General features: G+C 45.3%; 3 non-coding genes across 3 annotated transcripts; 1 reads left to right on the top strand and 2 right to left on the bottom strand.

Annotated features, from left to right (window-relative positions):
- The first annotated feature begins 22,262 nt into the window (after positions 1–22,262).
- Positions 22,263–22,336, top strand: trnat-ugu (transfer RNA threonine (anticodon UGU)). The gene has a single exon. It is a non-coding gene; the product is annotated as a tRNA-Thr (tRNA).
- A 25,943-nt stretch (positions 22,337–48,279) lies between these two features.
- On the bottom strand, positions 48,280–48,351 carry trnat-ugu (transfer RNA threonine (anticodon UGU)). The gene has a single exon. It is a non-coding gene; the product is annotated as a tRNA-Thr (tRNA).
- A 17,035-nt stretch (positions 48,352–65,386) lies between these two features.
- On the bottom strand, positions 65,387–65,477 carry trnar-ucu (transfer RNA arginine (anticodon UCU)). The gene is given in 2 exon segments: positions 65,387–65,422; positions 65,441–65,477. It is a non-coding gene; the product is annotated as a tRNA-Arg (tRNA).
- Between the last annotated feature and the right edge of the window lie 6,612 nt (positions 65,478–72,089).

The following is a 72,089-nucleotide window of genomic DNA, read 5'->3' as shown; positions in this document are numbered from 1 at the left end:
TCCGATAATTGCTGCAGTCACTTCGATCCCCCTTAATTTTGTACAAGGTGACAATGTTTGTATCACGCATGTTTTGAGCCCTTGTTGAGCTGGACTATGGTGGGCTCACTGTCCAGTTCCTCCATGACAGGGAAGTCTGGAATGGCACTGAGAGCTACTTCAATGACAATGTTCTCCGTTATGTAGAGTTCAAGATAATGCTCCAGTCACCTTTCCATCTGCTTGTTAGGTTCACTGATGATCACCCCTGTCTTTGTCTTCAAAAGGTGCTGATTTAGTTACTACTGGGCCCATTGCTTTCTTAATTCCTTCATACATCCCCCTAGCATCCCCGGATTCAGCCGCAGAGTTTTAACCAGTATTGATTGGTGCAGTGCTGAGCAGTCTGCAGAGACTTGTTTCTGGCAGCTCTGAGAGCATCTAGATGTTGTTTGCTGGGGACTTGTTTGTAGTTCATGTGGGCTCTCCACTTAGTTACAGTAACTGACTCCATTTCAGTCCAATAAGCCTCAAACCAGTCAGCATTCCTCCCATCTCTTTTCCTATACACAGTGAGTGCAGAGTTATAGATGGTGGTGTGCAGATGATTCCACTTTGACACTGCACTGAGGCCTTGAGCATTGTTGTCTGAAAGAGCCTGATCGAGGATGTTGAGGAACTCCTGGGTCCTTTCTGGGTCAGTGGTTCGGCAAGTGTTGATCAGGAGACGACCTTTCTTCATGGATGGATGAAGCTTCCTTGGCTGAAGCCTAACCTTGTTACACACCAGGGAGTGGTCAGTGTCACAGTCAGCGCTGTGATAGCTGTGAGTGATGAGGACACTGCTGAGGGTGGTATGTCTGGTGATGATAAGGTCTAGCTGGTGCCAGTGGCGTGATCTCGGATGTCTCCAGGACACCTTGTGGCACAGCTTGACCTGGAAGTAGCTGTTCATCACACAGAATCCATGGTGACAGCATAGCTCCAGCAACCTCTGTACATTTTCGTTCATCTTGCAAATCCCCTGGTGCTCTATGCACATTGGCAAAGCTGTGTAGTCAGTATCCAAGCTTGTGTTGAAGTCTCCTAGAAGGTACAGTCCCTCAGTGCTGGGAATTCTACTGATGGCAGTGTCAAGTGTCACATAGAATTGATCCTTGACATCTGGGGTGGAGGTGAGTGTCGGGACATAGATGCACATGAGATTAACTGGGCCCACGCTTGTTGACAAGTGAAGAGTAAGAAGTCTCTCTGAGCCTACTGTGGGTGGTTCACTCATCTCAAGTAGCGTGTTTTTTACTGTGAAACCCATTTCATGCTCACGAGTTGCCTCTTGGGCTTTCCCCTGCCAGAAGAAGGTGTAGTGTTTCTCTTTGAGGGATCCACTTTGAACGAGTCCAGTTTCTTGCAGCTCAGCAATGTCCACATTGAGCCTTGTGAGTTCCTTGTCGATCACAGCTGTCTTGTATGTGTCATCAACCTGCAGAAGGTTGTCGGTAAGGCCAGGACACATGGTCCTCACATTCCAGCTTGCGATGCGAAGGACTGGTGTCTTCTTTGTTGAGTTTGTTTTTCTTGGTGCATCGATTATCGATCCGCCTGTTGAGAGATGACTCTCCAAGCTCCAAGCACCCATTGAAGCAAGCAGGTCGTGGCTTCACAGCACCTAACTGACTGGGGGCTTCCCAGCTTGGAGTGAATGGTAGCTATCCAATGAGACACTAAGAGCTCTCCCACTGTCCGAAGTAACCCCTGGCGCTCATACTCTACACCAATTCAATGAGAGCTTATAATCAGTAACTGTTTATTCCCGGGTTGTGCTAATGTTTAACCAAGAAGCTGGAGTGTCCTCTCCAGGGCACAGGCCTGGGCAAATAGTATGGAGACCCTGAGCATCAGGATCCCCTCTCAGCATTGTTAGTATTGTCCAAAGGAAAGGAAAAACCAGTACTGTTTGTTACCAGCTCTGCTGTTGGAGTTGCTGGAAAACTGCCTGATAAGTAACAGGTAACTGCCTCCAGGACTCCACTCCGGATTTACTCTCCAGGTTTACTCCCTCAGCCTTCTTATTCGTTTATTTAGAGATACAGTACTGAAACAGGCCCTTCCAGCCCACCGAGTCTGTGCCGACCATCAACCACCCATTTATACTAATCCTGCATTAATCCCGTATTCCTACCACATCCCCTCAATTCCCCTACCACCTGCCTACATTCGGGGCAATTTACAATGGCCAATTTACCTATCAACCTGCAAGTCTTTGGCTGTGGGAGGAAACCGGAGCACCCGGCAGAAACCCAAGTGGTCACAGGGAGAACTTGTAAACTCTGCACAGGCAGTACCCAGAATCGAACGCGGGTCACTGGAGGTGTGAGGCTGCGGTGCGAACCACTGCGTCTTCTCGAGACACCCATCGAGAAGTGAGACTTTTTGCCCAGAGATGGGGCTCTGTTTCTTGGCATCAGGATGGAACCACACACCAGTGGGCCTGTATGACATGCACAAGGATATCACACACTGCCCCATCCCTGGTACAGATCAGAGTCAGACACTGAACAGATTGCAACCCACAAGGACATCACAACCTTCCCGCTCTCTGGGACAGGTCAGTGTGACACTCCAAACAAATAGTACCCCACAGGGACCTCATAAATGCCACGTCCCTGTGACAGATCAAGGTCAGACACTGCAAATATTGCAACCACAGGAACATCACAAATTGCCCCATCCCTCGGACAGCTCGGGGCCTGACATTGAACATATTGCAACAACAAGGACATTACTGTATAACTCCCTTCATTCTGAAAAACAAGCATTCACCCTACTTTTTACCCTGCAGCCAATTTTGGAGCCACACTGCCACTGCCCATTTAATCCCATCTGCTTGAATTTTGTTAACAAGTCATAGAGAGATGCAAAACTGAAACAGGCCATCCGGCCCACTGAGTCTGTGCTGACCAACCACCACCCATTTATAGTAATCCTACACCAGAATCCCATATTCCCTAACACATCCCCACCATTCTCTTACCTACACTAGGGACAATTTACAACAGCCAATTTACCTATTAACCTGCAGTCTTTGCTTGTGGGAGGAAACCGGAGCACCCAGCAGAAACACACACAGTCACAGGGAGAACTTGCAAACTCTGCACAGGCACTACCCAGAACTGAACCTGGGTTGCGAGAGCTGTGAGGTTGCAGTGCCAACCACTGTGCCATTGTGCTGCCCCAAGTCTAGTTTATGGTACCTTTTCAAACACAATTTTGATGTCCAGACACGCACCATTAACCTCACCACCCTCGTCAACTCTCTCTGAAACTTCATCAAAGAAATTAATTCATTAATTATTTCAGACACAATCTTCTGTTAACCAATCTGTACTGGCTGCCGTGTATTAGCCCATGTTCTACCAAGTGACAGTTAATTTTCTCCTGGATAATTGTGTCTAAAAGTTTCCCCACCACCGACATTAGACTAATTGGTCTGTCGTTCCTGGGTTTATCTCTCTTTTTAAACAGGGCTGTAATATTCACAACCCTTGCCGACTTATCTTTTAATTCTGGAAAGTCTATTGCAGACAATCACTTTGGGCATGACTTTAACCAATTAAAGCAACAGGATACTTGATTAATAAGTCCAGAACTTTTATTGAGAGTAAAATAGTACTTAATAATTGAAAGTAAAATTATACTTAACAAACTTGGGGAATATAACTTTACAGCTCTGGGGACTGGTCGAGCTTGGTCTCAGAGCGTCACGGTCCTCTTTGTCCAGTCTAGATCCCTCATCAGGTGGAGAACTTGGTCGATGATCTGAGCCTTTACCTCTGAGGCCTTCTAGTGTTCCTGCACACTGAAACCTTACAAGATCCCTACTTTTAACCCCTGGATGGCCATCACACCACCATGTAAAATAATAATTGGTCCTAGCTGTTACTAGGTACATTTAATTAGTTCTTAATAATGTCTTCCACTAACAGTCACCTGTCCTCAGAATCTCAGATATGAGTACAATGGAGTGGTTTCACACTGTCTCCCAATCTGATCTGAAACAAGTTTCCTGTTCATTAAATCTAGACTCTTGAAGGTCACGATGTACCACACCATGGGTTTTATCAGGGGTCCGAGAAAGGTCCATTGTTTGAATACATTTAGCTGAAACTGTCCTTTCCCACAAAGACACAGAAACTCACAGTAATTAGATTGAACAAACTTTAAATGAAAACCCATTCTCTCTAAAATGTTTATTGATTCATTAATTATAACTCAATCAAGGTTCATTACTTTTACAATCATCTGTTTCAGGATGGGTAGCTACTCATTAATTATGCAGGATATAAACGTTAGTACTGAACACAAAATGGTTCCTTTGGTCATGTGTTCATTATAAAATGGCTTTCTTAACGTTGTTAGTTATGACAATGGATACATGATAAAAATGGTCAAGTTAAACTGAGATCGAACTACCCAAGGTTACCTCCATCCTCCAGTCCTCTGGCATCATTCCCATATTCAAGGAGGATTGAAAGATTGTGGTTCGAGTCTCTGCTATTTCCACCTTGACTTCCCTCAGCAACCCAGGATGCAGCCCATCCAGACCGGGTGACCTTTCTACTGTGAGCACTGCTAACCTTGTAATTGTCTCCTCTTTATCGATTTTCATCCCCTCCAAATTCTCCACTTCCTCCTCCTTTACTGTGACATTTGCAGCACCCGTTTGTTTTGTGATGACAGATGAAATGTACTTAATCAGTACCTCAGCCACACCCTCTGCCTCCACAAGATCTCCTAATTGACCCACCCTTTCATTGACTGTCCATATGTTGGTAAAAGACTTCAGTGTTCCCAGTTATGTGACCTGCTAATCTTTTCTCATACATTCTCTTGCTGATCTCATTTCCTTTTTCAGCTCTCCTCTGTACTTTCTGTATTCTGCTTGTTTCTCTACTGCATATGAATCCTCACATGATTTTCCAGTGAATGGTTTTTGAACTATTTTGTAAAAGGATTTAGTTTTGTAAATTTCTCCCTAGCTCCCCTCATGGTCAGGCAGAAAGTTTAACTGCTGTGTTTTCAAACAGCAACAGCTTTATTTGAAAAGCCATTGGGACAGGATTCCGGGTTTTAATCCAGTCACAAATCTGGTTCTGATGTCTTGTGGCTCCAGCTGTCATATGACCTGTCAGAGGATGACCTCATAATTGACCCAGTCATGGAGCTGTGGGTTGATGTTTAAATTGTTTCAAAATAATTTTCCAGAAGGACAATCAAAATGAATCGATATATAAAAGGTAGATTTTGTGAATTTGTGCTCCCAGTGGAAATTCCTGCAGAGTCTGCTGGTTTTCATATCCCCAATTCCCCACAGGAAGCTCTGTGCTCGGAGTCTGTATTCATTACATCAACATTATACAGAATCATTTCATGGGAGACCCCAGTGTGAATTGTAGACAGGTGGGTCAGTTTTAACTTTCAAAGTAACACAGAAGCAAAATACTGCTGATACTGGAAATCTGAAATAAAAACAGAAAATGCTGGAAATACTCAGCAGGTCTGGCAGCATCTGTGGAGAGAGAAACAAAGTTAACGTTTCAGATCTGTGACCTTTCATCAGAACTGAGCTGAAATTGTCTGAGGGACTGAGATTGTGGAATCAATTTCAGGGTCAAAGACATTGTACTTGGTAAGGATAGGAAGATGGAGATTATTAAGTACAGTGCAAAAATATAGATACTTTTACATTATTTTAATCAAAATTGATTTAAACTTTGTGCTCATGAATCCTATCTTTTGATCACAATGACACTGATAACAATGGAAAAAGCAAGACTTGCATTTCACGACCACAGGACATTGCAAAGCCTTTTACAGCCAATGAAGGAAGGACTTTTCAAGTGTAGTCACTCAACAGTACAATAGAGTACCCGACAATAAATATGTATAAGATTCTCACCACACAACTGCCCGACAATGACCATCCCAAACAAGAGAGAATCTAACCATCTCCCTTTGACATTCAATGGCATTACCATCGCTGAATCCCCCACTCTCAACAACCTGGGGGTTACCATTGAGCAGAAACTGAACTGCAGTAGCCATATAAATATTATGGCTACAAGAGCAGGTCAGAGACTAGGAATCCTGCGGCAAGTAACTCACCTCCTGACTCCCCAAAGCCTGTACACTAGTCAGGGGTATGACGGAATACTCTCCACTTGTCTGGCTGGGTGCAGCTCCAACAATACTCAAGAAACTCAACAGGACAAAGCAGCCCGCTTGATTGGCACCCCATTTACAACATTCATGCCCTCCATCACTGGCACACAGTGGCAGCAGTGTGTACCATCCACAAGATGCACTGCAGCAATGTGCTAAGGCTCCTGAGACAGCCCCTCTCAAACCCGCGACCTTTATCACCGAGAAGGACAAGGGCAGCAGATGCATGGGAACACCACAACCTGCAAGTTCCCCTCCAAGCCACACACCATCCTGAATTGTAACTGTATCACCGTTCCTTCACTGTTGCTGGGTCAAAATCCTGGAACTCTCTTCATAACAGCAGCACATGGACTGCAGTGGTTCAAGAAGGCAGCTCAGCACCACCTTCTCAAGGCAATTAGGGATGGATAATAAATGCTGGCCCAGCCAGCGACACCCACCTCCCATGAATGAATAAAAAAATGATAATATCCTGTAATCCTCCGAAGTAGAAAATACAGATGGAAATGAAAAATAATAAAACACAGTCAGCATGGATGTCATTAAGAAAGACCTGATTAACCTTATCTTTGAAAAATCAAAAGCAAGAGTAATATAGCAGATGTAGAAGAGTTTAAGTTAATAAAGCCTCATCCATTTATGTGCTTGAACCAACAAACAAACACACTAACTGACAGAGCTGGGTGTTGTTCTTTCTAAATTACCCTAAAGTAGGGTGTTAATGAGTTAAAGCTTCAGGTTGCTGCAACCAGAAGAGCCATTGTCCACTATCAGTTTTACTGTTATAAATAAAGGGTAGAACATTCATTGTGAATCTATAGAAACAGTCTGGTCCTGCACACTGCAGACACATCCACGTTATCACCAACCAGCTCTCCTACAATTGGTGCAGTTATTTGACTTTGCCCCATTCGCTCCATGGAATTACTTTTAAAAGATTTTAAATTACAAGCAGTTTTGTTAAAGCTCAGCCTTTGAGAAGAAATCATTCCCTGGCCACAGTGGAGAGAGCATTGAATATAAAACAGTAGACTGCCAGGTAACACAGTGAAAGCTCATCAGCTAATCTATAATTACTTACTTTTCTTATTTTTGCTCTTGCTGTTCGGTTTTTCATCATTTTCAGCTCCTGACTGTGGATATTATTGTGATTAAATGTGAAAAGATGCACTGTGTCTCAGCCCCGGTATTTTGGCTCTTTCTCTGTACAGTGCTGTATACACTCAGATTCTGACACTGTCTCTCCCTCCCTCAACTTTCCAGCCCTGACATTGCAGAAAGCGCTGCTCAAAGTTACACATTCTGACTGTTTGCAGTTGATTAGTGAGAGATTATTAACGTATCCTCCTGCAGCGCTTCCTCGGTTAATAACAGCAGATCTAAGTCACATTTCAGATACAGAAACAGACGCATCAATTATTCACTCTTTCCCAGAGTGAGTGAGGCCGGGACAAGCAGCAACATTCCAGCCCCACACTCTGCAATTACCCAGCACCAGCGGAAAGCAGTGAATACAGATTCAATCAGTGGGTTAATGTCCATTACAGGGATGCAAGATTCCACGGCCCAGGACAAACATCCCCATACACCGAGAACAAGCTCAGGAAAAGCCGGGGGAGTTAATATCCCAATCACTGAGCATTCCAGTAACATTGAACAAGTTCCTGAACTGAGTGAACCTTTCAAAGTACAGAAGTGAGGACGAGGTCAAAAAGGTCTGAACAGTTGAGGTGACTGAGCAGTTTCAGCTTCTCTGTTCAGGTTGCAGCTTTCACTGGAGACATGTGTTTAAATCCCACTTCTGACAACTTGATTTTCAGTTACTTTGCAGAGCTTCCTTGAAGGTTTGAGGTAGAGTAAATACTGAAGAACTGTTTCTAACTGCTGAAAGGTCAATAACCGAAGGTTACAGATTTAAGGTGACTCACAAAACCAGAAGGAACTTGAGGAAAAATTCCTTTCTGCAACATGTGTTAAGGATTTCAGTTATGTGGTTAGATTGGAGAAGCTGGGGTTGTTCTCCTTCGAGAGGAGATTTGATAGAGGTGTTCACAATCATGAGGGGTCGTGACAGACCCGATAGAGAGAAACTGTTGGTGGAAGGATTGAGACTCAGGTAAAAGCTGTGGCTCAGTTGGACACATTCACCTCGAAATCACAAGCTTCTGGGTTCAGATTTCACATCTGACACTCCAGTACAGCACTGAGGGTGTTGAAGGTGCTGCCTTTCAGGTGTGATGTTAAACCAAGACCTGGTCTGCATGTTTGGGTGAATGTAAAAGATCCCATGCTGCAATTTCAAACAAGTGAAGAGCAATTCTCCCTGGTGTTGTGATCAATATTTGCCCCTCTATCAGATCAGTTGGTCATTATCACATTGCAGTTTGTGAATATCAGCTGCTGCATTTCTGACATTACAACAGTGACGACACTTCAAAAGTATTTCATTGTCTACAAAGTGCTTTGATATGTCCAGTGGTCTTGAAAGGTGCTATATAAATGCAAGTCTTTTCTTTCTTTATCACAACACATTACTGTGTAAAAATGGTTCCTCATGTCATCTCTGGTGCTTCTGCCAATCACCTGATATCTGTGTCCTCTGCTTACTGACCCTTTTACCACTGGAAACAGTTTCTCCTTATTTAAACTATTGAAAACCTCCATGATTTTGAACAAATGTGTCAAATCTCTTCTGAATTTTCTCTGCTGCAAGGAGAACAACCCCAGCTTCTCCAATCTCTCCACATAACTGAAATCCCTCACCCTGCTACCATTGTGGTAAATCTCTTTTTTCTTCTTTCCTGGGATGTGGGCACTGCTGACACAATGTGATTCCTGTCAATGCAGCGGCCCGCTGACATCATCGGACTGTGCCAAGCTGTGCATAGGCACAGCTACATCTTGCCAGGATTAAGTGGCACATGCGTAGGATGATGCCATTGCACAGCGCCAACATCATCGCATATCCGCGCCTGGTCCATCTTCGCACATGTGCGCGAAAGCATCATCGGGTATCCAGCCCCTCACTCAGCTGGAGGAAGCGGCTGAATAGGAGACTTTGAGGCTGGAGCTCTCCCCCCTCGGCAACTCGCTCCAGGCCTCGACGCTTCCTCCCCTCAGCCGCTCGCTCCACACCTCGATGCTCCCCTGGACAATTGTTCCCCACTCGCGTCATCCAGCTCCATGGCCGCTTGCTCTCTGACCCCCAACCCCCGCTCCAGCCGCTAGCTCTAGGCCGTGCCACTTCCCTCCTCTCGGCCACTCACTACTCACTCCTACGTCACACTTTGCAGCCCACCTTGCTTCTTCGGGCGGCGCGTGGAGACTGGACAAACGTGGGAGCAAGTGGCCGAGAGAAGGGAAGCAGCACAGCCTAGAGCTAGCGGCTGGAGGGGAGTGGGGTGGGGAGTGAGCGAATGACTGGAGAATGGGGTGACATGATCGGGAGACAATCGGCCAGGGAAGTAGGGGGGGGGGTGAGCAGCGAGTTCTGGAGCGAGCGACTGTGGAGGGTGGAAGCGGCCGGTGCAAAGCAGGGGGAGAAAGCGAGTTGTGCCACCTAGTGGTTGCGTTCTCAGCAAACGCAGCCTTTATTGTCCATCCTTAATTGCCCTTGAGAAGGTGGTGGTGAGCTGCCTTTTTGGAGCTGCTGCAGTCCATGTGTTGTACGTAAACCCACAGTGCTGTTAGGAAGTGAGTTCCAAGATTTTGATCCAGTGACAGTGAAGGAATGGTGATATATTTCCCAGTCAGGACAGTGTGAAACTTGGAGGGGAGCTTGCAGATGGTGGTGTTCCCATTCATCCAATATCCTTCTAGGTGGTCGAGGTTGGGGGTTTGGAAGGTGCTGTCGAAGGAGGCTTGGTGAGTTGCTGCAGTGCATCTTGTAGATGGTACACACTGCTGCCACTGTTCACTGGTGGTGCAGGAAGTGAATATTTAAAGTAGTGGATGGAGTGCTGATCAAGTGATCTGCTTTGTCCTGGATGGTGTTGAGTTTCTTTGGTGTTGTTGGAGCTCCACTCATCCAGGCAAGTGGGGAGTATTGCATCACACTCCTGACTTGTGCCTTGTAGATGGTGGACAGAGGTGAGTTCCTTGCAGCAGAATTCCCAGCCTCTGACCTGCTCTTGTAGCTACGGTATTTATATGACTGATCCAATTCAGTTTCTGCTCATTGGTAACCCCCCGGATGTTGATTGTGAAGGATTAAGCAATGGTAATGTCATTGACTGTCAAGGGGAGATGGTTAGATTCACTCTTGTTGGAAATGGTCATTGCCTGGCATTTTTGTGGCGTGCATGTTACTTGCCACTTATCAGTCCAAGCCCAATCTTGCCCAGGTCTCTCTACATGTGGATACGGACTGCTTCAGTATCTGAGGAGTTACTAATGCAAATGAACATTTTGCAATTATCAGTGAACATTTCCACTTCTGACCTTATGATGGAAGGAAGTTTATTGATGAAGCAACTGAAGACGGTTGGGGCCTAGGACACTACCCTGAGGAACTCCTGAGCGATGTCTGGTACTGAGATGATTGGCCACCAACAACCAGCACCATATTCCTTTGCGCAAGGAATGCCTCCAACCAGTGGAGATTTTTCTCCTTGATTGTCATTGTCTTCAATTCTGCAAGGGCTCCTTGATGCCCTTGGCAAGAGCAGTCACTGTCACCTCACCTCACCTCCTGAATTCAGCTCTTCTGTCCATATTTGAACCAAGGCCATAATGAGGTCAGGAACCGAGTGGCCTTGGCGGAAACCAAAATGAGCATCGGTGAGCAGGTTATTGCTGTGTAAGTGCTGCTTGATAGCACTGTCAACGACACATTCCATCACTTTACTGATGATCAAGAGGAGGCTGATCAGGGAAGTAATTGACCGGCTTGGATTTGTCCTGCTTTTTGTGTACAGGACATACCTGGGCAATTTTCCACATTGCCGGGTAGATGCCAGTGGTGTAGCTTGGCAGGCGGCGTGGCTAGTTCTGGAGCACAAGTCTTCAGCACTGCAGCCAGGATGTTTTCAGTATCCAGAGCCTTCAGCCATTTCTTGATATCATGTGGAGTGAAGTGGATTTAGCTGAAGGTTGGCACCTGTGATGCTGGGGATCTCAGGAGGAGGCTGAGATGGATCATCTACTTGGCACTTCTGGCTGAAGATGGTTGCAAATGATTCAACCTTGTATTTTGCACTGATATACTGGTCTCCCCTATCATTAAGGATGGGGATATTTGTGGAGCCTCGTCCTCCTGTTAATTGTTTAATTATCCACCACCATTCAGGACTGGATGTGGCAGGACTGCAGAGCTTTGATCTGATCTGTTGGTTGTGAGATCACTCAGCTCTGTCTATTGCATGCTGCTTCCGCTATATGACATGCAAGTAATCCTGTGTTGTAGCTTCACTCATTTTTAGGTCTGCTTGGTGCTGCTCCTGACATGCCCTCCTGCACACTTCATTGAAGCACTATTGCTCCCTTGGCTTGATGGTAATGGCAGAGTCAGGGATATGTCAGGCCATGAGGTAACATATCGTGTTTAAATACAATTCTGCTGCTGCTGATGGCCCACAGTGCCTCATGGATGTCCAGTTTTGAGCTGCCAGTTCTGTTCATTTCTTCCCTCAGATATAATTGACTCCTCCGCCCCCGCCCAGTGTGGTTGACAGGACTCTCAACCTCTGCCTTCCCCCTTCCCCCTTCCCCTCCCTCCCAGAACTGCGACAGGGTTTCCCTTGTCCTCACTTTCCACCCCACCTGCCTCCACATCCAAAGGATCATCCTCCACCATTTCCGCCACCTCCAGCGTGATGCCACCACCAAACGCATCCTCCCCTCCCCTGTCAACATTCTGAAGGGATTGTTCCCTCCGCGACACCCTGGTCCACTCCTCCATTACCCCCGATACCCCGTCCCCTTTCCAAGGCACCTTCCCATGCAATCGCAGGAGATATAATACCTGCCCTTTTCCCTCCTCTCTGCTCATTATCCAAAGCCCCAAACACTCCTTTTAGGTGAAGCAGCGATTTACTTGTACTTCTTTCAATTATGTATACTGGATTCACTGCTCACAATGTGGTCTCCTCTAAACTGGGGAGACCAAACGCAGATTAGGTGGAACACCTCTGCTCAGGCCGAAATCATGACCCTGAGCTTCTGGTTGCTTGCCATTTCAACACTCCCCCCTGCTCTCATGTCAACATTTCTGTCTTTGGCCTGCTCCAGTGTTCCAGTGAAAATCAACCCAAGCTCGAGGAGCAGCACCTGACCTTTTGATTCGGCACTCGACAGCCTTGTGGATTGAACATTGTGTTCAATAACATCAGAGCATGACTGGTGTCAGGCAACCACAAGCATTAACACACTCTTTGCCTTTATCCCAGGACAGCTTTGTTATTTAATCTCTCCTGCCCTCTGCTCTATCAAACACCTTCCCTTTTGTTCTCTCCCACATGCCCCTCCCCTTCACTTGTTTAAAACCTAATTCTTTTCTAACCTGTGTCAGTTCTGATGAAAGGTCACAGACCAGAAACGTTAACTCTGTTTCTCTCTCCACAGGTGCTGCCAGAGCTATTGAGTATTTCCAGCACTTTTTGTTTTTATTTCAGATTTCCAGCATCTGCAGTATTTTGCTTTTATTGTGTCAGAAAGTCTCTCCTTGATTCAGGACTCTTACCTCTCTCCAGAATCTCTCTGCTAAAGATTGAACTTTATCTCATTTCACTCACAGCTCAGGGTCAGTGTGGCACAGTGGGACTTCTGGCTGTGTCCCACTTCACAATCCATCAGTACTGAGAAAACAATGGGGAATATTACTCACATGTTGTGTTCTGTAACTTTTTCCAAACATTTTAATGTATATATTGTCTTCCAAAGCAGTGACAGAATGGTGGCTTTAGTGTGTTGTTGAAATAGCTTTGTTGAGTTCGTGCTGTACTAACAGTTAAACAGTTCTTGGTTCAATCCCAGGTTTTGGCACTTTCAACCTCTCCGGTGTCTTTTTCTTTGGCTCCAATTGTCAAGCTGCATGATTTACTCTGAAATTAGCACCAGAGAACCAAGGCACCAGCGAGCATGAGGAGCTGAAATTAGCACAGATCAAATCCACTTAATATTTCTGACTGAAGATGGTTGCAAATGCTTCAGCTTCATCTTTTGCACTGACGTGCTCAGCACGACCATCATTGAGGATGTGAATGTTTTTGGAGCCTCCTCATCTTGTTAGTTATTTAATTATCCACCACCATTCACGACTGGATGTGGCAGGACTGTGGAGCTGTGATCTGATCCTGAGGGAGATATCTGTGCGTGGAATGGCGGGATGTATGGAGAGTGATCCTGAAGAGGGTGTCCGAGCCTGGAGTGGAAGCTTTCCGTGGAGGTACAGGAGTAGGTCATTCATCCCCAGTGTTTTATAAAGGTTTAGCATAACTTATCTGCTTTTACTCGATGCCTCTATTCATAAAGCCAAGTGTCCTGTTTGCTCTTAGCAACCTTTTCAAACCTTGATCAAAAAAGATTGGTGTGCATTGTCTCATTCTTCCTCCCAAACTGTATCACTTCACAATTTTCTGTGTAAAATTTTATCTGCTGTGTGAAAGTCCATTTTACCAGTGTGTTGAAGTTCCTCTGAAGTGTGTTACTGTCACTGGCATAGATTAGATTAGATTAGATTAGAGATACAGCACTGAAACAGGCCCTTCGGCCCACCGAGTCTGTGCCGAACATCATCCACACATTTATACTAATCCTACACTAATCCCATATTCCTACCAAACATCCCCACCTGTCCCTATATTTCCCTACCACCTACCTACACTAGTGACAATTTATAATGGCCAATTTACCTATCAACCTGCAATTCTTTTGGCTTGTGGGAGGAAACCGGAGCACCCGGAGAAAACCCACGCAGACACAGGGAGAACTTGCAAACTCCACACAGGCAGTACCTGGACGAAATTCACGAGCATTCTTTGATGCTATCTCCGTGGAAAGAGCAATCTTACACACTAGCTCAAATTGGGATTTTGTGTGTTTAGTATCTTTTCTCATCCACCAATATAAGCACAAATCTGTCTCATAATGTACAGTCTAAGAATGTGCCAAAGTTGCAATGTGGTGATAAATTCTTCAGTGTCACAATGTACTCACCAACTGTTTCACTAATTTTCTGATTTCTGGATCCATGTTTGTAGCTTTCCGTGATCTCTAGTGGCTGAGGGTTGAGCCTCACTTCAACGAAGAAACGGAAAATTATGATTTAAAGATTACACTGTCAATCATTCACATCTCTGTCTTCTCCTGAACTTCGTGTTCAAATTTGTTTGTGAAGTTGAGTGACACGTTAAGAAAGCACAGTCTTTGTCTTTGTGAAGGAAGTGATTTGGGAATGACTGTTTGAAACTGTCCCTTCTTGCACAGAAATTCAGTGCAAATACTCGATCACTCACAATTTCCTTGAGAGAAATTTGTTCACAATCGCATTCGACACGGAAACTGCCTCAGCATTAATCTCACTGAAGCAGAATGTGAATGTGTTGTATGTTTCAGAATGTTGGTGCCGTTATTTGTCGCTTTTAACCGAGACTGGGACACAGGGCAAGGTTGATCCGAGGTTGGAATATATTATCATTCAGGAGCAAGAAAAATCAAAAGGAACAAAATAAGAAAACCCAGTCTCCCGATTTGAGAATCTGTAGATCCGCTTTGGGAAAGTGAATCAGAGCAGAATGAAGGGTGAACTGTCCAGAAGAGATGAAGACACAGCTCAGTCAACACGTTCCCCTGGTTTATGATGCTGGAACATTCCTCACACAGAAATGATTCAACCCAATGACAAACATTCTTACAGCTGATAATTTATGCTACTGATTTAAGGACTGTCTCATGTGGTTACCGAGTGACGACGAGAAGATATTAAACTTTGTTCTTTTCAATCTGGCTGTGATGAAGTTTGAATTTTTCTACCTTTTATAAACAGAATTTGAAGGGTCTCGGTAACAATTTTCAGTGTTGATGAGAGTGGGGTCTGGGTGAGAAGCTGCTGAGTGTGACAGGGTCAGGACTGGATGCAGGAAGTTCTCTGACAGTCTCCTTCTATCTCTCTAATGGGTTTGAGTTGATTTACGACTGGTAGCTTTTATTTTACTTTTCTTATTTAGAGATACAGCACTGAAACAGGCCCTTCGGCCCACCGAGTCTGTGCCAACCAGCAACCACCCATTTATACTAATCCTACATTAATCCCATATTCTCTACCACATCCCCACCATTCTCCAACCACGTACCTACACTAGGGACAATTTACAATGGCCAATTTACCGACCAACCTGCAAGTCTTTTGGAGGTGGGAGGAAACCAGAGTACCCGGCGAAAACCCACACAGACACAGGGAGAACTTGCAAACTCCACACAGGCAGTACCCAGAACTGAATTCTGGTCGCTGGAGCTGTGAGGCTGCTGTGCTAACCATTGCGCCACTGTGCTGCTGTTGGTGTTTTGATAAATGAAGGAAGTTCCCTCCACCCATTTTTTTTGGACAGACAGTGTGGTATAAGGATGTAAAGGGTTAATGCTGAAGACAGTGGGATCAACCCCTCCCACGGTCAGAGTGATGATGTAACAGTCACATGAGATGAAGTTTGGGAGAAGAGAGAGCAGCACCAAGGATGCTAGCTTAGCAGGCTTGATGAGTGTGTATAGAGTATTGTGTAAATTAGAAAAGAGTTCTTAGTTCTTTCAGCAGGAACTGTGTCCAGAAAATATCGAGCAACTCACAATTTTATTATTCAGGAGTCGGAACACAGATATTAATTCCAAGTGACCGTTCTGGGACCAATTAACAAAAAAAGTAGAGAATAATATTGCTGACTGATTGAAATCCCCCAGTGAGGAGACAGTTAAACAGGTGATCTGTTGGAGCATCCTTCGATCCAAGGTTTCAGCAACATTTAAACTCCCTTTTTGGTGAAATTCTCTGTTATTTGCAACTTTTTTATCAGCTTTGATGGGCGAGTGAAAAAACTGAAAAAATTGAACAGTTCCATCCTTTCTTTTCTTCCTTCTTCTCTTCTTTCCATCAGTTTCTCTTTTCTGTCCCAGATCAATATAATGATGAGAATCCCACTTTCATCTGCTGTTTCTGGTGTTTTATCCATTCAATCAAAATTTCAACATTCCAATCAAATCTATTTGTTATTCCACAGTGTCTCTCCATGTGTTTTATTCTGTTGTATTCTTTCACAGTCTGTTTGATGATCAATGTCACATCTCACTCTCTGTTCTGGTGAAGATCAGAAGCAGTGATATCTGTTTACACCACCCGACAAGTCGGCCTGAGGCTGTGCCTCGCTGATCATGTGGAGTTTAAGCAATTCTTCCAGTCAGTTGGTTCAGTTGTCATTTCATGAGTAATTCGGGCATCTTGACTTCATCAGTGACCTAATGGTTCAGGTGTCTGCGTGATGTTAATCATGATGTGTTGAAATGATTGTATGTTCCAGTCTTTCCGTGGTGGGTTTTCACACTGAGTAGAAATGTGTTGGACATGGTCTGGAAATGTTTCACACTGCTCCATTCCCAACTTCATTTACTTACAGAAGATATATTTCCATCATTCCACAGCTGGCTGCACAGCCAGAAACTGTGCTGAAGATGACAGCTATGCTTCTGCAACTGACAATGTGACCGCGAGGTTAAGGTGAAAGACTGTTAATCTATTGTGCTCTGCACACGTGGGTTCAAATCACATCCTTGTCGCTAGTTTATGAACTGTTCAGTGTATTGTGTATGTGCAAAGTCAGCCTCGAAACCTGTTCTTGTCAATGTCCGGACAGTGATTCCAGAATTGTTTATACTTTATTAAAATTGAGACAGACAATTGGAATTCTTCACCCAAACTGCACTGGAATGAAGATCAAATACGGATCACGAAACAGAGCAGGAATTTTCCTCCCCTCCTTCCTTCCATCTTTACTTTCTCTCGATTTGCACCAAGTGAAAGACAAATGGGAAAAGCAAATGGCGAGGGAGCAGATGCAGAAAATTATCCTTTGGCAAGAAATTTATTTTCAAATCTTCTTGATAGATTAAGTGAGTGAGCAATGCTTTGGCAGATGGAGTTTGAAATGAGGGGTCATCTAGTACCTACGATAGATCAGAGTGTTTTTTGTAAGAAGTGAGATGTTAGAAACGGCGGAGGAGCAGAGACCCGAATACTGAATTAATAAAAGCTAGTGGACTGGTAGAAAATAATGTGAAAAGTGAACAGAATATGAAGATTGGAACTCATGTTGCAGTGATATAAAGCTCTGTGCTCCTGAAGTAAATGTCCAAGCCCAGATTGTAGGGAATCTGTGGAGAGTGATTTGGTTTTTATTCATTCTTGGGTGTGAGTATCGCTGATAAGGCGAGCATTTTTTACCCATTCCTATTGCCGTTAAGAAGGTGGTGGAGAGCTGCCTTCTTGAACTGATGCAGTCCATATGGTGCAGGAACACCCACAGTGCTATTGGGGAGGGAGTTCCAGGATTGTGACCCAACAACAGTGAAGAAATGGCGATATCGTTCCAAGTCAGGATGGTGAGTGTCTTGGAGGGGAACCTGCAGGTAGTGAGTTCCCATGCATCTGCTGCCCTTGTCCTTCGAGGTGGTAGTGGTCACGAGTTTGGAAGGTGCTGTTGAAGGATATTTGGCGAGTTGTTGCAGTGCATATGGAGATGGTACACACTGCAGCCACTGTTTACTTGTTGTGGAGGGATTGAATGTTTAAGGTGGTGGGTTAGGTGCCGATCAAGTGCGCTGCTTTGTCCTGGATGGTGTTGAGCTTCTTGAGTGTTGTTGAGTGGGATGTATTCCATCACACTCCTGACTTGTGCCTTGTAGATGGTGGACAGGATTTGGGGTGTCAGGAGGTGAGATACTTGCTGCAGAATTCGTAATCTCTGACCTGCGCTTATAGCCACAGCATAGATGTGACTGGTCCAGTTACGTTTCTGGTCAAGATGTTGATGGTGGGGGATTTAACGATGATAATGCTTCTGAATATCAAAAGGTAGATTTTTTTTCTCTCTCATTGGAGATGTTCACTGCTTGGCACTTGTGTGGCCAGAAGGTTGCTTGTCACTTATCAGCTCAAGCCTGAATGTTGTTCAGGTCTTGCTGCTTGCAGGCACAGACTGCTTCAGTATCTAAAGAGTTGTGAGTCATCATCTAACATTCCCACTTCTGACTTATGTTGAAGAGAAAGTCGTCAATGAAACAGCTGGGATGTTTGTGTCTAGGACACTACCCTGAGAAACTCCTGAGGCAATGTCCTGGGCTGAGATGATTGGCCTCCACGAACCACAACCATCTTGTTTTGTGCGAGGTACAACTCCAGCAAGTGGAGAGTTTTCCCCCTGATTCCCAGTGACTTCAATTTTGCTAGGGATCCTTGATGCCACACTCACTCAAGGGAAATCACTCTCACCTCTCCTCTGGAATTCCACTCTTTTGTCTCTGTTTGGACCAAGCTGCAATGAGATCATGCAAACATAATATCAGAACAACTCGTAGCAGGAGTAGGCCATTTGGCCCGTCGAGCTTGCTCCGCCATTCAATAGGATCATGGCTGACCTGATCATGACCTCAACCCCACTTTCTTGCCTGCCCACATAACCCTTGGCTCTCTTGTAGATAAAAATCTTGAAGACATTCAATGACCCAGCCTCCACTGCTCTCTGAAGTAGAGAATTCCAAAGATTAATGACCCTCTGAGAGAAGAAATTCCTTCTTAAATGAAAAAGCCCTAAATCTGAAACTGTGTCTCCTAGTTCTAGATTCCACCACGAGAGGAAACATCCTCTCAGCATCTACCCTGTCAAGCCCCCTCAGAATCTTATATGTCTCAATACGTTCACCTTTCATTTTTCTCAACTCCAATGAGTATCAGTCCAACCTGCTCAACCTTCCTCATAAGACAACACCTTCATCACAGGAATCAATCCAATGCACCTTCTCTGAACTGCCTCCTATGCAAGTATATCCCTCCTTAAATAAGGAGACCAAAACTGCACACAGTACTCTCGGTGTGGTTTCACCAGCACCATGTACATTTGTAGCAAGACTTCTCTACTTTTATACTCCATCCCCCTTGCAATAAAGGGTAACATTCCATTGCCTTCCTAATTATTTGCTGTACCTGCATGGTAACTTTTTGTGATTCATGTACAAGGACACCCAGATCCTTCTACATCGCAGCATTCTGTGATCTCTCACAATTTAAATAATATTTTCCTATTCTATTCTTCCTACCAAAGTGGATAAGCTCACATTTTCTCACATTGTACTCTATCTGACAAATTATTTCCTGGAGCTGAGAGACCCTGGCAGAACCTAAACTGAGCATCGATGATCAGATTATTGCTACATGTGTGGTGCTTGATAGCACTGTTGGTGACATCTTCCATCACTTTGCTGATGATTTATTGTAGACTGATGGGGCGGCAATTGGTCAGATTGGATTTGTCCTGCATTTATTTTATGGAGTGGGCACACTTGGGCAATTTTCCACATTGTCAAGTAGATGCCTGTGTTGTAGCTCTACTGGAACAGTGTGGCTGAGAGCGCAGCTAGTTCTGGAGCACAAGTCTTCAGGACTAGAGCTGGAAAACTTGTTAGGGTCCATAGTCTTTGCTGTATCGAGTGTCTTCAGCTGTTTCTTGCCATTATGTGGAGTGAAGCGAATTGGCTGAAAACTGGAAGCTGTGATGCTGGGGACCTCCAGAGGCCGAGATGAATCATCCACTGAGCAATTTCTGACTGAAGATGGTTTCAAATGCTCCAGCTTCACCATTTGCACTGACGTGCTCGGCTCCACCAACATTGAGGATAGGGATGTTTTTGGAGCCTCCTCATCTGGTTCGTTATTTAATTGTCCACCACCATTCATGACTGGTTACTTAGTTTCTCAGGGCAGTGTCCTAGGCCCAACCATCCTCAGCTGTTTCATTGATGGCTTTCTCTTCAACATAAGTGAGAAGTGGGAATGTTCGCTGATGATTCACAACTCATCAGATACTGAAGCAATCTGTACCTGCAAGCAGCAAGACCTGAACAACATTCAGGCTTGAGCTGATATGTGACAAGCAACATTCTTTGATCTGATCCTGAGGGAGATATCCGTGCGTGGAGTGGCGGGATGTATGGAGAGTGATTCTGAAGTGGGTGCCTGAACCTGGAGGGCAGAATCTGTGGAGAGTGGTCCTCAAAGGATGTCCATGTCTGGAGATTTAGGAATTCTGAAGAGGGTCTCCGAGCCCATAGTGCTGGGATGTATGGAGAGTGATCCTGAAGTGGGTGTCCGAGCCTGGAGTGGCAGGATCTGTGGAGAGTGATCCTGATGAGTGTGTGTAAACCTGGAATGGAAGCTTTCTGTGGAGGTACAGGAGGAGGCCATTCATTCCCAGTATTTTATAAAGGTTTAGCATAACTTATATGCTTTTACTCTGTGCCTCTATTAATAAACCAAGTGTCCTGTTTGCTCTTAGCTACCTTTTCAATCCTTCTAACATTGGTGTACATTGTCTCTCTGCTCCTGCACCCAGTTTAGAATTGTAACGGTTCATTTATATGGCATTCTTCCTTCCAAATTGTATCACTTCACACTTCTCTGTGTAAAATTTCATCTGTTATGTGAAAGCCCATTTTACCATTTTTTTTAAGTTCCCCTGAAGTGTGTTCCGATCAGTGGCATAGGACAACATTCCTGAGCATTCTTTGATGCTATCTCCATAGACAGAGCAATCTTATACGCGAGCTCAAATGTAGGATTTTGTGTGTTTAGTATCTTATTTCACCCACCAATATAAGCACAAATATGTCACGTAAATCTTGTTCACTGCAGTCCCTGCTGCTGTTTGCTGGCTATATTTACAGACTTTAATCTCAACCTCGTCACCATGTTCTCTAATATATTCAGGGGGCATCAGCAGAGAAAATGTTCACCAAGCATGGCAAGTGCAAGGAAATGTTTCTTTTATGTCATTATGTCATGAGCATAATATACAAATTTTTACATGTGTGAATCATCAAGATGTGTCCTCATAAATGGAACCCCGTCACAATAAACACTGTCACCTTTCAATGTTTAACAGACAGGTTTGACGGCCTGATGTGTGTGATTCCCATATTAATGTGTTTGTGCAAAGTTCGGGGAAAGATGGAGATAAGAATAATTTATAGGGAAATCTTTTAAACATATTACCACATCTCTCACTCACAAAGATCTGCAAACACATGGATTCCAAAAGAACCTGAGTACAAAATCACCTAAAATAAACACAGCCAGAGAAACTTGCAATAACCTGTAGCTCAGGGAAAGTACAGATGGATATTGGGCATCTCCTGGCAGGACAGAGTGCCGAATGCATAAGTACACCAGCGTGCAGGGATCTGCAGCATGTTTGCCCTCTTGAGTCAGCGGTGACTCTGTTGACTGGGCCATGTGTGCTGAATGGATGACGGTCGCTTTGCCAAAGACATGCTCTTTGGTGAGCTTGCTATCAGCATGAGACCAACAGGTCACCCACGGCTGTGATACAAGGACATCTGCAAAGCGAGATCTCAAGCAGACTGGGATTGGAGTCGATGCATGGGAAGTCCTTCCTGCTGACTGGAATTCCTGGAGAAAGGCATTCAGGAAGACCATGGGAAAAGCAGAGGACAAAAGAAATGACCAGATGGTGGGAAAGAGAGCTCAGAGGAAGGAAAAATTATCAGTCGACCTCGGGCCAATGACATTCATCTATACCAGCTGCGGAATGGATTGACACTCACGAGTCATCCTCTCCAGCCACAACAAACGATGTTTCATACAGAAGTGACGTACACCCCGGGTGTAGCCCATCGCCTTCCGAGACGGACGGTTGCCTATTACAATTACAACTACAGCTACAACTACAAGAGCGAGTCAGAGGCTGGGAACACTGCCATGACGAACTCAGCTCTTGACTCGCCAAAGGCTGCCCACTATCTACAAGGCCTTCCTCTGATTTCAATTGCACATGCATTTGCGATTTGGCTCTGTAGCTTAGTTGGTTAAAGCACCTGTCTTGTAAACAGGAGATCCTGGGTTCAACTCCCAGCAGAGCCTTATTTCACAGTAGCAACATGCTTGAAAAGTTTCATTATCAACATTGACATTTGTGTTTTGTGAACCTTAATTCAAAATACTTGATGAATTTCAATCACATGAAAAAAACAGCCTTTGTGAAGGATATGAGTTTGGAATGGCTGTTCCTCCTTGCACAGAATTTCAGTGCTGAGACATCAAAGTTAACTTCTTTGACATAAATTTGTACACAGTTACATTCAACCTGGAAAACAGCTTGATATTAATCTCACTGAAGGAGAGTGTTTGTGTCATTATGTGTTGCTTTGAACCGAGACTGGGACATGACGCAAGTGGGAGGGTTTATCTGAGGTTTGGAATATTTGTCAGTGAGGAACAAGAAAAATCAAAGGAACCAAATGAGAAAACCTATGTCTCATGTGGTTACCGAGAAACGGTGAGAAGATATTAAACTTTGTTGCATACAGTATTTGTAAACAGTATTTGAAGGGTCTCAGTAAAAATGTTCAGTGTTGATGAGAGTGGGGTCTGGGTGAGCAGCTGCTTAATGTGAGAGGGTCAGGACTGGATGCAGGAAGTTCTCTGACAGTCTCTCTCTGATGGGTTGAGTTGATTTTCAACTGGCAGCTGTTGCTGTTTTGATAATTCAAGTTCCCTCCACTGATTTTTTTGGACAGACACTGCAGTATGAGGATGTAAAGGGTTAATGCTGAAGACAGTGGGATTAACCCCTCCCACAATCAGAGTGATGATGTAACAGTCACATGAGATGAGGTTTGGGAGGAGAGAGCAGCACCAAGGATGCCAGTTTCGGAGGCTTGATGAGTGTGTATATAGTATTGTGTAAATTAGAAAAGAGTTCTTAGTTCTTTCAGCAGGAAATGTGTCCAGAAAATATCACGAAACTCACAATTTTATTATTCAGGAGTTGGAACACAGGGATATTAACTCCAAGTGACAGTAGTGGTTTCATTTAACAAAAGAAAAGGAGAGAATAATATTGCTCATTGATTGAAATCTCCCAGTGAGGAGACAGTTAAACAGGTGATCTGTTGGGGCATCCTTCGATCCAAGGTTTCGGCAGCATTTAATCTCCCTTTTTGGTGAAACTCTCTGTTTTTTGCATCTTTTTTTAATCCAGCTTTGATGGACCAGTGAAAAAACTGAAAAAAGTGAACAGATCCATCCTTTCTTTTCTTCCTTCTTCCCATCAGTTTCTCTTTTCTGTCCCAATTTAATCTGCTGTTTTATCCATTCCAATCATAATTCAACATTCCAATCAAATCTATTTGTTATTCCACAGTGTCTCTCCATGTGTTTTATTCTGTTGTATTCTCTCACAGTCTGTTTGATGATCAATTTTACATCTCACTCTCTGTTCTGGTGAAGATCAGAAGCAGTGTTATCTGTTTGCAACACCCGACAAGTCGGCCTGAGGCTGTGTCTCATCGATAATGTGGAGTTAGGAACATAGGAACATAGGAGCAGGAGTCGGCCATTCAGCCCATCGAGCCTGCCCCACCATTCAATATGATCATGGCTGATCATCCACTTCAATGCCCTTTTCCCCACACTTTCCTCATATTCCCTTATGTCATTTGTATTTAGAAATCTATCAATCTCTGCTTTAAACATACTCAATGACTGAGCTTCCACAGCCCTCTGGGGTACAGAATTCCAAAGATTCACAACCCTCTGAGTAACAACATTTCTCCTCATCTCTGTCCTAAGTCGCTTGCCCCTTATTTTGAAATTGCGTCCCCTGGTTCTCGACTCCCCAACCAGGGGAAACATCTTAGCTGCATCTACCCTGACTGTCCTTTAAATATTTTGTAGGTTTCAATGAGATCACCTCTCATTCTTCAAAACTCTACAGAATAGAGCCCCAGTTTCCCCAATCTCTCTACATAGGACAGTCTCACCATCCCAGGAACAAGTATGATGAACCTTCTTTGCACTCTATCTGTGGCAATAATATCCTTCCGAAGGCAAGGGGACCAAAACTGCACACAGTACTCCAAGTGCAGTCTAACCAAGGTTCTATACAATTGAAGCAAGAATTCACTACTCCTGTACTCAAATCCTCTTACGATAAAGGCTAACATACTATTAGCCTTCCTAATTGCTTGCTGCACCTGCATGTTAGCTGTCAGTGACTTATTGACATGGACACCCAGGTCTCCCTTATACTCTATACCTCAGTTAATAAAGGAAAGGACCTGCTGAACCACCTTATTGACCTGTACTGCTACTTCAGGGATCTGTGGACATTCACTCCGACGTCCCTCACTTCCTCTACACCATTCAGTGTTCTCCCATTAATTGTGTATTCCTTTGCCTTTTTTGACGCCTGCTCTCGCTGTTCCCTGCTCTCCGAGTGAACTCTTGCTCCCTCTCTCTCCTGGGCTCTTTATGCTCCACTCTGCTCTCACTGTTTCCCGCTCTCTTAATGTATCAATATTTGTTTGCCTTGTGTTTAATTTAAAATATGGATTAACTGTATTTCACAGTTGTAGGTTTTATTTGGTAATCCTGTGCAAGTTGTGGATTGGTATTCAATATTCTGCTCTGTGAAAATGATTGTGAATGAAAATATAACTTTCAATCTTATACATGGGCTGGTCTGCAAGCTCCAAGTCCTTCATTTTGTAGTAATGGCTTGATACTGTATCTTTCAGTCTTAATCTCTGTGGGATTTTTGAACTGGTATGTAATGCATAACTTGGTCTAACGTTCTGATGTACATTATTGGGATTCATAGGATCATAGGAAATAGGGGCATTAGGCCATTCAGCCCATCAAGCCTGCTCCAACATTCAAACAGATCGTGACTGATCATCTACCTCTACGCCATTTTTCTCTGCCATCTCCATATCCCTTGATCTTGTTAGTATTTAGAAATCTATCGATTTATGTCTTGAATATGTTCAATGATTGATCTTCCACAGCCCTCTGGGATAAAGAATTCCACAGATTTCTCACCCTCTGAGTAAAGAAATTCCTGCTCATCTCAGTCTGCCCTTATTCTGAGACTGTGTCCCCTTGTTCTGGACTCACTAGACAGAGGAAACATCCTATCCATATCTACCCTGTGACACCCTGTAAGAACTTTGCCTGTTTCAATGAGATCACCTCTCATTCTTCAAAACTCCTGAGAATTTAGGCCCAGTTCCTGCAGTCTCTCATCATAAGACAGTCCCACCATCCGAGGGAATGAGACCGGTGAATCTCTGTTGCACTCCCTCTGTGACAAGTCTATCCTTCCTTAGATAAGGAAACCAAAATTGTACAGAATACTCCAGGTGCGGTCTCATCTAGACTTCATACATCTTTACTCATGTACTCAAATACGCTTTCAATGAAGCCAACATACCATTTGCCTTCCTAATTGCTTGCTGCACCTGCATACTAGCTTTTAGTGTCTCATGAACAAGGACACCCAGGTGCCTTTGGACATCGACACTTCCCAGCCTCTCACCATTTAAGAAATACTCTGTCTTTCTGTTTATTCTACCAAAGTGGAGAACTTCACACTTATTCACATTATATTCCATCTGTCATGTTCTTGCCCATTCATTTAACCTGTCCAAATCCCCTTGAAGCCTCCTTGCATTCATTCTGTACCTTTCAATTCTGTAAATTTTGTCTGTTCTATTTCAGATTTTATATTTAAAATGTCACCATGGTGACAGAGTTTATTTAGATCTGATAGTGAGTTTGTTTTTGGACTGTGATTGATGTATCAACCTGTCAGCTGTACTGAATTGGAGTGAAATAGAAACAACTTCTGTCTCTCCTGCTGTTGTTTGACTGTTGGATTGAAAATGTGTCTCTCTTGACTTTGGGATCAGTGTCTGTCTGACTACTTATTTTGTTTGCTCCAGTGGAACTGATGAACTGGCAGTATCTCTGTGCTTTGGGAGTGATCCTGTACCGACTGTGTGTTGGAACGAGATCACTGCATTTTGCCTTGTGTCCAAGAATCACCACATCCAGTCAAGTTCCTTCATGTATTTTCCTGCAGGAATGAAAGAACTGGTGAGGTAGAAGATACAAAAGCGATCAATGTAATCGTCCCAATAATAATCATTATGAACAATCACAAAATGAAAACCAAGAACACAAACAGTGTCAGTGTCTGACTCCACTGCAGTACTGCAGCATTCAGCTTCTGTTTACCAGGTGTTTGCAGTGGTTTTACAACAAGTTTGTGACATTCAGAAACAACACAAGCCCTGCACTGCTCAATGACTGGGACTGTCCGATAGAGCAGTGACCTTTACACAGTCACATTTCTATTTCAACGGAAAACAAGCAGCCACTATTTAAAATGTGCCTTTCACACTTCTCACCTGGTGTCTGCAATAAATGTTCTTTGTCTAACTGTCCACATCGTTATTTTGCGGCTATTTTCCCCCCACTGTTCACAATCCAACAAACAGTGAGAGACTGGAACTAAAGCAGGAAAATTCCCTCTCCTTTGGGTGGTGAAATTGTCAGTGATTTTCAATAGTGATTTCTTCCCATTGTGTCTCCCTGAGCCTGTACAGACACTGTCCGAGAATGAACTCTCCCTTCCCCGTGTCCCCGGCTCACTCCATGTTCCGGGAGCAGCTCCTGCTCCACAGTGTCTGTTACAAACACTCCCCGACTCCCCCTCAACTTCCCACCACTCAATGCTAATCTCTGAGCACATCTGCGGACACGCTCCCAAAGCAGTGGCTGCAGGAAGCAGATGCTGTTTGTTCCCTTCCCCCGGGCCCGGGAAGTCTCCATTAGCAGCTGATTTAAAGCATCTTCCCCTGATTGAGTGAATGGCCTCACAGACTGAGTTGGGGAAAGGCTGCGCATGCACCCCACTCCTCATTGTGACGTCCCACTGGGGGCGGGGCTACATCGCGCGTGCGCAGATCTTTGCAGCAATTCAGCACTCAAACATCAATGGGAACTTTCCCCATTTCACCCGCATCAAAGTCCCAAAGAAAGTGAAGAGGGGTTTGGACTGGAGGGAGGGAGGGGCGGGGTAGGGGGAACCTAGAACCCAGAAAGCTGCCCACTTGCCCCATTTAGATGCTCAATTTGCGGTCATTCCCTGCAGGGGGTTTGTTATTATTGAGCCCCTCCTGGTAAAACAATCCGATAGAAAGAGGGGAGAAAGGAGGGAGCCGGTGTGTTTGCTGGGACCTTGCAGAATTCATTTCAGCAGCAAAAGTCCCGGGTTATATTAACCCGAGTGAAACACGCTGTCAGTGAGAGGAAAACCGAACAGCTCTTTTCATCTTTTCATTGGAAACAAAGTACAGCCGGAATTGCGGCGAGCAGAGCAGACACAGAAGCTCAATGACAGGAGAGCTCGGCCGTCCCTGAGTTTCAGCTCCCAGCTCTTACATTTCCTCATCCACACTGTCTTTACTGTGGATGCTCAGTGGTTCCTTGTCGGATCTGAGGACTGTATCCATTAAACATTCTGAGTCAGGAGATCCACACACTCTCTGTTACCAAGATTTATGGGCAGGAATGTTTCAAAACTTTGTCTATTAAATGATTGTATTATTCACAGAACTAATGAGGCAATCGGTTCATTATTCAGGCCTTGAACTTGGTTTGGGTAGACCGAAAACTGAGAGGTTCAGCACCTTTCCAGTTCTTCACTAATATAACTGATTTTTTTTGATGAAGTAACAGAAAAGGTTGATGAAGGGAAAGCAATGGATGTTGTCTATATGGATTTTAAGAAAGCGTTTGACAAACTACCACATAAAAGGCTGGGTAACAAAACTGAGGCTCCTGGAATAGGAGGGTCGGTATCTGCTTGGATTTAAAAATGGATGAAATATCAAGAAAAGCGAGTTGTGGTATTTGGTTGTTTTTCAGAATGGAAGATGGTGAACAGTGATGTCCACAAGGGTCAGTGTCAGGACCACCATATATATAAATGACTTGAATATTGGAATCACAGAATCACAGAATTGTTACTACACAGAAGGAGGCCATTTGGCCCATCGTCTCTGCACTGACTCTCCAAATGAGCAATTCACCTCATGTCACTTCCCCGTCTTCTCCCCATAATCCTGCACCTTATTTTCAGATAACAGTCTAATTCCCCTTTGAATTCTTCAATTGAACCTGCCTCCATCACATTCTCAGGCAGTTCATACTTTAACCACTCGCTGTGTGAAAAAGTTTTTCCTCATGTCGCTTTTGCTTCTTTTACCAATGACTTTAAATCTGTGCCCTCTCGTTCTCGATCCTTTCACAAGTGGGAACGGTTTCTCCCTATCCACTCTGTCCACACCCCTCATCATTTTGAATACCACTATGAAATCTCCTCTTAGCCTTCTTTTCTCCAAGGAAAACAGTCCTAACTTCTCCAATCTATCTTCATAACTGAAGTTCCTCATCCCTGGAACCATTCTCATGAACCTCTTCCATAATCTCTCCAATGCCTTCACATCTTTCCTAAAGTGTGGCACCCAGAACTGGACGCAGTACTTCAGCTGAGTCTAGTGTCTTATACAAGTTCAACATGACCTCCTTGTTCTTGTACTCTATGCCTCTATCACTAAAGCCGAGGATACTGTATGCTTTATTAACCACTCTCTCAACCAATAACATATAACCCCAGGTCCCACTGCTCCTGCACCCCCTTTAGAATTGTACCCTTTATTCTATATTGTCACTCCATGTTCTTCCTACCGAAATGAATCAATTCACATTTCTCTGCATTGAACTTCACCTGTCATCTGTCCTCCCATTCCACCAACTTGTCTATGTCCTTTTGAAGTTCTACACTATCATCCTTACAGTTGACAATGCTTCCAATTTTCGTATCATCCATAAACTTTGAAATTCTGCCCTGTACACCAAGGTCTAGGTCATTAATATATATCAGGAAAGGCAAGGGTCCCAACACTGACTCCTGGGGAACTCCACTACAAACCTTCCTCTAGCCCGAAGAACATCCATTGATCACTACTCTTTGTTTCCTGTCACTCAGCCAATTCCATGTCCATGTTACTACTGTCCCTTTTATTCCATGAGTTATAACTTTGCTCACAAGTCTGTTGTGTTGCATTGTATCAAATTCCTTTTGAAAGTCAATAAAAGCAAAATACTGCAGATGCTAGAAATCCGAAATATAAACAGAAAGTGCTGGAAATACTCAGCAGGTCTGGCTGCATCTGTGGAGAGAGAAACAGAGTTAATGGTTCAGCTCAGTGACCTTTCAGATGCTGTCAGACCTTTTGAAAATCCATGTGGACCACATCAACAGCATTGCCCTCATCATCCCTCTCTGTTGCCTCATCAAAAAACTCCAGCAGGACAGTTAAACATAACTTTCCCTTAAGAAATCCATGCTGGCTTTCTTGAATTAACCCACATTTGTCCATGGGGCTATTAATGTTGTCCCGAATTATTCTTTCGAGAAGAGAGTGAGACGAGGTGAGTTGCTTCAGCAGAGAGCCAGCATGGGTTCGTCAGGCCGAATGGCCTCCTTCTGTGCTTTAGCCATTCTATGATTGTATGATTCTAGCAGCAACTGTTGGTGGAGAGGCAGTGATGCAGGAATGGGTTGACAGAAAGGGGAAAGTCTGGGCTGGTGTGTGTTTGCAGCATTTGCAGCTTGTGTTCGGGTTTGTGAATAAAGGTGATTTGGAAGCTGTGTTCCAAATTGAAGTGTTTATTGGAAGCAAGAAGTTGATGTCAATGAAGAATAATATGTGTGAAGATGAAGCGTGGTGTGATTGTGGATAGCAGTAAATATATTGTTGGTGAATTATTTGTGTTCATAAACTTCCACTGCACCCTCTGCTGCAGGCTGCTGTTTATATCCAGCTGTGTATTAGTGCTGTGTGTTAACTAGATAAATGTTTGTTTCAACGCTGTTTATAAAGCAATAGCATTGCACTCAAACAGTCCCAGACATAGCAACACACGTACAAAAGCAAAATACTGCAGATGCTTGAAATCTGAAATATAAACAGAAAATGCTTGAAATAGTCAGCAGGTCTGGCAGCATCCGTGGAGAAAGAAACAAAGTGAATGTGAGCTAAGGAAACAGACCTGAACTGTTGACTGTTTCTCTCTGCACAGATGCTGCCAGACCGACTGAGCATTTCCAGCATTTTCTGTTTTTATTACAGCAACACCTCTGATCAGCAGTAGCGGTGATAGTGCGAGCCAGGGGGCAGCCGGGAAGGTACGTTTCACTATAAAGTACTTACCTGGCGATTCGGCGGACGCGGACACGGGGACTGCTGGGTCAGTGAACCTATATATTCGGGCAGTGGCTAAACCCGAAACACTACATGTGTAGTGTCTCCCACCCATCCTCCTCCTCCAACCAAAAAAAAGGACTCTTGTGTGGAGGGTTTGGTAAGGTAAAGTTTTCCTTTATATTTTTTTATTCTCTGTTGTCAATTTCGAGCAGAGGGGATGGAAGCTAGGGCAGTTGCATGCTCCTCTTGCAGGATGTGGGAGGTAAGGGTCACCACTTGTGTCCCTGCTGACTTCACCTGTGAGAAGTGCACCCAACTCCAGCTCCTCACAGACCACGTTAGGGAACTGGAGCTGGAGCTGGATGAACTTCGGATCATGCGGGAGGCAGAGGGGATGATAGAGAGCAGTTATAGGGAAGTACTGACACCTAAGTCACAGGATAAAGGTAGCTGGGTGACCGTCAGGGGAGGGAAAGGGAATAGGCACACAGTGCAGGGATCCCCTGTGGCCGTTCCCCTCAATAATAAGTATACCGTTTTGGATACGGTTGGGGGGATGGACCGACCAGGGGAAATCCACAGCGGCCAGGTCTCTGGCACTGAGCCTGGCTCTGCGGCTCAGACGGGAAGGGTGGAGAATAGGAGAGCGATAGTGATAGGAGATTCAATGGTTAGAGGAACAGACAGGAGATTATGTGGTCGCGAACGAGACTCCCGGATGGTATGTTGCCTCCTGGGTGCCAGGGTCAGGGATGTCTCAGATCGAGTCTACAGGATTCTTAAGGGGGAGGGGGAGCAGCCAGAAGTCGTGGTACATATCGGTACCAATGACATAGCTCAGAAAAGGGATGAGGACCTGAAAAGCGAATATAGGAGTTCGGATGGAAGCGAAAAGGCAGGACGAGCAGAGTAGTAATCTCAGGATTGATACCGGTGCCACGTGCTAGTGAGGCTAGAAACAGAGAGCGAGTGCAGCTGAACACGTGGCTACAGAGCTGGTGTAGCAGGGAGGGCTTCAGTTATGTGGATCATTGGGATACCTTCTGGGGAAGGTGGGACCTGTACAAGAAGGACGGGTTGCAACTGAACTGGAGGGGCACCAATATCCTGGGCGGGAGGTTTGCTAGAGCTCTTCGGGAGGGTTTAAACTAGTTTGGCAGGGGGATGGGAACCGGAGCTATGGATCAGTGGACGGGGTAGCTGTTGAACAGGCAGATACCGAGTGCAGAGAGTCTGTGAACAAGGTTAGACAGTTGACAGGGCAAAGTTTCAGCCAGTATGATGGGTTGAAGTGTGTCTATTTTAATGCAAGAAGTGTCAGGAATAAGGGTGATGAACTTAGAGCATGGATCAGTACTTCGAGCTACGATGTTGTGGCCATTTCAGACACTTGGAGATCACAGGGGCAGGAATGGATGTTGGATGTTCCGGGGTTTAGATGTTTCAAAAGGAATAGGGAGGGAGGTAAAAGAAGTGGGGGAGTGGCATTGTTAATCAGGGATAGTATCACAGCTGCAGAAAGGTAGGTCATCGAGGAGGGTTTGTCGACTGAGTCATTATGGGTGGAAGTCAGAAACAGGAAAGGAGCAGTCACTTTATTGGGAATTTTCTATAGACCCCCCAATAACAACAGAGACACGGAGGAACAGATTGGGAGGCAGATTTTGGAAAGGTGCAGAAGTAACAGGGTTGTTGTCATGGGTGACTTCAACTTCCCTAATATTGATTGAACCCTCCTTAGTGCAAATAGTTTGGATGGAGCAGTTTTTGTCAGGTGTGTCCAGGAAGGTTTCATGACTCAATATGTCGATTTTTTTTTTTGTTTCCAAAATATACTTTATTCATAAAGATCTGTAAAAATTACATTGCCACACAGTTTCCAAACAGCACCAAAAAATACAAACATTGCAAGGGGGATCAGTTTCCTTCAATACTGTCATGAGTTTCTTCCCAACCCTTCCGTTTCACAATTGTCATGTCAATTACAGTTTTACATATACAGCAATTGAGAATATTAACGATACAGTTCGAGGGGTTTCCCATGGATCCAGCCCCTCAGTCCAGCTTGGTGGGGGAACCTTACACTGTGGTCTTTCCCTATTGAGCCTTTGCTGCGGCTGCCCCAAGTCTTAGTGCGTCCCTCAGCACGTAGTCCTGGACCTTGGAATGTGCCAGTCTGCAACATTCGGTGGTGGACAACTCTTTGCGCTGGAAGACCAGCATGTTTCGGGCAGACCAAAGGGCGTCTTTCACCGAATTGATAGTCCTCCAGCAGCAGTTGATGTTTGTCTCGGTGTGCGTCCCTGGGAACAGCCCGTAGAGCACAGACTCCTGTGTTACAGAGCTGCTTGGGATGAACCTTGACAAAAACCACTGCATCTCTTTCCACACCTGCTTTGCAAAGGCACATGCCAGGAGGAGGTGGGCGACCGTCTCTTCCCCACCACAGCCAACGCGGGGGCACTGTGCGGAGGGGGCGAGAATTCGGGTGTGCAGGAAGGATCTGACGGGGAGGGCCCTTCTCACCACCAGCCAAGCTACGTCTTGGTGCTTGTTTGAAAGTTCTGGTGATGAGGCATTCCGCCAAATGACTTTGACGGTCTGCTCGGGGAACCATCCGACAGGATCCACCGTTTCCTTTTCCCGTAGGGCCTTGAGGACATTCCGTGCAGACCACTGCCTGATGGACCGGTGGTCAAAGGTGTTTCCCCGCAGAAACTCTCCACGAAGGATAGGTGGTACGGCACCGCCCAACTGCATGGAGCGTTCCGCGGCAATGTGACCAGGCCCATCCTTCGCAACACCGGGGACAGATAGAACCTCAGCACGTAGTGACACTTGGAGTTTGCGTACTGGGGATCTGCACACTGCTTGATGCAGCCGCACACGAAGGTGGTCATCAGGATGAGGGCCGCGTTGGGTACATTTTTCCCGCCCTTGTCCAGAGATTTGAACATCGTGTCCCTCCGGACCAGGTCAATTTTCGATCCCCAGACGAAGCGGAACATGGCTCGGGTGACTGCCACGGCGCAGGAGTGGGGTTTGGGCCAGACCTGCGCCACGTAGAGCAACAATGTGAGCGCCTCGCACCTGATGACCAGGTTCTTACCCACAATGGAGAGAGATCGCTGCCCCCACATGCCCAACTTTTGTCGTACCTTGGCTACTCGCTCCTCCCATGTTTTGGTGCACGCCCCGACCCTTCCGAACCATATCCCCAGCACCTTCAGGTAATCTGACCTAACGGTGAAGGGGACAAAGGATCGGTCAGCCCAGTTGCCAAAGAACATGGCCTCGCTCTTGCCGTGGTTAACTTTGGCTCCCGAGGCCAGTTCGAACTGGTCGCAGATGCTCATCAGTCTGCGCACGGACAGCGGATCCGAGCAGAAAACGGCGACGTCATCCATGTACAGGGAGGTTTTGACCTGAGTGCCTCCGCTGCCTGGGATTGTCACCCCTCTTATGCTCGCATCCTTCCTAATAGACTCAGCAAAGGGTTCAATACAGCAAACAAACAAGACCGGGGACAGAGGGCAGCCCTGTCTGACTCCAGATTTGATCGGGAAACTTTCCGATTCCCACCCGTTGATTGAGACTGCGCTACTGATGTTTGTGTAGAGCAGTTGGATCCAATTGCAGATTCCCTCCCCAAACCCCATTTTGGAAAGCACGTCCATCATGTAGGTGTGCGATATCCTGTCAAAAGCCTTCTCCTGGTCCAGGCTGATGAGGCAGGTGTCCACCCTCCTGTCCCGTACGTAGGCGATCGTATCCCTGAGTAGCGCAAAGCTATCAGAGATCTTCCTGTCGGGTACAGTACAGGTCTGATCGGGGTGAATCACCAACTCCAGAGCAGACTTGACTCGACTGGCTATAACTTTGGACAGAATCTTGTAATCAACATTAAGTAGTGAGATGGGCCACCAATTTCTGATTTCTGCCCTCTCCCCCTTCTGCTTGTAAATGAGGGTGATGATGCCTTTTCTCATGGATTCTGACATGCTGCCGGCCAGGAGCATACTCTCGTATACTTCCAGCAGGTCCGGGCCGACCCAGTCCCACAGGGCCGAGTACAACTCGACCGGTAAGCCGTCGCTCCCGGGAGTTTTACTCGTCTCGAAAGACTGGACGGCCTTTGTCAGCTCGTCCAGAGTTAGCGGCTTGTCCAGTCTCTCCCTCCTGCTGTCATCTAAGACCTCTGTGATAGATGACAGGAAGGACTGGGAGGCTCTGCTGTCTGTGGGCTTCGCGTCATACAGCCCAGCATAAAAGCATTTGCTGATCCTTAGTATGTCGGACTGCGAAGACGTTACCGAGCCATCTTCTTCCTTCAGGCTGCTGATAACAGAGCTCTCTCTGTGTACCTTTTGGAAGAAGTAACGCGAGCACGTCTCATCCTGCTCAATGGAACGGACTCTGGATCGGAAGATGATCTTTGAGGCCTCCTTGGCAAAGAGCGAGGCCTGCTGGCTCTTCACCTCTTGGAGGTCCTCCTTGACCTCGACCCCCATTGACTGCAACCGGAGTAGATTTTGCATAATTTTCTGGAGTCGGGACAGTTCCCTCTGTCTCTCTCTCGCCTTCTGAACACCTTTGTGGATGAAGAACCTCTTGATGTTCTCCTTAATCGCTTCCCACCAGTGAACTGGAGACTCAAAGAGGGGTTTCACGGTCCTCCACCCTTTGTAATCCCTTTTGAGTTCCTCAACGTTCTCTGGGGTCAGCAGTGTCGCATTGAACTTCCACGTCCCTCTGCCAACCCGCTGGTCGTCCTGTAAGTGACAGTCGGCCAGTAAGAGGCAGTGGTCGGAGAAGAACACCGGCTTGACGTCGGTGGTTCCGACCGTGACAGCACGGGACACAAACAGGAAGTCAATCCTGGAACGGGCAGACCCGTCCGATCTTGACCATGTGTATCTGCGCTGCGCTCCGTCTGCAGGTTTGCTGAAGACGTCGTGCAGTTTGGCATCCTTAACTGTTTCTATTAGGAATCTGGACGTAGCGTCCAGTTTGCTGTCGTCACTGCCGGATCGTCCAGCCGCATCGATGATGCAGTTGAAGTCACCGCCTAGGATGACCGGCCTGGACGTCGCCAGCAGCAGTGGGAGCTGCTGGAAGACGGTCAGCCGCTCGCTGCTTTGTACCGGGGCGCACACGTTGAGCAACCGGAGCGGAGCGTTGTTGGACATCACGTCTGCTACGAGGAGGCGGCCGCCCACCACCTCCTTAACTTCGGAGATGGTGAAGTTACCTCCCCGCAGCAGAATCCCCAGGCCGGAGGAACGGCAGTCATTACCCCCCGACCAGATCGATGGCCCCTGGGACCACCATCGCGACCACTGCCTGTAGGTGCTGAGGTGTGGTATTCCACACTCCTGCAGAAACAGTAGGTCAGCTTTGACCTTGGCAAGGTAATCCAAGGTTGAAACACATCGCGTAGTAGATTTAATGCTACGCACATTAATGGAAGCAATTCTTACACCCATGTTTTACTAAAAATTAGTTGTTGCTTCCCATACCATTTGTCCTCGCTAGTCCCAGTCCTTCGGGATGTTCCTGCATACCCATCGTGTGCGCAAGCAGTTTCACGTTGGTTGGGCTCAGAAACCCCTCCTGATTTTTCATGCAGGGTTTGTGCCGCTCGGGTGACATCGGGGGGGTCTTGTAGGCAGAGAGGATTGGGTTGTCCTCAGCTGCTTCCATCTGTTCCTCCTGGAAAACATCACAGCTCCCGGTCTCCCGGAGCTCAGGTGCGCCAGACGTGTCTTTGCTCCCGGTGTCCCGGAGCTGAGATGCGTTGGCCACTTCGTTACGTGTGCGGCATTGGGGTTGGGGCACGCCGGGCCCATCACAGCTTCCAGTGCCCGGGGGCTGGGATGCTTTATCATCCATCTCGGAGTTCTGCCGCCTCTTTTGAAGGGGCTGTCGTTCCAGCATTTCCCCGTCCAGTGAAGAGGAGTTGTTGCAGTCTGATTCAGAAGAGAGCCGCCTCTTGCCACTGGTTTGGGTGGTGGCTTTGGGATGTTTTTTCTTTGTGGTTTTCCTCTGGACCACTTGCCACTGACCTGTTTGTGTAGATAGGCTGACTGGAGGGGAAGCTATGTTGGATTTGGTGCTTGGCAACGAACAAGGCCAGGTGGCAGATCTCTCGGTGGAGAGCATTTCGGTGATAGTGATCACAACTCCCTGACCTTTACTATCGTCATGGAGAGGGACAGGAGCGGACGGGATGGGAAAATATTTAATTGGGGGAGGGGGAATTACAATGCTATTAGGCAGGAACTGGGGTGCATAAATTGGGAACAGATGTTCTCAGGGAAATGCACGACAGAAATGTGGAGGTTGTTTAGGGAGCACTTGCTGCGACTGCTGGATAGGTTTGTCCCGATGAGTCAAGGAAGGGATGGTAGGGTGAAGGAACCTTGGATGACAAGAAATGTGGAACAGCTAGTCAAGAGGAAGAAGGAAGCTTACTTAAGGTTGAGGAAGCAAGGATCAGACAGGGCTCTAGAGGGTTACAAGGTAGCCAGGAAGGAACTGAAGAATGGACTTAGGAGAGCTAGAAGGGGACATGAAAAAGTCTTGGCGGGTAGGATTAAGGAAAATCCCAATGCGTTCTACACTTATGTGAGGAACAAGAGGATGGCCAGAGTGAGGGTAGGGCCGATCAAGGATAGTGGAGGGAACTTGTGCCTGGAGTCGGAGGAGGTAGGGGAGGTCCGAAATGAATACTTTGTTTCAGTATTCACTAGTGTGAGGGACCTGGTCGTTTGTGAGGACAGCGTGAAACAGCCTGATATGCTCGTACAGGTTGATGTTAAGAGGGAGGATGTGCTGGAAATTTTGAAAGACATGAGGACAGATAAGTCCCTGGGGCCAGAAGGGATATACCCAAGGATATTAAGGGAAGCAAGGGAAGAGATTGCCGCGCCTTTGGCGATGATCTTTGCGTCCTCACTGTCCACTGGAGTAGTACCAGATGATTGGAGGGTGGCAAATGTTATTCCCTTGTTCAAGAAAGGGAATAGGGATAACCCTGGGAATTATAGACCAGTCAGTCTTATGTCGGTAGTGGGCAAATTGTTGGAGAGGATTCTGAGAGACAGGATTTATGATTAGTTGGAAAAGCATAGTTTGATTAGAGACAGTCAGCATGGCATTGTGAGGGGCAGGTCATGCCTCACAAGCCTTACTGAATTCTTTGAGGATGTGACAAAACACATCGATGAAGGAAGAGCAGTGGATGTGGTGTATATGGATTTCAGTAAGGCGTTTGATAAGGTTCCCCATGGTAGGCTCATTCAGAAAGTAAGGAGGCATGGGATACAGGGAAAGTTGGCTGTCTGGATACAGAATTGGCTGGCCCATAGAAGACAGAGGGTGGTAGTAGATGGAAAGTATTCAGCCTGGAGCTCGGTGACCAGTGGTGTTCCACAGGGATCTGTTCTGGGACCTCCGCTCTTTGTGATTTTTATAAATGACTTGGATGAGGAAGTGGAAGTCTGGGTTCGCAAGTTTGCCGATGACACGAAGGTTGCTGGAGTTGTGGATAGTGTGGAAGGCTGTTGTAGGTTGCAACAGGACATTGACAGGATGCAGAGCTGGGCTGAGAAGTGGCAGATGGAGTTCAACCTGGAAAAGTGTGAAGTGATTCATTTTGGAGGGTTGAATTTGAATGCAGAATACAGGCGAAAAGACAGGATTCTTGGTAGTGTGGAGGAACAGAGGGATCTTGGGGCCCATGTCCATAGATCACTCAAAGTTGCCACCCAAGTTGATAGGGTTGTTAAGAAGGCGTATGGTGTGTTGGCTTTCATTAACAGGGGGATTGAGTTTAAGAGCCGCGAGGTTATGCTGCAGCTCCATAAAGCCCTGGTTAGACCACACTTGGAATATTGTGTTCAGTTCTGGTCGTCTCATTATAGGAAGGATGTGGAAGCTTTAGAGAGGGTGCAGAGGAGATTTATCAGGATGCTGCCTGGACTGGAGGGCATGTCTTACGAAGAAAGATTGAGGGAGCTGGGACTTTTCTCATTGGAACGAAGAAGAATGAGAGGTGACTTGATAGAGGGGTACAAGATGATGAGAGGCATAGATAGAGTGGATAGCCAGAGACTTTTTCCCAGGGTGGAAAGGGCTATCACCAGGGGGCATAATTTTAAGGTGATGGAGGAAGGTTTCGGGGAGATGTCAGAGGTAGTTTCTTCACACAAGAGAGTGGTGGGTGCATGGAATGCACTGCCAGCGGTGGTAGTAGAAGCAGATACATTAGGGACATTTAAGCGTCTCTTGGATAGGTACATGGATGATAGTAGAATGAAGGGTATGTAGGTAGTTTTGATCTTAGAGTAGGTTAAAGGTTCGGCACATCATCGTGGGCCGAAGGGCCTGACCTGTGCTGTACTGTTCTATGTTCTATGTTCTATAACACAGGTGTTGGGAGGCACAGCCTGGCTACGCAATGTTACAAGGACGTTGAGTGACATCATCGACAACGGGACAGAGAGAAAAACACACAGAAAACGAATAGACTGTGAGGAAGCAAAAGTGAGGAACGGAGAGAGAGAGACAGACAACGAAACTGAGATGGAGAAACAAGGCATTTGTATGATTGTGCTCTCCCTGTTGTCTAAAGGTATTTCCTGTTGTGTAAATATGTTTTCTGTTGTGTAAAGATGTCCCCTGTTGTTGTGTAAAGGTTTTCCCTGTTATTGTTTTATTTTCTGTTCCTGACCGTCTCCTCACTGACCATTTGTCCTGGTTATATTGTGGCCAACATCACCATCTGGTGGTGGAGAGGAGACTCTGCAGGAAGGGGTTGACAAAGTGGGAGAGACTCGGCTGGTCCGTGTTTGCAGTTTGTGTTCGTGTGAACAAAAGTGATTTGTTACTGATTGATCTGTTCACTCGAAGGAAAAAGCAGATTGCAATCGAGCGCATCTTGTTATTATGGGGAAACACTTGATGTTTTGAAAGTGAACTGTTTGTGTTATTACCAAACATAAATCGAAGAGAATGGTTTTAATCCATCGACCTCTGGGTTATGGGCCCAGCACGCTTCCGCTGCGCCACTCTGCTAACTGCTGTTTTCAATTTTAGCTGCCTGTTAGTGAAATATGTTCATTTCTCCAATGTTTTTATCAAAATAGGATTGTGGTCGGATTTCTCAAGAATCCCGGACTCAGCAACACATGTGCTGACGGACTCACCCTCACTGCACAATGACACAAGGACACTGAGTAACAGCACCGACAATGAGGCAGGCAGAGAAAGACACACAGAAAACCAGGAAGAGATTATCAGGACCCAGAAGGGAACAGACAGAGAAAGACACAGAAAACCAGGAAGAGATTATCAGGACCCAGAAGGGAACAGACAGAGAAAGGTACTGAGCAAACCAGCAAGAGACAGCGAAAGACTGATGATTTATTTAATTGTGTTCACTGTTGTGTAAAGATGTTCCCTGTGTTCTTTTAAAGATATTTCCTGCTGTGTAATATGTTCTCTGTTGTGTTACTGTATTCGCTGTTGTGTGAAGATGTTCTCTGTTATTATGTAAAATGGTTCCCTGTTGGGTAAAGATCTTCTCAGTTGTGTAAATATGATCCGTCTTGTGTAAAAGTGTTCCGGGTTGTTTAAATATGTTCCCCGCTCTGTAATGTAGAGCTGAGTCTGCACTAATGGAATTGCTACAGTATCTTCCAGTCTGATACTGTATGAGGGCTGGAATGTGATCCAAAGCACAGTCTATACAAATTAAATTGCTATTGTATCTTTTAGTTTCACAATCCGGGGGAGTTTTAAACTGAATTCTCAGTTTGTATCTCAGGTTATACTATCTTTCAGATTCTCTCAATCTGATATCACACTTGTGATTTAGACTTAAGAAAGGATGTGCTGGCATTGGAGGAGTTCAAAAGCGATTCACTCAGCTGATTCCTGAGATGAAAGGGTTGACTTATGAAGAACGGCTAAACAGGTTATTCATTCGTGTTTAGAAGAATGAGGGGTGATCTTTTTGAAACGTACAAGATTCTGAGGGGGCTTAACAGGGTGAAGAAGGGTCTCTGACCTGAAACATTAACTCTGCTTATCTCTTCACAGATGCTGCCAGACCTGCTGAGTATTTCCAGCATTTCTTGTTTTTATTAACAGGGTCGATGTTGAGAAAATGTTTCCACTAGTGGGGGAATCTCAAACTAGGCGACATAGTTACAGAATAAGGGGACACTCATTTAAAACTGAGATGCAAAGGAATTTCTTCTCTCAGAGGGTAGTGAATGTCTGGAATTCTCTACCCCAGACAGTATTGGAGGCTAAATCACTGAAAGTATTTAAAGAGGATGTAAATAGATTTTTGAAATATTGGAGAGTTGAGGGCTATGAAGAGCTGCAATGAAAGAGGAGTTGAGGTCTGGGGCAGATCAGCCATGATCTTACTGAATGGCGGGGCAGGCTTGAGGGGCCGAATGGCCTATTCCTGCTCCTATTTCTTCTGTTCTTATGTTATGTTATATCTAATGTATATGTCAGGATGCACTATGGGAATTAATACTGAAACTTATAAACTCATAATGTGTGTAAATATTGGGCTGATATTTAACTTGAATCTCAGAGTACATTATTGTGGTTAATTCTGTAAGTTTGAAAAGGGAACTCTGTGCCATAATGAAAACAAGAAATGCTGGAAATACTCAGCAGGTCAGGCAGCATCTGTACAGAGAGAAGCAAAGTTAACGTTTCAGGTCAGTGACCTTTCAGATGCTGCCAGACCTTTTGAAAGTCCATGTGCACCACATCAACAGCATTGCCCTCATCATCCCTCTCTGTTACCTCATCAAAAAACTACAGCAGGACAGTTAAACATGATTTTCCCTTAAGATATCCATGCTGGCTTTCTTGAATTAACCCACATTTGTCCATGGGATTATTAATTTTGTCCCGAATTATTCTTTCGAGAAGTTTTCCCACCTCCAAAATTGAACTGACTAGGGAGTCAAATGAGGTGAGTTGCTCTAACAGAGAGCCAGCACGGGTTCGACAGGCTGAATGGCCTCCTTCTGTGCTGTAGCCATTCTATGATTGTATGATTCTAGCAACAACTGTTGGTGGAGAGGCAGTGATGCAGGAATGGGTTGACAGAAAGGGGAAAGTCTGGGCTGGTGTGTGTTCCGGTTTGTGAATAAAGGTGATTTGGAAGCTGTGTTCCAAATTGAAGTGTTTACTGGAAGGAAGAAGTTGAAGTAAATAAAGAGTAAAACGTGTTAAGATGAAGTGTGGTGTGATTGTGGGCAGCAGTAAATATAGTGCTGGTGAATTATTTGTGTTAATAAACTTCCACTGCGCCCTCTGCTGCAGGCTGCTGTTTATATCCAGCTGTGCATTAGTGCTGTGTGTTAACGAGATAAATGTTTGTTTCAACGCTGTTTATAAAGCAATAGCATTGCACTCAAGCAGTCCCAGACACATCAACACACGTACAAAAGCAAAATACTGCAGATGCTGGAAATCTGAAACATAAACAGAAAATGCTTGAAATAATTAGCAGGTCTGGCAGCATCTGTGGAGAGAGAACAAAGTTAATGTGAGCTCAGGAAACAGACCTGAACTGTTAACTGTTTCTCTCTGCACAGATGCTGCCAGACCTACTGAGCATTTCCAGCATTTTCTGTTTTTATTACAGCAACACAGGTGTTGGGAGGCTCAGCCCGGCTACACAATGTTACAAGGACGCTGAGTAACACCATCGACAACGGGACAGAGAGAAAAACACACAGAAAACCAAGAAGAGACTGTGAGGAAGCAAAAGTGAGGGACAGAGAGAGAGGCAACGAGACTGAGATGGAGAAACAAGGCATTTGTATGATTGTGTTCTCCCTGTTATCTAAAGGTATTTCCTGTTGTGTAAAGATGTACCCTGTTGTTGTGTAAAGGTTTTCCTGTTATTGTTTTATTTTCTGTCACTGACCGTCTCCTCACTGTGACCATTTGTCCTGGTTTTATTGTGGCCAACATCACCATCTGGTGGTGGAGAGGATGCTCTGCAGGAAGGGGTTGACAAATTGGGAGAGACTCGGCTGGTCTGTGTTTGCAGCTTGTGTTCGTGTGAGCACAAGTGAGTTGTTACTGATTGATGTGTTCACGAGAAAGAAGAAGCTGATTGCAATAGAGTGCCTTTGGAAGCATCTTGTTATTGTGGGTAAATACTTGATGTTTTGAAAGTGAACTGTTTGTATTATTACCAAACATAAATAGCAGAGAATGGTTTTGATCCATTGACCTCTGGGTTATGGGCCCAGCACGCTTCCACTGCACCACTCTGCTAACTGCTGTTTTAAATTTCAGCTGCCTGTTAGTGAAATATGTTCATTTCCCCAAAGTTTTTATAGAAATAGGATTGGAGTCGGATTTCTCAAGAATCCCGGACTCAGCAACACACGTGCTGACGGACTCACCCTCACTGCACAATGACACAAGGACACTGAGTAACAGCACCGACAATGAGGCAGGCAGAGAAAGACACACAGAAAACCAGGAAGATATTATCAGGACTCAGAAAGGAACAGACAGAGAAAGGTACTGAGCAAACCAGCAAGAGACAGCGAGATCAAAGCAAAATACTGCGGATGCTGGAAATCTGAAATAAAAACAAGAAATGCTGGAACCACTCAGCAGGTCTGGCAGCATCTGCGGAAAGAGAAGCAGAGTTAACGTTTCGGGTCAGTGACCCTTCATCAAGGAGGCGAGGACAAATGGTATGGGAAGCAACAACTAATTTTCAGTAAAAAATTGGTGCAAGAATTGCTTCCATTAATGTGCGTAGCATTAAATCTACTACGCGATGTGTTTCAACCTTGGATTACCTTGCCAAGGTCAAAGCTGACCTACTGTTTCTGCAGGAGTGTGGAATACCACACCTCAGCACCGACAGGCAGTGGTCGCGATGGTGGTCCCACGGGCCATCGATCTGGTCGGGGGGTAATGACTGCCGTTCCTCCGGCCTGGGTATTCTGCTGCGGGGAGGTAACATCACCATCTCCGAAGTTAAGGAGGTGGAGGGCGGCCGCCTTTTCGTAGCAGACGTGATGTACAACAACGCTCCGCTCCGGTTGATCAACGTGTCCGCCCCGGTACAATGCAGCGAGCGGCTGACCGTCTTCCAGCAGCTCCCACTGCTGCTGGCGACGTCCAGGCCGGTCATCCTAGGCGGTGACTTCAACTGCATCATCTGGAGATCTAAAATGGAACAGGGCGGGAGGGACACGATGTTCAAACCTCTGGACAAGGGCGGGAAAAATGTACCCAAAGTCGCCCTCATCCTAATGACCACCTTCGTGTGCAGCTGCACCAAGCTGTGTGTGGAGCCCCAGTACACAAACACCAAGTGTCACTCTGTGCTGAGGTGTTGCGAAGGATGGGTCTGGTCACATTGCCGCGGATCGCTTCATCCAGTTGGACCATACCGTACCAGCTATCCTTCGTGGGAATGTTTCTGCGGGAAAACACCTTTGACCACCAATCCAACAGGCAGTGGTCTGCACGGAATGTCCTGAAGGCCCTACGGGTAAAGGAAACGGTGGATCCGGTCGGATGGTTCCCCGAGCAGACTGCCAAGGTGATTTGGCAGAATGCCTCATCACCAGAACTTTCAAACAAGCACCAAGATGTAGCTTGGCTGGTGGTAAGAAGAGCCCTTCCTGTCAGATCCTTCCTGCATGCCCGAAGTCTCGCCCCCTCCACACGCGGCCCTCGAGGTGGCTGCGGTGGGGAAGAGACAGTTGCCCACCTCCTTCTGGAATGTGTCTTTGCAAAGCAGGTGTGGAAAGAGATGCAGTGGTTTTTGTCGAGGTTCATCCCAAGCAGCTCTGTAACACAGGAGTCTGTGCTCTACGGGCTGTTCCCAGGGATACACACCGAGATAAACATTAACTGCTGCTGGAGGACCATCAATTTGGTGATAGACACTCTTTGGTCTGCCCGAAACCTGCTGGTCTTGCAGCGGAAAGAGTTGTCCACGACCGAGTTTTGCAGACTGGCACATTCCAAGGTCCAGGACTACGTGCTGAGGGACGCACTAAAGCTTGGGGTTGCCACTGCAAAGGCTCAATGGGGAAAGACCACTGTGTAAGGTCCCCCTGCCATAGTGAACTGGGCAGCTGGACCCATTGGAAACCCCTCGTGCTGAAGACACCAGATATGGGTTTGCTGTAAAATGTCCATGTCAGGTAAAACGGAGTGGAAGGGTTGTGAGGCAACTCACTCCTGTATTGAAGAAAACTGATTTCCTTTGCACTTTTTGGAATGTCAACTTGGTGCTGTTTTGAACTGTTGTATAATGCATTTTTTACAGATTTATATGAAGAAAGCATATTTTTAGGAATAAAATCCTGGGGATTCATATGCATAGTTCTTTGAAGGTGGCAGGACACATTGAGAAAGTAGTTAGCAAAGCATATGGGATCTTGGGCTTCATAAATAGAGGTACTGAGTACAAAAGTAGGGAAGTTATGCTGAACCTGTATAAATCTCGAGTTGGGCCACAACCAGAGAATTGCATCCAGTTCTAGTCAACACACGTTTGGAGGGATGTGAGTGTCCTAGAGAGGGTGGAGGAGATTTATCAGAATGGTTCCAGACATGAGCGATTTTAGCTGTAAGGTTAGGTTGGAGAAGCTGGGGTTGTTCTCCTTGGAGCAAAGGAGATTGAGGGGAGATTTGATAGACATGTACAAGATTATAATAAATGTGACAGGTTTAGATAACTTACAGGGCTATGGGGATAGAGCGGGGGAATGGGACTGAATGGATTGATTTACATGGGCTTGATGGGCAAAATGACTTACTGTACTGTAGTGACTCCATGACTCAATGACTCTCTCTCCTTCTCTCTCTCTCTCTCTCTCTCTGTCTATCGATTTACCTCTCTCTGCCTCTCTCTCTCTATCTGTCTTTAGCTGGTCCTCTAACTTTCTATCGCACTCTCTCTCTCTTTTTTTTTTCACTCTCTCTCTCTCCATTACACACATATTTGTCAATCACATGTCAAAGAAGGAAGCGTAATGAAGGAATGGCTGCGCCCTTGAAAATGTTTCCAGCAGAATAGTTAAATGTTTAAAGTTTCTGTAGGGAGTTTGACCTGAGATGGTGAGACACAAGGATGTGAGGTTATTAAAGTCTTCACCAAATGTAATAGGGAATAATTTTCTTCACTGGTGAACCCAAAGGAACAAATCTGGCACAAAAATGAGAAAAGTCAGAGGATTGAGAAACATCCAATGGTTCTTCACATATGCAAGTCAGCAGACCCACAGAAAAACAGTAGGTTGAGAGTTCAGATCCAGTGATAGACTGGACAAATATCGAGCCAATGCTTTTTTCTTTATAAACCCAACATCTGTCCACTTGGCCATTGCACCTCGTCTCGATGTATCTGATAATACGGATACTATTTGTATTCCACAGTTGCTTTGAAATCACAGGCAATAGAAATGGATTGGGAATGTCAATGGTCAGGAACCATTAATGGATTGGGAAAGTCAATGGACTGGAAAATATCAGTGGATTGGGAAATTCTATGGACTGAGCTATATCAATGGATTGGGACAGTTCAGTACATTGTGAAACATCAATGGATTAGGAAACAGGAATTGAAGGGACAGATGGAGTTCAACCTGGAAAAGTGTGAAGTGATTCATTTTGGAAGGTCGAATTTGAATGCAGAATACAGGCTTAAAGACAGGATGCTTGGTAGTGTGGAGGAACAGAGGGATCTTGGGGTCCATGTCCATAGATCGCTCAAAGTTGCCACCCAAGTTGATAGGGTTGTTAAGAAGGCATATGGTGTGTTGGCTTTCATTAACAGGGGGATTGAGTTTAAGAGCCGCGAGGTTATGCTGCAGCTCTATAAAGCCCTGGTTAGACCACACTTGGAATATTGTGTTCAGTTCTGGTCGCCTCATTATAGGAAGGATGTGGAAGCTTTAGAGAAGGTTCAGAGGAGATTTACCAGGATGCTGCCTGGACTGGAGGGTATGTTTTACGAAGAAAGGTTGAGGGTGCTGGGGCTTTTCTCATTGGAACGAAGAAGGATGAGAGATGACTTGACAGAGGGGTACAAGATGATGAGAGGCATAGATAGAGTGGATAGCCAGAGACTTTTTCCCAGGGCAGAAAGGGCTATCACCAGGGGAGATAATTTTAAGGTGATGGAGGAAGGTTTCGGGGAGATGTCAGAGGTAGGTTCTTTACACAGAGAGTGGTGGGTGCGTGGAATGCACTGCCAGCGGTGGTAGTAGAAGCAGATACATTAGGGACATTTAAGCGACTCTTGGATAGGTACATGGATGATAGTGGAATGAAGGGTATGTAGGTAGTTTGATCTTAGAGTAGGTGAAAGGTTCGGCACAACATCGTGGGCCGACGTACCTGTACTCTGCTGGACTGTTCTATGTTCTATGTTCCAGATGAAAGGAGTGCATTAATCAATGGCGCTGCTTCACAAACCACTGACCACCTCCAGGCGCGTATCCATTGTCTCTCGAGATAAGGAGGCCCAAAAGAAAAAGAATCAATGGATTAGAATGTGGAGAGGCAGGAGAAAATGATGCCATTTTAAGTAGGGGGCCGGGGGTTAGTAGAAACGGACCAGGGCTATTTTACTCTCTATCTCACTCCTTTCTTCTATCTGGCTCATTATCACATCCTCTCTCTCTCAGCGCGGTGGGAATCACTGGAACCCACACTTGCTGCTCAGATTGTTTGGTTCCGGGAAAATACAAGGTCCACATCAGATTGACAGGAAGGATAAATGTGATTCAGAGCCAATCATATTCCTGGGTCACTGACCCGAAACGTTAACTCTGCAAAGAAGGGTCACTGACCCGAAACGTTAACTCTGCTTCTCTTTCCACAGATGCTGCCAGCCCTGCTGAGTGAATCCAGCATTTTTTGTAAGAAGGGTCACTGACCCGAAACGTTAACTCTGCTTCTCTTTCCACAGATGCTGCCAGCCCTGCTGAGTGAATCCAGCATTTCTTGTAAGAAGGGTCACTGACCCGAAACGTTAACTCTGCTTCTCTTTCCACAGATGCTGCCAGCCCTGCTGAGTGAATCCAGCATTTCTTGTGTTTGTTTCAGATTTACAGCATCCGCAGTATTTTGCTTTTATATTCCTTTTGGTGATGTGTGCTCAGCCTTGTTATATCAGCAAAGGCAGCAGGAAATGCAAATCCTGAAGAGTTTTGAAAGAGTAAAGAAGGAGAAAGTGTTGCCAGTGACAGAAGGGTCAGTAACCAGAGGAAACACATTTAAAGTAATTGACAAAAGAATTCGAGTTGTGATGAGGAGATTGTTTTTTCAGCAGTGTGTTGTTCTGGTCTGGAATGCAATCCTGAAAGGTCAGTGGAAGCAGATTCAATGTTAACTCTAAATGGAATTGGATATGTACCTGACATGGAAAATATAACAGGGCAATGGGGGAAAGGACCGGAGAGCGGGATGTGGGATAAATAGAACAGCTCTGTTAAATATCCAGCAAATGCACAGTAATAAGGTTCAGTGCTTGGACCTTTGATATTTTCACTCTATCAATGGCAAAGAAGGCTCGAGGGACCATGTGGCTACTCCTCATGTTCTTCCCAGTGTCCAGGATAAAGTGTAACATGACACTGATTTCCAGATGGCCGACACAAATGCAACAGACATCTTTTCTGGAAACATCACATTTAAAGTGAGGAACTAATCAGAAGGCACGTACGGGGATTGAAGCCGTAATCTTCAGTTTACAAGACTGACGCCTTACCACTTGGCCACCATGCCTTTTCGTCATGGACATCTGAGGCTCCAGAGGAGGATTTGTGATTCTTTTTCAATTTGGTTGAAACAGCATCGAGAAACATGCACAGAAATAAAGAGGGATTGTGGAATGGGAAACAGATCAGCCTCATTTACATCATCAGCATCATGAAATCTTCATTCAGACGTTCCATTCCCATCCTCAGCTTTTCTCACATCTGTACAATAATATAAGAGTGGACATTGGGTTGTTACTGGGCAGATTATATAAATAGACTATGTGCATCATCACAGGAAGTGATGTAATATAATCTGTACGGCACCTCATGGAGAGTTGTCGATGAAACCTTCAATGCAAGATGTGTAGAGTAAACTCAGGTTATTTTAACCGTCAGATTCTTATAAATTGTGTACTAAGCCTTGACAGATATCAGAATATTATATGGGGGCCACAGTAAACCAAAGCGAAGATGGAGAAATCTTTGCCTGCACCTTTGAAAAGGTCACTGGACTGAACCAAGCCGAGGAGTGGCCGAGATGGTTCCAGAGGTTTGCAAGGTATCGTACTGCATCGGGTCTCGTGCAGAAGCCAGACATGGAGCAGGTCAGTACGCTATTGTCTGCAATGGAGGGAGTGTGCAGGCATCATCCTCATGAAGAACAGAAGGCTACATGTGAAGAAGTTATTAAGGCACTCAAGACCTATTTTAATTGAGGAAAAAAATGTCATCGTGGAGCCAAAGTTAAAACGCTGCATTTGCTGACAATGCAACCACCAGGTGACGCTGTACTAGCACATGCGCAAATGCAGCCTCTTCCACTGAAACCTCACTGTCTGTGACATTCAGGCAGCTGCCAGGATTAAAGATGGAGCTACTCAATTTATCACAGAAAACAACTTCGACCCAAAAATCCCCTCAAAGTTTGCCATCACCGCCTCCGTCCCACCCCAACAGTCCCCCGCTACCTCTTGCGCATTCGCCAGTTATATAGTACCAAGTCATCTTAATTCACCTAAAGTGAATTACTTTAGGAGCAGTGACTGTCGTTTCATAAGCAAATATGACACATATCTACACAATGGACATGTTTTGGTTGATACTCGGAGAACGTTGCGCTATTTGAAGTCTCATTAGAAGGACAGCACCTCTGACAGTGCTGCACACCTTCTGTAATTCAGTGAGGTTTCATAGAGTCATAGAGTTATACAGCACAGAAACAGGCCCTTCGGCCATCATGTCCGTGCCGGCCATCAAGTACCTATCTATTCTAATTCCATTTTCCAGCACGTGGCCGTAGCCTTGTATTCTGTGGCGTTTTGAGTGCTCATCTAGATACTTCTTAAATGTTGTGAGGGTTCCTGCCTCCACCACTCCTTCAGGCAATGTGTTCCAGATTCCAACCACCCTCGAGGTGAAACATTTTTTCCTCAAATCCCCTCTAAACAGTGCCATCCCATTCTCCGGACGATCATTCCCCGCTTCCCCCCATCCCACTCTCTGACTGCTCACTCCCCGCTTCCCCCACCACCACCCCCATCCTGCTTTATGGCCGCTCACACTCCAGGCCATGGGCTCTGCCGCTTCCCTCCTCTCGGCCACTCGCTCCAACATTGCCCCATCTCCCCTCGAGGCTCGCCTTGCTTTATCGGGTGGTGCGGTGAAGAATGATCGAATGTTGGAGCGAGAGGCCGAGAGGAGGGAAGCAGCATGGCTTAGAGCTAGTGTCTGGAGGGACATGGGGGGGAAGCGGGGTGTGAGTGGACGGAGAGTGGGCAGTGCGGGGGTGGGGGGGGTAGCAAGAGGCCGGAGGGCGGGGGAGCGGGGTAGCGAGGAGCGGGCTGTGAGCGGCCTGGAGTGAGTGGCTGAGAGGAGGTAGAGAGTTTTCCCGCGCATGCGCCACTTCGTCCTGGAAGACGTAGGCAGGGCATGCGCAGCATCTCAGAGCGCAGGAGACTGTTTGTGCATGTGCGAGCTTGGAGCACTCTGATGACGTCGGCTGGCTGCTGCATTGTCAGGAATCACTTTGAATTTAATAAGCGTACAAAACAGAAAGGGGAGAGTATTCACTCATTTATCAATGACTTGTACAAACTCACGGAGGATTGTGAATACCGCAACTTAAGAGAAGAGCTGAATGGAGACAGGATTGTGTTCGGGGTAATAGACAACACCCTTTCAGATCATCTACAGTCCAGGGCTGATCTCACATTAACGAAAGAGTATCAATTGAGCAGACAAACAGAGGTTAGAAAGTTTAACCAATCCGTTGTTCGAGGGGACAGGGAGAGTCTGATCTCGAGAGTAGCAGACTCAATTGAATTTGTTAAGAAAACAAAAGGAAAAATTAGTGGTAAAAGACAAGAAAGACGGGAAGAGCATCTAGTGGTAGCTGCAACCAATTGCAGTAGGTGTGGCCGAGAGAGACACAAGTGGGAAAACTGCCTCGCCAAAGAAGCTGAGTGTTTTTCCTGCAGAAAGATGGGACACTTTCAGTCAGTGTGTGGCAGTAAAATACCAGCACTGAATATAATTAAAGGGAAATCCCCAGAGAGCAAAAACATTAATGAAGTACAGGATATCCAAAGTGTGGAAATACATTTTTTAGGTGAAATCCAGGAAATAAAGTGAGAGTTGCTGGACGACAGAAATTCTGAAATATTTTAAGACAGAGGTAGATAGATTCTTGATAAACAAGGGGGTGAAAGGCTATTGGGGGCAGGTGGGAATGTGGAGTTGAGGTTAAAATCAGGTCAGTCATGATCTTATTGAATGGTGGAGCAGGCTCGAGGGGCCGAGTGGTCTACTCCTGCTCCTAATTGGTATGTTTGTATGTAAGAAAACATGTTCTAGATACAATGAGAACTATCATTTGTTTGGAAATGGATTTGAACCCTTTTATCAAAAGGTTATAGAGCTTTAAGTTTTCTACAATTAACAGGCAAATCCTTGTGGAGTTGAGATTGAGAGAAACAATGGGCTGGATTCTATAGAGCCCTCGACGTCGAGATCTGTGGTGGGGGTGGGGTGGGGGCCGCCTGAAGATGGCCCCGGATGAGACCCGCCACGGACCTCAACGCCGGCAGGGCCTGGCTCGATATTGCCGGCGACGGCGAGGCCTTGTGGGGGACCTCCACCGCTCGGCAACGGGACCACAAACCTGCATTAATTATTATCCCATCACTTCCTGATGTTCCGCTGCGATCTTCAGCCCAGTGGCCGGCACTGCCGTGCCTTCGGAGCCCCACCCGGGCAAATGAGGTGCAACACTGGTGGGGAGGGGGGAGAAGGTAAGTTTCTCAGTGTGGGGGTGGGGGGACGGAGTCAAATTAATGTCATGGGTGTAGGGGATGGTGGGAAGGGTTATAGTTTACAGTTTGTGCAGTTTTGGGCGGAAGGTCAGATGGTAAAGGTAGGTTTTGGGAGGGAAGGGCAAATAATTAATTTAACTGTTATTGGGGGGATGGGAGAGAGGCAAAAGCAATGTATTTATTTCATTTCATTTAATCTTCCTTTAAATATTTTCCAGTAGGACTAACAGCCCTTTAAAAATGGCTGACACTCCAGTTCAGTACTAAGGCAGTGCTGCACTATCAGAAATGCTGTTTTTCAGGTGAGACAGAAAATTGAGGATCCCTCTGCCCTCTCAGGTGGATGTTAAAGGTACCATGGCACTATTTCAGAGAATAGAAGGGGAATTATTTCTGGGATGCTGGTCATTGTTTAACCCTGAATCAACATCACTTCAAAACAGATTATCTCGTTTTTATCACGTTGTTGTTTCTGGGAGCTTGCTGTGCGCACATTGGCGACCATGTTTCCTACATGACTACAGTGACTACACTTGGAAAGTCCTTCATTGGCTGTAAAAGGCTTTGCAATGTCCTGTGGTCGTGAAATGCAAGTCTTGCTTTTTCCATTGTCATCAGTGTCATTGTGATCAAAAGATAGGATTCGTGAACACAAAGTTTAAATCAATCTTGATTAAAATAATGTAAAAGCATCTATATTCTTGCACTGTACTTAATAATCTCCATCTTCCTATCCTTACAGAGTGCAATGTCATCGACCCTGAAATTGATTCCAGAATCTCATAGAATCTTAGACTCATAGAAAGTTTAAGGCACAGAAAGAGGCCACTTGGCCCTCAGACAATTTCAGCCCAGTTCTGATGAAAGGTCACAGACCACAAACGTTAACTCTGTTTCTCTCTCCACAGATGCTGCCAGACCTGCTGAGTATTTCCAGCATTTTCTGTTTTTATTTCAGATTTCCAGCATCTGCAGTATTTTGCTTCTGTTTTAATTTGAAAGTTAAAACTGAACCACCTGTTTACAATTCACACTGGGGTCTCCCATGAAATGATTCTGTATAATATTGATATAATGAAGACAGATTCTGACACAGAGCTTCCTGTGGGGAATTGGGGATATGAAAACCAGCAGACTCTGCAGGGATTTCCACTGGGAGCACAAATTCACAAAATCTACCTTTTATATATCGATTCATTTTAATTGTCCTTCTGGAAAATTATTTTGCAACAATTTAAACATCAACCCACAGCTCCATGACTGGGTCAATTATGAGGTCATCCTCTGACAGGTCATGTGACAGCTGGAGCCACAAGACATCAGAACCAGATTTGTGACTGGATTAAAACCCGGAATCCTGTCCCAATAGATTTTCAAATAAAGCTGTTGCTGTTTGAAAACACAGCAGTTAAACGTTCTGCCTGACCATGAGGGGAGCTAGGGAGAAATTTACAAAACTCAATCCTTCAACAAAATAGTTCAAAAATCATTCATATCGAAATCATGTGAGGATTCATATGCAGTAGAGAAACAAGCAGAATACAGAAAGTACAGAGGAGAGCTGAAAAAGGAAATGAGATCAGCAAGAGAATGTATGAGAAAAGATTAGCAGGTCACATAACTGGGAACACTGAAGTCTTTTACCAACATATGGACAGTCAGTGAAAGGGGGGATCAATTAGGAGATCCTGTGGAGACAGAGGGTGTGGCTGAGGCACTAATTAAGTATCACAAAATAAGCGGATGCTGCAAATGTCACAGTAAAGGAGGAGGAAGTGAAGAAATTGGACAGGATGAAAATAGATAAAGAGGAGACAATTACAAGGTTGGCAGCTCTCACAGTAGAAAAGTCACCCAGTTTGAATGGGTTGCATCCTGGGTTGCTGAGGGAAGTAAGGGTGGAAATATCAGAGACTCGAACCACAATCTTTCAATCCTCCTTAAATATGGGAATGTTGCCAGAGGACTGGAGGATGCAGGTAAGCTTGGGTAGTTCGGTCTTAGTTTAATTTGACCATTTTTGTCATGTATCCATTGTAATAACGAACATGGTCAAGAAAGCCATTTTATAATTAACACATGACCAAAGGAGCCATTTTGTGTTCAGTCCGAACGTGCCGTGCAGAGGACAATATTTGTGCTTAAACATTCGCACAACACGGGAAGAAACGGTTACCGATTATAAGCTCTCACTCAATTGGTGCAGAGTATGAGCGCCAGGGGTTACTTCTGACAGTTGAAGAGATCATCGCATCTCATTGGATAGCTACCACCCACTCCAAGCTGGGCAGCCCCCAATCAGTTAGGTGCTGTCCTGCCACGACCTGCTTGCTTCAATGGGTGCTTGGAGCTTAGAGAGTCATCTCTCAACAGGCGGATCGATAATCAATGCACCAAGAAAAACAAGCTCAACAAAGAAGACACCAGTCCTTCGCATCGCAAGCTGGAATGTGAGGACCATGTGTCCTGGCCTTACTGACACCCTTCTGCAGGTTGATGACACACACAAGACAGCTGTGATGGACAAAGAACTCACAAGGCTCAATGTGGACATTGCTGTGCTGCAAGAAACTAGACTCGTCCAAAGTGGATCCCTCAAAGAGAAACACTACACCTTCTTCTGGCAGGGGAAAGCCCAAGAGGCAACTCGTGAGCATGGAGTGGTTTTCACAGTAAAAAACACGCTACTTGAGATGAGTGAACCACCCACAGTAGGCTCAGAGAGACTTCTTACTCTTCACTTGTCAACAAGCGTGGGCCCAGTTAATCTCATGTGCATCTATGTCCCGACACTCACCTCCACCCCAGATGTCAAGGATCAATTCTATGTGACACTTGATACTGCCATCAGTAGAATTCCCAGCACTGAGGGACTGTACCTTCTAGGAGACTTCAACACAAGCTTGGGTACTGACTACACAGCTTTGCCAATGTGCATAGAGCACCAGGGGATTGGCAAGATGAATGGAAATGGACAGAGTTTGCTGGAGCTATGCTGGCACCATGGATTCTGTGTGATGAACAGCTACTTCCAGGTCAAGCTGTGCCACAAGGTGTCTTTCAGTGCAGCAGCTTTTTCGGGAGCAGCGTGTGAGCGAGTGAGCAGCTGGGAAAGTCCGTTTGAAAGTAAATTTAATTTCCTTTTGTTTTTCGGCGGAGGCCAGGGGGCTGCTGGGTAAGTAAAACACTTTATATTTGGGCGGTTTAAAATAACTTTCCTTTCAGTGCAGCAGCTTTTTCGGGAGCAGCGTGTGAGCGAGTGAGCAGCTGGGAAAGTCCGTTTGAAAGTAAATTTAATTTCCTTTTGTTTTTCGGCGGAGGCCAGGGGGCTGCTGGGTAAGTAAAACACTATATATTTGGGCGGTTTAAAATAACTTTCCTTTCAGTGCAGCAGCTTTTTCGGGAGCAGCGTGTGAGCGAGTGAGCAGCTGGGAAAGTCCGTTTGAAAGTAAATTTAATTTCCTTTTGTTTTTCGGCGGAGGCCAGGGGGCTGCTGGGTAAGTAAAACACTATATATTTGGGCGGTTTAAAATAACTTTCCTTTCAGTGCAGCAGCTTTTTCGGGAGCAGCGTGTGAGCGAGTGAGCAGCTGGGAAAGTCCGTTTGAAAGTAAATTTAATTTCCTTTTGTTTTTCGGCGGAGGCCAGGGGGCTGCTGGGTAAGTAAAACACTATATATTTGGGCGGTTTCTGAACCCGAGACACCACACTTGTAGTATCTCCCACCCGCCCTCCTCCTCTAACCAAAAAAAAGGACTCGGTGGGGTGTTTATAAGGTAAGGCTTTTTCGATTTCTCTGGTTTTATTGTGATTGGTAAAAACTTTTCGTTCCTTTTTCATTTAACTAAGTTTAAACTTAAGATTAAAAATGGCAGGAGATCTCAGACCCGTATCATGCTCCTCTTGCTCAATGTGGGAGCTCAGGGACATGGCTGATGACCCTGACTCCTTCACGTGCAGGAAGTGTGTCCAGCTGCAGCTCTTGTTAGACCGCATGACGGCTCTCGAGCTGCGGATGGACTCACTTTGGAGCATGCGCGATGCTGAGGGGGTCGTGGATAGCACGTTTAGTGAATTGGTCACACCGCAGATTAGGATTGCTGAGGGAGAAAGGGAATGGGTGACCAAAAGGCAGAGAAAGAGCAGGAAGGCAGCGCAGGAGTCCCCTGCGGTCATCTCCCTCCAAAACAAGTATACCGTTTTGGATACTGTTGAGGGAGATGGCTCACCAGGCGAAGGCAGCAGTAGCCAGGTCCATGGCACCGTGGCTGGCTCTGCTGTTCCGAAGGGCGGGAAAAAGAGTGGAAGGGCTATAGTCGTAGGGGATTCGATTGTAAGGGGAGTAGATAGGCGGTTCTGTGGTCGAAAACGAGGCTCCCGAATGGTATGTTGCCTCCCAGGTGCACGGGTCAGGGACGTCTCAGATCGGCTGCAGAACATTCTAAAGGGGGAGGGTGAACAGCCAGTTGTCATTGTGCACATAGGCACTAATGATATAGGTAAAAAACGGGATGAGGTCCTACATGCAGAGTTTAGGGAGTTAGGAGCCAAGTTAAAAAGTAGGACCTCAAAGGTAGTAATCTCAGGATTACTACCAGTGCCACGTGATAGTCAGAGTAAAAATGAAAGAATAGTCAGGATGAATGCGTGGCTTGAGAGATGGTGCAGGAAGGAGGGGTTCAGATTTTTGGGACATTGGGACCGGTTCTGGGGGAGGTGGGACTATTACAAATTGGATGGTCTACACCTGGGCCGGACTGGAACCAATGTCCTTGGAGGTGCTTTTGCTAACGCTGTTGGGGAGGGTTTAAACTAATGTGGCAGGGGGATGGGAACCAATTGAGGTCAGTTGACAGTAAGGAGGTAGTAACAAAAGCCTGTAAGGAACTAGATAATGAAGTCAGTGTGACTAAGGGGAAGAGCAGGCAGGGAGCAGATGATGAATATAAAGGGACTGGTGGTCTGAGGTGCATTTGTTTTAATGCAAGAAGTGTAGTAGGTAAGGCAGATGAACTTAGGGCTTGGATTAGTACCTGGGAGTATGATGTTATTGCTATTACTGAGACTTGGTTGAGGGAAGGGCATGATTGGCAACTAAATATCCCAGGATATCGATGCTTCAGGCGGGATAGAGAGGGAGGTAAAAGGGGTGGAGGAGTTGCATTACTGGTCAAAGAGGATATCACAGCTGTGCTGAAGGAGGGCACTATGGAGGACTCGAGCAGTGAGGCAATATGGACAGAACTCAGAAATAGGAAGGGTGCGGTAACAATGTTGGGGCTGTACTACAGGCCTCCCAACAGCGAGCGTGAGATAGAGGTACAAATATGTAAACATATTATGGAAAGATGTAGGAGCAACAGGGTGGTGGTGATAGGAGATTTTAATTTTCCCAACATTGACTGGGATTCGCTTAGTGTTAGAGGTCCAGATGGAGCAGAATTTGTAAGGAGCATCCAGGAGGGTTTTCTAGAGCAGTATGTAAATAGTCCAACTCGGGAAGGGGCCATACTGGACCTGGTGTTGGGGAATGAGCCCGGCCAGGTTGTTGAAGTTTCAGTAGGGGACTACTTTGGGAATAGTGATCACAATTCCGTAAGCTTTAAAATACTCATGGACAAAGACGAGAGTGGTCCAAAAGGGAGAGTGCTAAATTGGGGGAAGGCCAACTACACCAAAATTCGGCAGGAGCTGGGAAATGTAGATTGGGAGCAGCTGTTTGAAGGTAAATCCACATGTGATATGTGGGAGGCTTTTAAAGAGAGGTTGATTAGCGTGCAGGAGAGACATGTTCCTGTGAAAATGAGGGATAGAAATGGCAAGATTAGGGAACCATGGATGACAGGTGAAATTGTGAGACTAGCTAAGAGGAAAAAGGAAGCATACATAAGGTCTAGGCGGCTGATGAAAGACGAAGCTTTGAAAGAATATCGGGAATGTAGGACCAATCTGAAACGAGGAATTAAGAGGGCTAAAAGGGGTCATGAAATATCTTTAGCAAACAGGGTTAAGGAAAATCCCAAAGCCTTTTATTCATATATAAGGAGAAAGAGGGTAACTAGAGAAAGGATTGGCCCACTAAAGGACAAAGGAGGAATGTTATGCTTGGACTCAGAGAAAATGGGTGAGATTCTAAACGAGTACTTTGCATCGGTATTCACCGAGGAGAGGGACATGACGGATGTTGAGGTTAGGAACAGATGTTTGATTACTCTAGGTCAAGTCGGCATAAGGAGGGAGGAAGTGTTGGGTATTCTAAAGGGCATTAAGGTGGACAAGTCCCCAGGTCCGGATGGGATCTATCCCAGGTTACTGAGGGAAGCGAGAGAGGAAATAGCTGGGGCCTTAACAGATATCTTTGCAGCATCCTTAAACACGGGTGAGGTCCCGGAGGACTGGAGAATTGCTAATGTTGTCCCCTTGTTTAAGAAGGGTAGCAGGGATAATCCAGGTAATTATAGACCGGTGAGCCTGACGTCAGTGGTAGGGAAGCTGCTGGAGAAGATACTGAGGGATAGGATCTATTCCCATTTGGAAGAAAATGGGCTCATCAGTGATAGGCAACATGGTTTTGTGCAGGGAAGGTCATGTCTTACCAACTTAATAGAATTCTTTGAGGAAGTGACAAAGTTGATTGATGAGGGAAGGGCTGTCGATGTCATATACATGGACTTCAGTAAGGCGTTTGATAAGGTTCCCCATGGCAGGCTGATGGAGAAAGTGAAGGCGCTTGGGGTCCAAGGTGTACTAGCTAGATGGATAAAGAACTGGCTGGGCAACAGGAGACAGAGAGTAGCAGTAGAAGGGAGTTTCTCAAAATGGAGACGTGTGACCAGTGGTGTTCCACAGGGATCCGTGCTGGAACCACTGTTGTTTGTGATATACATTAATGATTTGGAGGAAAGTATAGGTGGACTGATTAGCAAATTTGCAGACGACACTAAGATTGGTGGAGTAGCAGATAGTGAAGGGGACTGTCAGAGAATACAGCAGAATATAGATAGATTGGAGAGTTGGGCAGAGAAATGGCAGATGGAGTTCAATCAGGGCAAATGCGAGGTGATGCATTTTGGAAGATCCAATTCAAGAGTGAACTATGCAGTAAATGGAAAAGTCCTGGGGAAAATTGATGTCCAGAGAGATTTGGGTGTTCAGGTCCATTGTTCCCTGAAGGTGGCAACGCAGGTCAATAGAATGGTCAAGAAGGCATACGGCATGCTTTCCTTCATCGGACGGGGCATTGAGTACAAGAGTTGGCAGGTCATGTTACAGTTGTATAGGACTTTGGTTCGGCCACATTTGGAATACTGCGTACAGTTCTGGTCGCCACATTATCAAAAGGATGTGGATGCTTTGGAGAGGGTGCAGAGGAGGTTCACCAGGATGTTGCCTGGTATGGAGGGCGCTAGCTATGAAGAGAGGTTGAGCAGATTAGGATTATTTTCATTAGAAAGACGGAGGTTGAGGGGGGACCTGATTGAGGTGTACAAACTCATGAGAGGTATAGACAGGGTGGATAGCAAGAGGCTTTTTCCCAGAGTGGGGGTTTCAATTACTAGAGGACACGAGTTCAAAGTGAAAGGGGAAAAGTTTAGGGGGGATATGCGTGGAAAGTTCTTTACGCAGAGGGTGGTGGGCACCTGGAACGCATTGCCAGCGGAGGTGGTAGATGCGGGCACGATGGAGTCTTTTAAGATGTATCTAGACAGATACATGAATGGGCAGGAAGAAAAGAGATACAGAACCTTAGAAAATAGGCGACATGTTTAGAGAGAGGATCTGGATCGGCGCAGGCTTGGAGGGCCGAAGGGCCTGTTCCTGTGCTGTAATTATCTTTGTTCTTTGTTCTTTGTGTCCTGGAGACATCTGAGATCACGCCACTGGCACCAGCTAGACCTTATCATCACCAGTGCAAACACCCTCAGCAGTGTCCTCATCACTCATAGCTATCACAGCGCTGACTGTGACACTGAGCACTCCCTGGTGTGTAGCAAGGTCAGGCTTCAGCCAAGGAAGCTTCATCCATCCAAGAAGAACGTCGTCCTCAGATCAACTCTTGACGAACCACTGATCCAGAACGGACGCAGGAGTTCCTCAACATCCTCGATCAGGCTCTTTCAGACAACAATGCTCAAGGTCTCAGTGCGGTGTCAAAGTGGAATCATCTGTTAACAAGCAGATGGAAAGGTGAGTGGAGCATTACCTTAAACTCTACATAACGCAGAATATTGTCATTGAAGTGGCTCTCAGTGCCATTCCAGACTTCCCTGTCATGGAGGAGCTGGACAGTGACCCCACCATAGTGGAGCTCAACAAAGCCATTGACCATCTTGCCAGTGGTAAAGCCCCGGGAAATGATGGTATTCCACCTGGAATCATCAAGAGTGGAAAAGCGGTTCTACTGCAGCATCTTCATGAACTTCTGTGTCTCTGTTGGAAGGAAAGATCTGCACCTCAAAACATGCGTGACGCAAACATTGTCACCTTGTGCAACAATAAGGGGGAATCGCAGTGACTGCAGAAATTACCGAGGCATCTCCTTGCTAAGTATTGTGGGGAAAGTCTTTGCTCGCATTGCTCTGACCAGATTGCAGACCCTGGCATCACACATCTATCCTGAGTCTCAGTACAGCTTCAGAGCTGGTAGATCGACAGTCGACATGATTGTCTCACTTCGGCAGTTACAGGAGAAGTACTGTGAACAGTACAGACCACTCTACATTGTCTTTACATATGAACAGACGAATTAGGAGCAGGAGTGGGCCACTCGTCCCTTCGAGCCTGCTTCACCATTCAATAAGCTCATGGCTGAACTGATTACTCTACATTTCCATCTACCTCCGATAACCTTTCACCCCCTTGCAGATAAAGAATCTATCCATCTCTCCCTTAAAAATATTCAAAGACTCTGCTTCCACCGCCTTTTGATTAAGAAAATTCCAAAGACTCACGACCCTCTGAGGGGGAAAATTGCTCCTCATCTCTGTCTTAAATGGGTGACCCCTTATTTTTAAACAGTGACACCCAGCTCTAGAGTCTCCCACAAGGGGAAACATCCTTTCCACATCCACCCTGTCAAAACCCCTCAGGATCTTGTATGTTTCAATCATGTCGCCTCTTTCTCTTCTAAACTCTAGTGGATACGAACCTAGCCTGTCCAATCTTTCCTCGTAAGACAGCCCACCCATTCCATGTATTAGTCTAGTAAACCTTCTCTGTACTACCTCCAATGCATTTACATCTTTCCATAAATAAGGAGACCAGTACTGTACTCAGTGTTGCAGAAGAGGTCTCACCAATGCCCTGTATAGCTGAAGCATAACCTCCCTACTATTGTATTCAATTCCCCTGGCGATAAATGATAATATTCTATTAGCTTTCCTAATTACGTGCTGTACCTGCAGACTAACCTTTTGCGATTCGTGCACTAGGACACCCAGATCCCCTGCATCTCAGATCTCTGCAATCTCTCACCATTTAGATAATATGCTTTTTTATTCTTCCTGCCAAAGTGGACAATTTCCCACTTTCCCACATTATACTCCATTTGCCAGGTCTTTGCCCAGTCAATTAACCTATCTGTATTGCTTTGTAGCCCCCTTATGTCCTCTTCACAACCTACTTTCCGACCTATCTTTGTCATCAGCAAATTTAGCAACCATACTTTTGGTCCCTTCATCAAAGTCATTTCGAGAATTGTAGAATGTTGAGGCCCCAGCACAGATCCCTGTGGACCACTCGTTACTTCTTGCCAACCAGAAAATGACCCATTTATGCTGACTCTCTGTTTCCTGTCAGCTAGCCAATCCTCTATCCATGCCAATATGTTACCCCTGACACCATGAGCTTTTATTTTCTGCAATAACCTTTGATATGTCACCTTATCCTTCTGGAAATCGAAGAACAATACATCCACCGGTTCCCCTTTATCCACAGCACATGTAACTCCCTCAAAGAACTCCAATAAATTGGTTAAACATGATTTCCCTTTCACAAAACCATGTTGACTCTGCCTGATTACCTTTATGTTTTCTAAATGCCCTGCTATAACATCCTCTGTAATAGCTCCAAACATTTTCCCTAAGACAAATGTTAAGCTAACTGGCCTGTCGTTTCCTGCTTTCTGTCTCCCTCCCTTTTTGAATAAATGAGTTACATTCACTCTTTTCCAATCTAATGGAACCTTCTCGAATCTAGGGAATTTTGGAAAATTAAAACCAGCGCATCAACTATCTCACTAGCCACTTCAGGACCTGGCGAGTTGTCAGCCCGCAGCTCCAACAATTTGTTTAGTACCACTTCACTGGTGATTGTAATTTTCTTGAGTTCCTCCCTCCCTTCCATTTCCTGACTTACAGCTAATACTGGGATGTTATTTGTATCCTCAATAGTGAAGACCAATCCAAAGTATCTGTTCAATTCATCTGCCATCTCTTAATTATCCATTATTAATTCCCCAGACACACTTTCCATAGGACCAACACTCACTTTGTTAACTCTTTTCTTTTTAAAATATCTATCGAAACTCTTACTAGTTGTCTTTATATTTCTCGCTCGCTTTCTCTCGTACTCTAATTTTACCTTCCTTATCAATCTTTTAGTAATTCTTTGCTGTTTTTTGTATTCTGTCCAATCTTCTGACCTGCTTCCCATCTTTGCACAATTATAGGCTTTTTCTTTAAGTTTGATAGTATCTTTAACTGTTTTCGTGAACCATGGATGGTGAGTCCCACCTTTGGAATTTTTCTTTCTCGTTGAAATGTATCTATTCTGTGTATTCTGAAATTTTCCTTAAATATCTGCCACTGCATCTCTATTGACTTATCCCTTAACCTAATTTGCCAGTTCACTTTAGCTAGCCCTGCTTTCATGCCCTTATAATTGCCCTTATTTAAATTTAAAATACTCGTTTGGGACCCACTCTTCTCTCCCTCAAACTGAATGTAAAATTTAATCATATTATGATCGCTGCTACCTAGGGGCACCTTAACTATGAGGTCATTAATTAATCCTATCTCGTTGCACAATGCCAGGTCTGGTATAGCCTGCTCTCAGGTTGGCTCCAGAACTTATTTTTCCAAGAAATTATCCCAAAAATTTTCTATGTACTCCTCATCTAGGCTACCTCTGCCCATCAGAATTTCCAGTCTATATGGAGATCAAAATCCCCCATAATTATTGCTGTACCTTTCTGACAAGCTGCCATTATTTCTTTTTTTATACCCCATCCTACAGTGTGGTTAATGTTCGGTGGCCTGTACACCACTCCCACAAGTGACTTCTTGCCTGTATTATTTCTCATCTCAACTCAAACTGCTTCTTCATCGTGATCTCCTGAACTTAGGTCATCCCTCTCTATTGCGCTAATACCATCATTAATTAACAGAGTTACCCCACCACCTTTTCCAAGCTTCCTGTCCTTCCTAAATGCCATGTCACCTCCAATATTCTCATCCCAATCTCTGTCGCCCTGCAGCCATGTCTCTGTAATGACTATCAGATCGTACTTATTTATTCTATTTGTGCTCTCTGTTCATCTGTTTTGTTTCGAAAGCTCCATGCATTCAGATACAGAGCACTTAGTTTTGTCCTTTTATTATTTTTGTAACCTCTAGCCTTATCTGTTGATTTACTCTTAGATTTGTACATTCTGTCCCTTCCTGTCACAGTCTGTTTATCATTTCCCATATTTATACCTTTCTCTCTTGCCTTGCCTCTCCTCCTTGATTCACCATATCTTCCCAAATTTGATCCCTTGCCCCCACTATTCAGTTTAAAACCGTCTCTACGTCCCTCGTTATGTGGCTCGCGAGAACACCGGCACCAGCACGGTTCAGGTGCAGACCGTCCCAACGGTACAGCCACCTCTTTCCCCAGTACTGGTGCCAATGCCCCACGAACCAGAACCCACTACTACCACACCAGTCTTTCAGCTGCACATTACTTTCTCTAATCTTATTTGTCCTATGCCAATTTGCACATGGCTCAGGTAATAATCCAGAGATGATTACCTTTGAGGTACTGCTTCTTAATTTGGTGCCTAGTTCCTCATACTGACTTTGCAGAACCTCTATCCTTGTCCTGCCTATGTCGTTGGTACCGACATGGACCACGACAACTGGATCCTCCCCCTTCCATTGTATGTTTCGCTCCAGCCCTGAGCAGACGTCCTGAATCCTGGCACCGGCAGGCAACACAGCCGTCTGGACTCTTGCTCTTTGCTGCAGAGAACAGTGTTAATCCACCTTACTATACTGTCCCCTACTACCACTACATTCCTTTTTTCTCACTCTTTGAGCCGCAAACACATTTTTTATTTTCAAAATATACTTTATTCATACAAATCTGCAAAAATTACATTGCCAAACAGTTTCAAACAGCACCAAAAAATACAAACATTGCAAGGGAGATCAGTTTCCTTCTCTCCTATCATGAGTTTCTTCACAACCCTTCCATTTCACTATTGTCATGCCAATTACAGTTTTACATTTACAGCAAAAGAAAATATCAACGATACAGTTCGAGGGATTTCCCATGGATCCAGCCCCTCAGTTCAGCTTGGTGGGGGGACCTTACACTGTGGTCTTTCCCCATTGAGCCTTTGCTGCGGCTGCTCCAAGCTTTAGTGCGTCCCTCAGCACGGAGTCCTGGACCTTGGAATGTGCCAGTCTGCAACATTCGTTGGTGGACAACACTTTGCGCTGGAAGACCAGCAAGTTTCGGGCAGACCAAAGGGCGTCTTTCACCGAATTGATAGTCCTCCAGCAGCAGTTGATGTTTGTCTCGGTGTGCGTCCCTGGGAACAGCCCTGAGAGCACAGACTCCTGTGTTACAGAGCTGCTTGGGATGAACCTCGACAAAAACCACTGCATCTCTTTCCACACCTGCTTTGCAAAGACACATTCCAGGAGGAGTTGGGCGACCGTCTCTTCCCCACCACAGCCAACGCGGGGGCACTGTGCGGAGGGGGCGAGACTTCGGGTGTGCAGGAAGGATCTGACGGGAAGGGCCCGTCTCACCACCAGCCAAGCTACGTCTTGGTGCTTGTTTGAAAGTTCTGGTGATGAGGCATTCCGCCAAATGACTTTGACGGTCTGCTCGGGGAACCATCCGACAGAATCCACCATCTCCTTTTCCCGTAGGCCCTTGAGGACATTCCGTGCAGACCACTGCCTGATGGACCGGTGGTCAAAGGTGTTTTGCCGCAGAAACTAAACACTTACTGCAGACGTGTTTGCCCTGGATCACACTGGCATCCAGGAGCTCCCACATGCTGCAGCTGTGACACATCACCTGTCCTGTCATCCTTAACGTGTTTCAATTCACTACTTAATTATTTTATTCAATTGTTTATTTTGTTGTATATTTTATTAAGCTTACCACTAGTTTGTTTACTATTTTAAACATTAGGACTAAAATGGACATTAATCACTGACCAGATACTCATCAAACATGCAGCTTTTTCCAAACCAATCAACTACCTGCTTGCCTGTGATGTCACAGCTCAACAGATCCTCATCAAACAGCTCCTTCCACTGCACCGAAGCAAGAACCAAATCCTGTAAACTCACCCCAGCGGCTCTCTGTTTCCCTGCTCTCACTCTCAATTGTTATGTCACTTTTTGATTTTTTTACCCCAGCTCTGCTCCTGCTGTGCTCCTCTCTCTCGCACTCTGTCTCTGAGTCGGTGCTTTTGACACACTTGTTAACTCTCTGTTCCGTCGTGCTCTTCTGTCTCTGGTCCAAAATCTGACTCTGGTGGGATTTGAACCCACAACCTTTGAATGCCTTTTTTATCATTATTTAGAAGTCCAACAAGCTATCCATTGCGCCACAGAGCCGCACATATTTTGATAAACATCACCAAGGCCTTTGATCTTGTCAGCAGAGACTGACTCTTCAAACTGCGATGGAAACTCGGCTGCCCTCCTGAAATCTTGGGCATCATCTCTTCTTTCCACGAGAACATGCACAGTTCCATCAGTTACAATGGAGCAACATCAGACACTTTCAAGCTCAGCAGTGGGGTAAAGCAAGGCTGCGTGCTGGCGCCAACTCTCTTAGGAACAGAGGAACATAGGAGTAGGCCATTCAGCCCGTCGAGCCTTTTCTGCCATTCAATTCGATCATGGATGATCATCCACCTCAACGCCCCTTTCCCGTGCTCTCCCCATATCCCTTGATGTCATGAGTATCAAGATTTCTAACAATTTCTGTCTTGAACATGCTCAATGATTGAACAGCCACAGCTCACTGGGGTAGAGAATTCCAATGATTCACCACCGTCTGAGTGTAGAAATTCAACTCGATCTCAGTTTTAAATGGCCTACTCCTTATTCTGAGACTTGGTCCCCTGATTTTAGACTCACCAACCAGGGCAAACATCCTATCTACATCCACACTGTCACGCCCTATAAGAATTTTATCAGTTTCAATGAGATCACCTCTCATTCTTCGAAACTTTAAGGAATGCAGGCCCAGTTTCCTCACAAGACAATCCCACCATCCCAGGGATTAGTCTGGTGACCCTCTGTTTCACTCCCTCTATGGCAAGTATATCCTTCCTTAGATGAGGAGACCAAACTATACACAATACTCCAGCGCGGTTTCACCAAGGCTCTATACAATTGCAACAAGACATCTTTACTCCTGTACTCATGACCCCTCGTGTGAAGGCCAACATACCATTTGCCTTCCTAATTGATTGCTGCACCTGCACAAGAGCTTTTAGTGTCTCATGAACAAGGACACCCAGGTCCCTTTGGACATCAACACTTCCCAACCTCTCACCATTTAAGAAATACTCTGTCTTTCTGTTTATTCCACCAAAGTGGAGAACTTCACACTTACTCACATTATATTCCATCTGCCATGTTCTTTCCCATTCACTTAGCCTCTCCAGGTTCCCTGGAAGCCTCTCTGCATCCTTCTCACAGCTCACACTTCACCTAGCTTTGTGTCATCTGCAAACTTGGAAATATTACATTTAATCCCTGCATCCAAATCATTTATTTCGGTTGTTAACAGCTGTGGCTCCAACACTGATCCTTGCAGTACCCCAATAGTAACAGCCTGCCATCCTGAGGAGGACCCGTTATTCCTGCTCTCTGTTTTCGGTCTGTTAACCAATTCTCAATCCATACCAGTATATTATCTCCAATCCTATGTGCTCTAATTTTGTTTACTCACCTCCTGTGTGGGACATTACCAAAGCATCCACTGGTTCTCCTTTATCTGTTCTCCAGGTAGCATCCTCAAAAAACTCAACGGGTTTTTTCAAACCTGTTTTCCTTTTCATAAATCTATGTTGACTCTGCCCAATCATATCATTATTTTCTAACTGTCTAGTTATCACATCCTTTATAATTGGTGTATTCTTCTCCATGCTGCTATTGTACACTTTCAGTGACTCAGATGGGGGTGTTCACCTGTATATCAGAGCTGACGACAAGCTGTTCATCTTGGCAACACTCCACTTGGACGTAGACACTTGGACGTAGAGACTCCACTTTCCATCAACATTGACAACATCACTTTGGAGGTTGTCAACAGCTTCACATACCTTGGATCAACAATCACCAGCAATCTGTCCCTTGATGCTGAAATCAGCACCAGGATTGCCAATGCTGCAGCTGTCATGTCAAAGTTGAGAAGACGTGTGTGAACCAACAGCAAACTGACCGTAAATACAAAGCTCCACGTGTACCAGGCTTGTGTTCTCAGCACCCTCCTTTATAGTAGAGAATCATCAACAACTTATGCAATCCAAGAAAAGCAGCTGAACAGCTTCCACCTCCATTGCCTCAGATGGATATTGGACATCTCCTGGCAGGACAGAGTGCCGAATGAGGAAGTACACCAGCGTGCAGGGATCCACAGCATGTTTGCCCTCTTGAGTCAGAGGCGGCTCTGTTGACTGGGCCAAATGAATGACAGTCACATTGCCAAATACATGCTCTGTGGTGAGCTTGCTATAAGCACAAGACCAACAGGTCAGGGAAAAAATCAAGTTATTTGGAGAGGTTTGAGTTAATTAAGGAGAGTGCGCATGGATTTATAAATGAAAGTTCATGCTTGATGAATCTAACTGCATTTTTTGATAAACTATCTGAGAAAGTTGATGAAGGGAATGCAGTGGATGTTGTTTATATGGATTTTACAAAAGCATTTTATAAAGTACCACATAAAAGGGTGGTTAACAAAATTGAGGTTCATGGATTAGGAGGGTCAGTGTCCATTTGGATAGGAAATTGTTTTAAGGACAGAAAACAGCGAGTCATATGAAATGGTTCTTGGTCAGACCGGAGGATAGTCGACAGTGGTGTTCCCCAAGGGTCTGTGCTGGAACCATTGCTTTTTTTTGCTACAGATTAATGACTTGGATCTTGGAATATCGAGTAGAATCTCAAAATATGCCGATGACACCAAACTTGGAGGAGTGGCAAACAGTGAGGATGATATGAACTGCCTGAAACAGGATAGTTATCGGCTAGCAGGATGGGCAGACAGGTGGCAGATGGAATTTAATAGAGACAAGTGTGAGGTGATGCATCTTAGCAGAAGGAATATGGAGAGGCAATATATACTCAATGCTACAGTTCTGAAGAGTGTGCTGGAATAGAGGGGCCTGGAGTACATGTCCATCATTCTTTGAAGTTGGCAAGACATATTGCGAGAGTGGTTAGCAAAGCATGTGGGATCTTGGGCTTTATAAATAGAGACATTGAGTACATAAGCAGGGTTGTTATGCTGAACTCTGGTGAGACCCCAATTGGAGTGTTGCATTCAGATCTGCTCACCAATCTTTAGAAAGGATGTGCGGATTCTTGAGAGGATGCAGAGGATATTTACCAGAATAGTTCCAGGGATGGAGGGTTTTAGTTTCAAGGTTAGGTTAGAAAAACAGGATTTTTTCTGCCTGTATCAAAGGAGATTGAGGGGAGAATTGATAGAGGTGTCGAAGGCTATGACAGTTTTAGATAAGTTGGCAAAGAAAAATTGTTCCCATTAATATTGGTACAAGGACTAGGGGATTCAGATTGAAGGTTTTGGGCAAGAGATGCAGGGGGAATGTGCGGAAGAGCTTTTTTACACAGTGATTGGTAATGATCTGTAACTCGCTGCCCCCGAGGGCGGAGGAAGTGGAGACAATCGTTGGTTACAAAAGGAATTTCGATGGGCATTTGAAGGAAATAAATTTACAGGGCTAGGGGGATCGAGCAGACGAGTGGGACTGACTGGATCGCTCCATGGAGAGCTGGCCTGTACTCGATGGGGCAAATGGCCTCCTTCCATACCACAAATGACCCAATGACTCGATGAGTCTATGTCACTCTCAGAATCAAGACAACAGAGTGACAGATTTAACACAACATTATAACATATGTTTGGTTTGACAAATTCAATAATAACTCGTCTCCACTCCTAGTATTTCTAAATCCCACACATTCACTATAATGTCAACAATTATTTCCTGTTGTGTCTCTCTCAGATTTGTAAACTTCACTATTTTGGAGTGAGGTGACATCTACTGGCGGGAAGCAAGAACTGCAATCAAGCAGCAGAAACTCCACAGTCTGTCAGGGTTAAAGAAACATTGCAATATGAGGAAATAGTGAAGGGGTTTGATCGGGTTGATGGAAACATGATTCCACTTGTGGTATCGTATGAAGCAAGGGCCGGAAATATAAAATTGTCGTTAATAAAAGAAATGAGGAATTCATGAAAAATGCATTTGCTTAGAGAATGGTTATCGAGATATACAGCACTGATAAAGGCCCTTTGGCCCACTGAGTCTGCACTGACCATCAACCACCCATTTATACTAATCCTATGTTAACCCAGAATTCCCTACCACATCCCCACATTTCTCCTATCACCTACCCTGGGGCCAATTTACAACAGTCAATTTATCTATCAACCCACAAGTCTTTCGTTGTGGGAGGAAACCAGAGTACCTTGTGGAAGCCCACATAAACAACTTGCAAACTCCACACAGGCAGTATACAGAACTGAATCGGGGTCATTGAAGTTGTGAAGCTACAGTGCTCACCACTGCACCACCCTTAGAATGTGGATCGAGTAAAAAGTGAGATTGGATGGACAGAAGCAGTCTGAAAAGATGGCTCAAACAAAAGGTGAAAACCCTGAAATGTTAACTCTGTTTCTCTCTCCACAGATGCTGTCAGAGGTGCTGAGTATTTCCAGCACTTTCTGTTTTTATTTCAGCTTTGTAGGATATTGTTTTGATCTGAAAAAAATGCATGATCGGCTGTGGGTGCCAGTGAAATTCCACAGGAGCGAATAAAAACCATGCCAACGGTGGCTCGTTGGTCTAGGGGTATGATTCCTGCTTTGGGTATATAAGTGATTAATATGTGAGAGGTCCTGGGTTCAAATCCCAGACGAGCCCTTCTCTGTTGCCATGTTTAGTTTCAGGTCATCGATTGCTTTCAGCCTTCCAAAAAGCGGAATCGATTTCCAAACTGAGCCTGCTTGAGGACCGGGGAACTGGATTCAAAGAGCTTGTCGACAAAATTGAAATGAACAAAATATACTTATTGTCAAGTGGGAATATAAGGTTGCAACAGTAACTAAAGGCCTGCTCGGGTCAGCAAATGAAACCCGACCCAAGCCTGACAGCACCACATCCGACCTGGTCCGAGTCCTTTCATTTTTTTCCCGTGCCCGAACTGACCACCAGAATGTTCAGTTAAACTTGCTTCCGTTTTTCACTTTTTAAGCTTGAGCAGGTAAGGCAACAAAAACTGTAACTGGACTTGAAAGGTTGTTGAAATGTACATTAAGATTAGAGCTACGTACCGGAGGTGATGAGCTGAAGATTGTTACCATAGAAGTTAGTGATTGTTAGGTCACTAGTTAAAGAGAAACTCATGGAGTTGTGCCCAGACAGATTGTCTCACACTGTATTGATTAAAATATTGCCCGAAGGATAGAAAATATCATTATACATTCCCTAGACTCCTGCTTTACAGGTTGAAATACTTTCTGCAAGTTTATCCAGAGAGCAGCTGAGATGCAGAGACCAGGAAGGTCTTGAGTGATTAATTATTATAAAATATACATTCTTATATTAAAGAGATTGTGCTCTACCTTCGATGGAATCGCTCACTGCAGTCTAGTGCGGAGTGTTTCCCGCCTTGACGTCCTGGCTGTCACTGGATCTTGAGTCCAGGCCTCTGGATTACTGGTCCAGTAATCTTTGAAATTTCTCCCTTGATCTAATATTTTAATCTGGTAAGTCAGATTTTACAAAAAAAAATTCAATGATTTAAGACTGCTTCATGTTCAGCAGTGCCAAATGAATAAAGAAATTCAAATATATTCAAAATTATATATCAACTATTAAATACTAATGCCCAGCTTTGAATACAAAAAATGCCTCTAATTGTGTTCTGGTCTGGAATGGAATTCTTCAGTGTTTCTGTTTAGCTTGGATTGACTCATCAATTTTCTTGTTTTTCACTTTGTCGATGCCTTTGAATAATTGTGGATACTTCTTCAGGGTGTCTTCTTTCACCAGGTAGTTCTGACCTCTGATGATGTTGATCGTAATCAGCTTCAATTTGCTGATAGTTTTGGAAGTGAGCAGATTTCCTTTGCTTGAGTTTACAACATGGAATTTAGTCTGACGTATGGACCCATGGGAGGATTTGAAAGCTGCCCTTGCATTGGAGCATACAGTTGCATCCATCCAAACAGAGGTACAGTAGAAGTGACATATTTAGTTCAGTCTGTCGATCATGGGACTTTTAATCTTAAGGTTGTGAGTTTGAGCGCCATTTAGTTTTTCAATTTTTTAGGCTTCATTAGCAGAGAGTACAAGGAGTGTTTGAAATGAAATTCAACAACAGTATGAGAAACGCTCTCTTTCATTCGGGACTCTCGCGAGCGAGGAGTGAACAGCTGGGAAGTCAATTTCATCTGGAGTTTCGGTGGAGCAGGGACTGCTGGGTAAGTAGAAACCTACATATTTGGCTGTGTAAATTCTCTTACCTTTTCGTTGTGCAGCTTTTCCAGGAACACAGGCATTGCGAGCGAGGAGTGAACAGCTGCAAAGTCAATTTCATCGGGAGTTTCGGTGGAGCAGGGACTGCTGGGTAAGTAGAAACCTACATATTTGGGCTGTGTGAATTCTCTTACCTTTTCGTTGTGCAGCTTTTCCAGGAGCACAGGCATTGCGAGCGAAGAGTGAACAGCTGGGAAGTCAATTTCATCGGGAGTTTCGGTGGAGCAGGGACTGCTGGGTAAGTAGAAACCTATATATTTGGGCTGTGTAAATTCTCTTACCTTTTCGTTGTGCAGCTTTTCCAGGAGCACAGGCATTGCGAGCGAGGAGTGAACAGCTGGGAAGTCAATTTCATCGGGAGTTTCGGTGGAGCAGGGACTGCTGGGTAAGTAGAAACCTATATATTTGGGCTGTGTAAATTCTC

The sequence above is a fragment of the Heterodontus francisci genome, unplaced genomic scaffold (genome assembly GCF_036365525.1).
Source record: "Heterodontus francisci isolate sHetFra1 unplaced genomic scaffold, sHetFra1.hap1 HAP1_SCAFFOLD_61, whole genome shotgun sequence".
Taxonomy (NCBI): Eukaryota; Metazoa; Chordata; class Chondrichthyes; order Heterodontiformes; family Heterodontidae; genus Heterodontus; species Heterodontus francisci.
Note: the sequence above shows the minus strand (reverse complement) of the source record. Positions and strands in the feature narration are given on the sequence as shown.